The 72089-nt window shown below is 45.9% G+C and overlaps 1 protein-coding gene across 2 annotated transcripts; it reads left to right on the plus strand.

Moving 5' to 3' along the window:
- The first annotated feature begins 16222 nt into the window (after positions 1-16222).
- TFRC (transferrin receptor) lies at positions 16223-49392 on the plus strand. 2 transcript variants are annotated; one of them, XM_038745905.1, is made up of 19 exons: positions 16223-16304; positions 23877-23938; positions 24690-24900; positions 26033-26252; positions 27646-27792; positions 28616-28721; positions 29149-29271; positions 32117-32215; positions 33539-33678; positions 34356-34516; positions 36416-36535; positions 38376-38461; positions 38573-38636; positions 39167-39234; positions 41362-41417; positions 41583-41664; positions 42296-42514; positions 44767-44907; positions 46246-49392. In XM_038745905.1, exons 2-19 carry the CDS (start codon positions 23903-23905, stop codon positions 46486-46488), a joined length of 2322 nt encoding a protein of 773 aa, XP_038601833.1. In that variant the 5' UTR covers positions 16223-16304; positions 23877-23902; the 3' UTR covers positions 46489-49392. The 2 variants fall into 2 exon arrangements, with proteins under 2 accessions (XP_038601833.1, XP_038601913.1); XM_038745985.1 differs by lacking the exon at positions 16223-16304 and adding an exon at positions 19390-19408.
- Positions 49393-72089: the final 22697 nt, after the last annotated feature.

Consider the following 72089-nt stretch of genomic DNA (forward strand, 5'->3'; position numbering starts at 1 on the left):
GGATAGTTGGTGAGGTAGTGGGGAACTGCTCCAGTGGCATTTTGGTAGGATTGGGGAGATAAGGGATTAATCAGGGAAGGCCTCCTGGAGGAGATGGACTCTCAGAAGGGCCTTGAAGATGGAGAGAGAGGTGTAAAGGGGGTGGGATTTCCAGGCAGGGGAGAGGAGGTGAGCAAGCGGTCTTGGTGAGAGAAATGAGAATGAGGCCCCATGAGTAGGATGGCTTGTGAACTGGTTAGTAGTGGGAGAGGAGCAAAGATTAGGTTGATTAGCTTCCAACCAGATTGGCTGGTATCTACCCCAGCGTTTCGAACAGTGCTTGGCACATAGTAAGCGCTAAACAGATACCATCATCATCATTAGGGCTGGGGATGGGTATCTGAGTGCCTTCATGTCAATGGTCGGGAAATTGTCTGCTTCTTGCTCTATTGTACTCTCCCAAGTGCTTAGTAGTAATAATAATAATGCTGGTATTTGTTAAGCGCTTACTATGTGTCAAGCACTGTTCTAAGCACTGGGGTAGGTACACGATTACCAGGTTGTCCCACGTGGGGCTCACAGTCCCCATTGTACAGATGAGGTAACTGAGGCACAGAGAAGTTAAGTGACTTGCCCAAAGTCACACAGCTGAGGAGTGGCGGAGGCAGGATTAGACCCCACGTCCTCTATTATAGATCTATTCACATCAGTAATAAAGAGTGTGGGACATAATATGTAAGACTGTGTCCCCTCTAATCTGTGAGCCTCTTGTCGGGTAGGGACCGTCTTTATATGTTGTCAACTTGTATGTTGCCCCAAGCCCAGGCTCTTTCCACTTAGCCATGCTGCTTCTCTTAGTACAGTGCTCTGCACAGAGTAAGCGCTCAATAAATATGATTGAATTGAATACGCTTTCAAAAAATGTCGTTGATTGATCGGTGCCCCTACAATTAGATTTTATATAGTTAGATGACTTGCAAAGTGCTTTACTGCTGTTCCCATTACTCAGCTCTCACTGCTAAAGGGGAAGAAGCATGAAATACTGGAAACTATAACCACCCCTGCCATTAAACTGAACCATTGATTGATATGCATATAATTAGATTTTATAAATTTAGATGACTTGCAAAATGCTTGACTGTGGTTCTCGTCACCTAGCTCTCACTGCTAAAGAGAAGAAGCAGGAAATATTGGAAACTATAACCTCCTCGGCCATTAAAGTTGAACCTTTGGGCTAACCCATTTCCCCCTTTAACTGTCTCATCTTACTGCTGAGAAAAAGGGAGAGATCTAAAGAGCTAACGACCAACCCTTGTTTTTTGCAGCCTGTACTGATGTTGGTTTTGCCATTCAGGGCTTTAAAGGTCAGGGAAGAGTAGCAGAAAGATTCCTCCTCTAATTTCTCCAGCCGGCAGCCATGGGGGAGTTCACTGCTTCTTCTCTCCATGTCTTCCCGAAAATGCAGGAATAGACCTGTGCAATTTAAGTCCAGTGACATTCAACTGTAAAATAGAGTGTAAGCTAAAACAGAGAGAGAGAGAGATTGTCTCTTACTTCTATTACTCTCAAGTGCCTAATCTTCAGAGTAAGATCCTCATTCATTCATTCATTCATTCAATCGTATTTATTGAGCGCTTACTGTGTGCAGAGCACTGTACTAAGCGCTTGGGAAGTACAAGTTGGCAACATATTTAGACAGTCCCTACCCAACAGTGGGCTCACAGTCTAGAAGGGGGAGACAGACAACAAAACAAAACATATTAACAAAATAAAATAAGTAGAATAAATATGTACAAGTAAAATAAATAAATAAATAGGGTAAAAAATACGTACAAACCTATACACATATATACAGGTGCTATGGGGAGGAGAAGGAGGTAAGGCGGGAGAAGGAGGTAAGGCGGCTGATGATGATAATGATGAATAGACCTATTCAATTTAAGTCCTGTGTGACACTGCTCATTTGTAAGCTAGAGTTTAAGCTCTGAGAGAGAGAGATAATAATAGGGACATTTATTAAGCCCTTGTGCTTAGTACAGTGCTCTACACACAGTAAGTGCTCAATAAATACGATTGAGTGATTGATTGATTGATTGATTATTGTGTGCCAGGCACTGTACTAAGCACTGGGGTGGAGACAAGCAAAATCAGGTTGGACACGGTCCCTGTCCCACGTGTGTCTCAATCTCCATTTTGCAGATGAGGTAACTGAGGCCGAGAGAATTTGAAGCGATTTGCCCAAGGTCACACAGTAGACAAGTGGTGGAGGCAGGATTAGAACCCATGGCCTTTTGACTCCCAGGATTGTGCTCTATCCACTAGGTGAGGATGGAGAGAGAGAAACAGAGAGATAGAGAGGGATAGAGAGAGAGTCTCTTACTTCTATTCATTCATTCATTCAATCATTTATTGAGCGCTTACTGTCTGCAGAGCACTGTACTAAGCGCTTGGGAAGTACAAGTTGGCAACATATAGGGACAGGCTAGAAGGGGGAGACAGACAACGAAACAAAACATATTAACAAAATAAAATAGAATAAGTATGTACAAATAAAATTAATTCATTCATTCATTCCATCGCATTTATTGAGCGCTTACTGTGTGCAGAGCACAGCACTAAGCACTTGGGAAGTCCAAGCTGGCAACATATAGACCAAGTGGGATAGCTATCCAAGGGTGTGCTTGGAAAAAAACCAATTCCTAACTCCCCCTGCTCCTCCTGCTCCTCATCATCATTATTTATTGAGGGTCTTAGCCCATGCTGAGCATCAAATTAGGCAATCAATCAATCAGTGGTATTAATTGGAGAAGCAGTATGGCTCAGTGGAAAGCGCATGGGCTTTGGAGTCAGAGGTCAGGGGTTCAAATCCTAGCTCCACCAGTTGTCAGCTGGGTGACTTTGGGCAAGTCGCTTCTCCGTGCCTCAGTTACCTCATCTGTAAAATGGGGATTAAGACTGTGAGCCCCCCGTGGGACAACCTGATCACCTTGTAACCTCCCCAGCGCTTAGAACAGTGCTTTGCACATAGTAAACGCTTAATAAATGCCATCATTATTATTATTACTACTGAGCACTTACTATATGCAGACCACTGTACTAAGTGCTTGGGAGAGTACAATACAACAACATTAGCAAGACATGCTCCCTGCCCCAAACAAGCTTTCGGTCTAGAGGGGAAGGCAGACATTAATATGAATAAATAATTTATAATATATAATTTAAATATATATACTTAAGAGCTGTGGGGTTGAGGGAGGAGTGAAAATCAGATGTCTAAAGGTCTCAGATCCAAGTGTATAGAGGACACAAAAGGGAAAGCAGGCCAGGGAAAAGAGGGTTTAATCGGGGAAGGCTTCTTGGAGAAGGTGTGACCTTAATAATGCTTTGTACGTGGAGAGAGCGGTGGTCTGGCGACTATGAACGGGGAGGGAACTCCAGGCTGGGGAGAGGACATGGGAAAGCGGTCGGCGACAGTGAGTAAGCTGGCACTACTACAGGCTGGGCTGTAGTAGGAGATAGGTCAACTGAAGTAATAATAATAATAATAATAATTTTGGCATTTGTTAAGTGCTTACTACGTGCCAAGCACTGTTCTAAGCACTGGAGTAGATACAAGGTAATCAGGTTGTCCCATGTGGGGCTCACAGTCTTAATCCCCATTTTACAGGCGGAGTAACCGAGGCACAGAGAAGTTAAGCGTCTTGCCCAAGGTCACACAGCAGACAAGTGGCGGAGGCAGGATTAGACCCACGCCCTCTGACTCCCAAGCCCATGCTCTAGCCACTAGGCCGAGCTGCTTCTCTAGCCTCCCCAGCGCTTAGAACAGTGCTTTGCACACAGTAAGCGCTTAATAAATGCTATCATTATTATTATTATTATTATTTTGCAGAACTCAACTGAGGACCAGAGAATAATAACAATAATGATGGCATTTGTTAAGCGCTTACTATGTGCGAAGCACTGTTCTAAGCCCTGGGGGGGGATACAAGGTGATCAGGTTGTCCCACGTGGGGCTCACAGTCTTAATCCCCATTTTACAGATGAGGGAACTGAGGCTCAGAGAAGTGAAGCGACTTGCCCAAGGTCACACAGCAGACAAGTGGAGGATCTGGGATTAGAACCCAGGACCTGCTGACTGCCGGGCCCGTGATACGCTGTGCCATGAAGGTAGAAAATCAAGGTATTTCTTGTGTTCCTGTCTCCTTTTTCCCTACCCACCATTGCAGGGGAAAAGACTTTCTCTACTGCAGGGGAGCGGGCAGAAGCTATGGGAAGCAGCATGGCCTAGTGGATAGACCACTGGCATGAGTGTCAGAAGGTCATGGGTTCTAATTCCGCCTCTGCCACTTGTCTGCCGAGTGACCTTGGGCAAGTCATTTAACTTCTTTGGGCCTCAGTTACCTCATCTGTAAAATGGGTTTTAAGATTGTGAGCCCCATTTGGACAGGGACTGTGTCCAAAATGATTAAGTTGTATCTAGACTGTGAGTCCACTGTTGGGTAGGGACCGTCTCCGTATGTTGCCAACTTGTACTTCCCAAGCGCTTAGTACAGTGCTCTGCACACAGTAAGCGCTCAATAAATACGATTGAATGAATGAATGAATCTACCCCAGTGATGAAAATAGTGCTTGACACATAGTAAGCACTTAGCAAATATCATCATTACTATTATGAATGCATGTGTTATATTGCTATATTGTACTCTCCCAAGGACTTGTACAGTATAATTAGTATAATTCTATTTATATTGATGCTCTTGATGCCTGTCTACTTGTTTTGCTTTGTTTTGTTGTCTGTCTCCCCCCTCCTAGACTGTGAGCCCGTTGTTGGGTAGGGATTGTCTCTATTTGTTGCCAAATTGTACTTTCCAAATGTTCAGTACAGTGCTCTGCACACAGTAAGTGCTCAATAAATACGATCGATTGATTGATTGCTCTGCACACAGTAAGCACTCAATAAATACGATTGAATGAATGAATGAATGCTCTGCACACAGTAAATGTTCAATAAAAGCGACTGATTGACTGCAGAGCACTATACTAAGCGCTTGGGAGAGTACAGTACAAGAGGTGGTAGATGCATTCCTTGCCCACAACGAGCTTCCAGTCTACGAACTGGTCTGAAACATCCAGTTCTCCCACAGTGTCGGGGTGGTATTCGAGCAAAGTCCCTCCTTAAAGAAAACCGGCACTGTTTAACGAGTATTGTCGTGCCTTGATACAACACGCGTGTCACTAAGCCTTCTCTCTTTGTCTCCAATCAATCAATCAATCAATTGTATTTATTGAGCGCTTACTGTGTGCAGAGCACTGTACTAAGCGCTTGGGAAGTACAAGTTGGCAACATATAGAGACAGTCCCTACCCAACAGTGGGCTCGCAGTCTCCAGCTGGCGTTAACATAAATAGGTTCCCTACCTCTCCAGTGAAGTTGTCAAAATGCAGAGTGAAAACACATGCCCCGAAAGAAGTGGCTTTACAAAACTTGGCACAATGTAAATGCTGAACAAAAGTCAGAAATTAGAATAATCTGAAACAAACCTCCACTTCGGTCTATCAATCAATGGCATTTATTGAGAAGTAGCGTGGCTCTGTGGAAAGAGCCCAGGCTTTGGAGTCGGAGGTCGTGAGTTCAAATCCTGGCTCCGCCAACTGTCAGCTGTGTGACTTTGGGCAGGTCACGTAACTTCTCTGTGCCTCAGTTACCACATCTGTAAAATGGGGATTAAAACTGTGAGCCCCCTGTGGGACAACCTGCTCACCATGTAACCTCCCCAGTGCTTAGAACAGTGCTTTGCACATAGTAAGCGCTTAACAAATACCATCATTATTATTATTATTTATTAAGTATTTACTAAGTATTCATTGTCCTGGGGGTTTGAGAGAGTACAACGGAGGCAAAACACATTCCCTGTCTACTAAGTGCTTAACAAATACTGCAATTATTATTATTATTAATATCCCAGCTCTGTCACTTGTCTGCTGTGTGACCTTGAGCAGGTCACTTCACTTCCCTAGGCCTCAGTGAGTTCCTCTGTAAATCGGGGTTGAAGATGGTGAGCCTCTGGTTCTGTTCTCTGTCTCCCCCTTTTAGACTGTGAGCCCACTGTTGGGTAGGGACTGTCTCTATGTGATGCCAATTTGTACTTCCCAAGCGCTTAGTACAGTGCTCTGCACATAGTAAGCGCTCAATAAATACGATTGATTGATTGATTGATTGACAGGGACCGTGTCCAACCTGATTAGCTTGTATCTACCCCAGCGCTTAGTACAGTGCTTTGCAGGCACATAAGCCCTCAATCAATCTGACTGGACAAATGAGTACAAATTTGTACATATTTATTCTATTTATTTTGTACATATTTATTCTACTTATTTCATTTTGTTAATATGTTTTGTTTTGTTGTCTGTCTCCCCCTTCTAGACCGTGAGCCTGCTGTTGGGTAGGGACTGTCTCTATATGTTGCCAACTTGTACTTCCCAAGCGCTTAGTACAGTGCTTTGCAGGCACATAAGCCCTGAATCAATCTGACTGAACAAATGAGTACAAATTTGTACATATTTATTCTATTTATTTTGTACATATTTATTCTATTTATTTTGTTAACGTTTTGTTGTCTGTCTCCCCCTTCTAGACTGTGAGCCCGCTGTTGGGTAGGGACTGTCTCTATATGTTGCCAACTTGTACTTCCCAAGCGCTTAGTACAGTGCTTTGCAGGCACGTAAGCCCTCAATCAATCTGACTGAACAAATGAGGACAAATTTGTACATATTTATTCTATTTATTTTGTACGTATTTATTCTATTTTATTTTGTTAATATGTTTTGTTTTGTTGTCTGTCTCCCCCTTCTAGACTGTGAGCCCGCTGTTGGGTAGGGACCGTCTCTAGATGTTGCCAACTTGTACTTCCCAAGTGCTTAGTAGAGTGCTTTGCAGGCACGTAAGCCCTCAATCAATCTCACTGAACAAATGAGTACAAATTTGTACATATTTATTCTATTTATTTTGTACATATTTATTCTATTTATTTTGTTACTATGTTTTGTTTTGTTGTCTGTCTCCCCATTCTAGACTGTGAGCCCGTTGTTGGGTAGGGACCATCTCCATATGTTGCCAACTTGGGCTTCCCAAGCGCTTAGTACAGTGCTCTGCACACAGTAAGCGCTCAATAAATGCGATTGATTGATTCAAGGAGTTTCTAATCTAATGGGCTTAATTAACTGGAAACACAAACCTGCTCTACTATAGCTAGAAGGCCGGCCCACATCCTCCCCCTGGCCTGGAATACCCTCCCTCCACACATCCGCCAAGCTAGCTCTCTTCCTCCCTTCAAAGCCCTACTGAGAGCTCACCTCCTCCAGGAGGCCTTCCCACACTGACCCCCCTTTTTTCTCTCCCCCTCCCCATCCCCTCTGCCCTACCTCCTTCCACTCCCCCTCCCCATCCCCTCTGCCCTACCTCCTTCCACTCCCCCTCCCCATCCCCTCTGCCCTACCTCCTTCCACTCCCCACAGCTCCTGCATATGTTTGTACAGATTTATTACTCTATTTTTCTACTCGTACATATTTACTATTCTATTTTGTCAATGATGCGCATCTAGCTTTCCTTCTATTTATTCTGATGACTTGTTGACACCTGTCCACGTTTTGTTTTGCTGTCTGTCTCCCCCTTCTAGCCTGTGAGCCTGTTGTTGGGTAGGGACCGTCCCTATATGTTGCCAACTTGTACTTCCCAAAGGTTTAGTACAGTGCTCTGCACACAGTAAGCGCTCAATACATCTGATTGAATGAATGACTGAATGAAGAACTGTAATTCGCTTGCAAACTACTTCCCTTTGCTAGGCTTCTGACAACGGACCTGGGAAGTAACTAAAAGCAGCAGAACTATTCTGCTTTGAGGAAGAGAGGGAGCTGGGATGGCAGAGCATGAGAATTAAAAGTAAAAAGGAGTGAGGGCCTGTGCGGTGATAGACGGGCTCACAGGTGGGAAGGTTTCAGGTCCAGACTGGCCCATTGGAATACCTGTAAACCTGTAAACTCAAAATACCTGTGTTTTTGTGGGCCAGTGTGGGCTGCAGCTTGCTCTCTATTTCCCTCCCTTATGTTCCCTCCTCAACACCCCCAGGGCTTCCTCCTCCTTCTCTTACAAGAATTTCCTGTTACAATTTACAGAGCCACTCTGGGGAAACTATCATTAAAAGGGATTCGACTCAGCCTGGGTCCTCCGGGGCAGGGAATGGGTCTGTCAACTCTGTTCACTCCCAGGTACTTACTATTCATTCATTCATTCACTCGGATTTACTGAGTGCTTACTGTGTGCAGAGCACTGTACTAAGCGCTTAGAAAGTACAATCTCAATGAAATGGGTTATGCCCTTAGCCAAGATAGTCAAGTGTCAGTATTAAGTTGATGAATTTATTTTACTTGTACATATTTACTATTCTATTTAATTTTGTTAATATCAATCAATCAATCATATTTATTGAGCGCTTACTGTGTGCAGAGCACTGTACTAAGCGCTTGGAAAGTATAATCTGAATGAAATGGGTTATGCCCTTAGCCAAGATAGTCAAGTGTCAGTATTAAGTTGATGAATTTATTTTACTTGTACATATTTACTATTCTATTTATTTTATTTTGTTAATATCAATCAATCAATCAATCGTATTTATTGAGCGCTTACTGTGTGCAGAGCACTGTACTAAGCGCTTGGGAAGTACAAGTTGGCAACATACAGAGACAGTCCCTAGCCAACAGTGGGCTCACAGTCTAGAGGGGCTAGAATATGTTTTGTTTTGTTGTCTGTCTCCCCCTTCTAGATTGTGAGCCCGTTCTTGGGTAGGGACCGTCTCTATATGTTGCCAACTTGTACTTCCCAAGCGCTTAGTAGAGTGCTCTGCACACAGTAAGCGCTCAATAAATATGATTGAATGAATGAATGAATGAACTACAAGTGGTGAAAACATGGCAGAGCTTGAAGAACAGAATCCAAATATTTTCAGACATTTTGTTCAAATTATTTTTCTCCCTTTCTTTTTTTGGCCAGACACTCAGAAATATTTTCATGACTTCATTCATTCATCCATTCAATTGTATTTATTAAGCACTTACTGTGTGCAGAGCACTGTACTAAGTGCTTGGGAAGTACAGTTGGCAACATACAGAGATGGTCCCTACCCAACAACGGGCTCGCAGTCTAGAAGGGGGAGACAGACAACAGCACAAAACAAGTAGACAGGTGTCAGTGCCATCAGAATAAATAGAAACTATAGCTATATACATCATTAATAAAATAGAGTAATGCATATGTACAAATTACTATTACTAAAAAGAGAAGCAGCATGGTGCCGTGGAAAGAGCCCGGGCTTTGGAGATCATGGGTTCAAATCCCGATCCCGCCACTTGTCAGCCGTGTGACTTTGGGCAAGTCACTTCACTTCTCTGTGCCTCAGTTACCTCAGCTGGAAAATGGGGATGAAGACTGTGAGCCCCCGTGGGACCGCCTGATCACCTTGTAACTTCCCCAGTGCTTAGAACTGTGCTTTGCACATAGTAAGCGCTTAATAAATGCCATCATTATTCTTATTATTACACAAGTGCTGTGGGGAGGGGAAGGGGGTAGGGCAGAGGGAGGGAGGGGGCCGTGGGGAGGGAAGGAGGAGGAGAGGAAAAGGGGAGGCTCAGTCTGGGAAGGCCTCCTGGAGGAGGTGAGCTCTCAGTAGGGCTTTGAAGGCAGGAAGAGAGCTAGTTCGGCAACTTAAATATAATAAACCTCTCTATTTCCATGTACTACGTACTGTCACTAAAAATTATATGCTGGGACAAATTTGGAGTAAATAGTGCTTCTGAGAAGCAACACGGCCTACAGGAAAGAACTTCTAAACCCCACCTTTGTCCTTTACCTGTTGTGTGACCTTGGGCAAGTCACTTAACTTCTCTGTACATCAGTCCCCTCATCTGTTCACCCTCTTAGTCTGTGAGCCCCATGTGATGATCTTGCATCTACCCCAGTGCATAGCGCAGTACTTGGCACATTGAAAGTGTCTAACAAATTCATTATTATTATTATTATGAAGTCACATCTCCTCCTGGAGGACTTCACAAATTTATTATCCATCTGCCCATCCTATTTCCCCTTCCCACTGTCTCATTAGCACTTTTGTGGCCTCTCAGCTTATGGGAATTCCCTCCCACTCCTAGCACTTGCATACATTGTTTTTTACCCTTCCCTCCTGCTCTCCGCAATCAATATGATACCAGTGTCCTTCTCTTCTACTCGACTGTAAGTGCTCTGTGGGTAGGGATTGAGTCTACTTATCATCAATGGTACTTATTGAGTGCGAGCCTATACTAAGCACTTGACAGGGGACACTACAACAAAGTTGGCAGACACGTTCCCTGCCCACAACCAAGTTTACCGAGACTAATGTACTCTCCCAAGTGTTTAGTAGTGCTTTGCATTCATTCAATCTTATTTATTGAGCACCTACTTTGTGCAGAGCACTGTACTAAGTGCTTGGGAAGCACAAGTCGGCAACATATAGAGATGGTCCCTACCCACAGAGTAAGTGCTCAATAAGTGCAGGCACAGAGAAGTGACTTGCCCAAAGTCACACAGCAGGCAAGTGGGACAGGGACTGTGTCCAACGCAATTTGCTTGTATCCACCCCAGCGCTTAGTACAGTGCCTGGTACACAGTAAGCACTTGACAAATGCCACAATTATTATTATTATGCCTCCAGACCGTGAGCTCCTTTTGGGCAGGGAATGGCACTGTTTATTGATGCATTGTACTTTCCCAAATGCTTAGTAGAGTGTTCTGCACACAGTAAGTGCTCAATAAATACGAGTAAATGAATGAATACATATGACTGAATGAATGAATGGTGGAGCTGGGATTAGAACCCAGGTCCTTGGGCTCCCAGCCCAGTGCTTTATTGGAACATGTCTATCAACCCTGTTATATTATACTTTCCCAAGCACTTAGTACAGTGTCCTGCACAGAGTAAGCACTCATAAATATGATTTGCTGATTGATTAAAGTACTATTAAGTGCTTAGTATGGTGCTCTGCACACAGTAAGTGCTCAATAAATACAATGAATAAATGAATAAATACTATTGAATGAATACTGATTGATTTTATTTTTTTTTGTTTTACTTGTACATATTCTATTTATTTTGGTTAGTTAATATGTTTCATTTTGTTCTCTGTCTCCCCCTTCTAGACTGTGAGCCCACTGTTGGGTAGGGACCGTCTCTATATGTTGCCAACTTGTACTTCCCGAGCGCTTAGTACAGTGCTCTGCTCACGGTAAGCACTCAATAACTACGATTGAATGAATGAATGAATTTTATTTGTGGTATCTGTTTCATGCCAGGTAGAAGCATCCTGAGGTGACTGAACCTTGGCCAATGTAAAAACTGTAGGGTGCAAAGTGGTTAATTATTGCCCTCAGGTAGAGGGCATGCACCGGTGGAGGGGGATTAATTGTGCTTTCCAAGCACTTAGAACAGTGCTCTGCACACAGTAAGCGCTCAATAAATATGAATGAATGAATCTCTTCAAAAGCCTACTGAAAGTTCACCTCCTCCAGGAGGCCTTCCCAGACTGATTCCCCCCCTTTTCCTCTTCTCCTCCTCCCCTCCCCATTGCCCCTACTCCCTCTCTCTACTCTACCCCCTTTCCCTCCCCACAGCACTTGTGCTAATTTGTACATATTTATTACTCTATTTTATTGATGATGTGTATATAGCTATAATTCTGTTTATCTATTTTGATGGCATTGATGCCCGTCTATTTGTTTTGTTTTGTTGTCTGTCTCCCCCTTCTAATAATAATGATGGCATTTATTAAGCACTTACTATGTGCAGAGCACTGTTCTAAGCACTGGGGAGGTACAAGGTGATCAGGTTGTCCCACGTGGGGCTCACAATCATAATCCCCATTTTACAGATGAGGTAACTGAGGCACAGAGAAGTTTAGTGACTTGCCCAAAGTCACACAGCTGACAATTGGCGGAGCCGGGATTTGAACCCATGACCTCTGACTCCAAAGCCCGGGCTCTTTTCACTGAGCCACGCTGCTTCTAGACTGTGAGCCCGTTGCTGAGTAGGGACTGTCTCTATCTGCCGCCGAATTATACTTTACAAGTGCTTAGTACAGTGCTTTGCACACAGTAAGCACTCAATAAAGATGATTGAATGAATAATAATAATAATAATGGCATTTGTTAGGCACTTACTATGTGCCAAGCACTGTTCTAAGTGCTTGAGGGGGGGATATAAGGTAATCAGGTTGTTCCACATGGGGCTCACAGTTTTAATCCCCATTTTGCAGGTGAGGTCACTGAGGCCCAGAGAGGTGAAGTGATTTGCCCAAAGTCACACAGCTGACAAATGGCAGAACTGGGATTGGAACCCATGACCTCTGACTCCCAAACCCGGACTCTTTCCCCTGAGCCACGCTGCTTCTGTATGAATGATGATGATGGTATTTGTTAAACGCTTCCTATGTGCCTAGCACTGTTCTAAGCGCTGAGGTAGATAAAAGATAATATAAAGTAGATACAAGGTATGCATGAATGACTGACTGACTGAATTTCATTCATTCATTCATTCATTCAAGCATATTTATTGAGTGCTTACTGTGTGCAGAGCACTGGACTAAGCTCTTGGGAAGTACAAACCGGCAACATATAGAGATGCTCCCTACTCAACAACGGCTCATAGACTGAATGAATGACTGACTGAATGAATGAATGACAATGACTGACTGACTGAATGAATGACTGAATAATAATAATAGTAATAATGATGGCATTTATTAAGCGCTTACTGCATGCAAAGCACTGTTCTAAGCGTTGGGGAGGTTACAAGGTGATCAGGTTGTCCCACAGGGGGCTCACAGTTTTCATCCCCATTTTACAGATGAAGTAACTGAGGCACAGAGAAGTGAAGTGACTTGCCCAAAGTCACACAGCTGATAATTGGCAGAGCTGGGATTTGAACCCATGACCACTGACTCCAAAGCCCGGGCTCTTTCCACTGAGCCATGCTGCCTCACTGAATGACTGACTAAATGAGTGAATGATGAAATTAAATTTTCTGTGCCTCAGTTACCTCATCTGTAAAATGGGGATTAAGACTGTGAGCCCCATGTGGGACAACCTGATCACCTTGTAACATCCCCAGCACTTAGAACAGTACTTTGCACATAGTAAGCGCTTATCAAGTGCCATCATTATTATTAGATACAAGGTATGAATGAATGATTGACTGAATGAAGGAATGAATGACTGAATGACTGACTGAATAATAATAATAATGATAATAATAATGGTATTTGTTAAGCACTTACTATGTGCAAAGCACAGTTCTAAGCGCTGGGGAGGTTATAAGGTGATCAGGTTGTCCCATGGCGGGGGGGCTCACAGTTTTAATCCCCATTTTACAGATGAGGGAACTGAGGCACGGAGAAGTGAAGTGACTTGCCCACAGTCACACAGCTGACAGTTGGCGGAGTCGGAATTTGAACCCATGACCTCTGACTCCAAAGCCCGGGCTCTTTCCACTGAACCATGCTGCTTCTCATAAGCCATGCTGCTTCTGACTGAATGATTGAATGAATGAACGACTAACTGACTGACTGAATTCATTCATTCATTCATTCATTCATTCATTCATTCATTCATATTTATTGAGCGCTTCCTGTGTGCAGAGCACTGTACTAGCGCTTGGGAAGTACAAGTTGGCAACATCTAGAGATGGTCCCTACCCAACAGCGGGCTCACAGTCTAGAAGGGGGAGACGGACAACAAAACAAAACCTATTAACAAAATAAAATAAATAGAATAGTAAATATGTACAAGTAAAATAGAGTAATAAATCTGTGCAAATATATATATATATAGGTGCTGTGGGAGGGGAAGGAGGTAGGGTGGGGGGGTGGGAAGGGGAGGAGAGGAAGGAGGGGGCTCAGTCTGGGAAGGCCTCCTGGAGGAGGTGAGCTCTCATGACTGACTGAATGAAGGAATGAATGACTGAATGAATGAATGAATGAACGACTAACTGACTGACTGAATGAATGAATGAACTCATTCATTCAATCGTATTTATTGAGCGCTTACTGTGTGCAGAGCACTGTACTAAGTGCTTGGGAAGTACAAGTTGGCAACCTCTAGAGACGGTCCCTACCCAACAGCGGGCTTACAGTCTAGAAGGGGGAGACAGACAATAAAACAACACGTATTAACAAAATAAAACAAATTGAATAGTAAATATGTACAAGTAAAATAATTAATCTGTACAAACATAATAATAATAATCATAACGTTGGTATTTGTTCATTCATTCAATCATATTTATTGAGCGCTTACTGTGCAGAGAGCACTGTACTAAGTGCTTGGGAAGTCCAAGTTGGCAACATCTAGAGATGGGCCCTACCCAACAGTGGGCTCACGCTTACTATGTGCCAAGCACTGTTCTAAGCGCTGGGGTAGATACAAGATAATCAGGTTTTCCCACGTGGGGCTCACAGTCTTCATCCCCATTTTCCAGATGAGAGAACTGAGGCCCAGAGAAGTTAAGTGACTTGCCCAAGGTCACACAGCTGACAAGTGGCTGAGCCAGAATTTGAACCCACGACCTCTGACTCCAAAGCCTGTGCTCTTTCCACTGAGCCACGCTGCTTCCTCAACATATATATATATGTATACATATATATGTTATATATACATATATACAGGTGCTGTGGGGAGGGGTAGGAGGTAGGACTATTCTATTTATTTTATTTTGTTAATATGTTTTGTTTTGTTGTCTGTCTCCCCCTTCTAGACTATGAGCCCGCTGTTGGGTAGGGACCGGCTCTACCCAACCATCCTCCTGCCTCTCCCCACTTCAATCCATACTTCATGCTGCTGCCCGGAATGTCTTTGTCCAGAAACGCTCTGGGCATGTTACTCCCCTCCTCAAAAATCTCCAGTGGCTACCAATCAATCTGCGCATCAGGCAGAAACTCCTCACCCTGGGCTTCAAGGCTGTCCATTTCCTCGCCCCCTCCTACCTCCTCTCCCTTCTATCCTTCTGCAGCCCAGCCCGCACCCTCAGCTCCTCTGCCACTAATCTCCTCACCGTACCTCGTTCTCACCTAGTCCCGCCATCGACCCCCGGCCCACGACCTCCCCCGGGCCTGGAATGGCCTCCCTCTGCCCATCCGCCAAGCTCGCTCTCTTCCTCCCTTCAAGGCCCTACTGAGAGCTCACCTCCTCCAGGAGGCCTTCCCTGACTGAGCCCCTTCCTTCCTCTCCCCCTCGTCCCCCTCTCCATCCCCCCCATCTTTCCTCCTTCCCTTCCCCACAGCACCTGTATATATGTATAGATGTTTGTACATATTTGTTACTCTATTTATTTTACTTGTACATATCTATTCTATTTATTTTATTTTGTTAGTACGTTTTGTTTTGTTCTCTGTCTCCCCCTTTTAGACTGTGAGCCCACTGTTGGGTAGGGACTGTCTCTAGATGTTGCCAACTTGTACTTCCCAAGCACTTAGTACAGTGCTCTGAACACAGTAAGCACTCAATAAATACGATTGATTGATGACTGACTGAATAATGATGACATTTATTTAAGCACTTACTATGTGCAAGGCACTGTTCTAAGCGCTGGGGAGGTTACAAGGTGATTAGGTTGTCCCACATGGGGCTCACAGTCTTCATCCCCATTTTACAGATGAGGTAACTGAGGTCCAGAGAAGTAAAGTGACTTGCCCAAAGTCACATGGCCGACAAGTGGTGGAGCCGGGATTTGAACCCATGACCTCTGACTCCAAAGCCCGGGCTCTTTCCCCTGAGCCGCGCTACTTCTTAATGAAGGGATTCATTCATTCAATCGTATTTATTGAGCGCTTGCTGTGCGCAGAGCACTGGACTAAGCGCTTGGGAAGTACAATTTGGCAACATATAGGAATGAATGATTGAAGGAATTAATGGCTGAATGAATGAACGACTGAGTGAGCGAATGAATGAAGGGGAGCACCTGCCCTTCGGCGCCATTTTCCCTCCCCTTGGGTTTCCCTCAGCGCCCAACCCGGCCCACGTGCGGGCCGGACCGCAGCCGCACATGCGCACTGCAGCCCCGGCCTCCCGCTTGGCAGCCCGGGGGGCTACGTGAGGCCGGAAGTGACGTCACGGGGGCGGCCCAGGAGAGGCGGGGAAGGAGGCGGGCCTCCATTATAAACCCTGAGGAGGGCACATTGCCCCCATCTCTGTGGGGTGGTGGGCAGGGGGTCGGCTGGGCACCATTGGAGGCGGCCGAGGAGCCCAAGTGAGTTCTACCCTCTTTTCTCCTCCTCTTCTGATGCTTCTCCTGTCTTGTTTTATATTTTATTTCATTTTATTTTGTTCTCTGTCTCCCCCTTTTAGACTGGGAGCCCACTGTTGGGTAGGGACTGTCTCTATAGGTTGCCAACTTGGACTTCCCAAGCGCTTAGGACAGTGCTGTGCACACAGTAAGCGCTCAATAAATACGATTGATTGATTGGGGGTTGGGGAGCAGGGAAGGGGCAACATGGTGGGTGCCCCAGGGAGGACAGGCTGAGCAAGGCCCTGCGCTGCAGGTGCGTCTGGGCAGGGCAGGATGGCGGCCCATCATAATGAGGACATTTATTAAGCCCTTATTATTAGACCAGCAATCAATCAATCGTATTGATTGAGCGCTTACTGTGTGCAGAGCACTGTACTAAGCGCTTGGGAAGTACAAGTTGGCAACACTGCCCTAAGCCCTGGGGGAGATGCCAGGTCATCAACTGGTCCCACCTGGGGGGGGTCACAGTCTCCATCCCTACCTATTTATTTATTTATTTTACTTGTACATATCTATTCTATTTATTTTGTATATATGTATATGTGTTTGTGCATATTTATTACTCTATTTTACTTGTACATATCTATTCTATTTATTTTATTTTGTTAGTACGTTTGGCCCCTTCCTTCCTCTCCCCCTCGTCCCCCTCTCCATCCCCCCATCTTACCTCCCTCCCTTCCCCACAACACCTGTATTTATGTATATGTTTGTACATATTTTTTTACTCTATTTATTTAATTTACTTGAACATATCTCTTCTATTTTATTTTGTTAGTATGTTTGGTTTTGTTCTCTGTCTCCCCCTTTTAGACTGTGAGCCCACTGTTGGGTAGGGACTGTCTCTATATGTTGCCAATTTGTACTTCCCAAGCGCTTAGTACAGTGCTCTGCACATAGTAAGAGCTCAATAAATGCGATTGATGATATGTTGCCAACCTGCACTTCCCAAGCGCTTAGTACAGTGCCCTGCACACAGTAAGCGCTCAAAAAACACGATTGATTATTTTATTTTGTTAGTACGTTTGGTTTTGTTGTCTGTCTCCCCCTTTTAGACTGTGAGCCCACTGTTGGGTCGGGACTGTCTCTATATGTTGCCAACTTGGACTTCCCAAGCGCTTAGTACAGTGCTCTGCACACAGTAAAGCGCTCAATAAATACGGTTGATTGATCCCCATTTTCCAGATGAGGCCACCGAGGCCCAGAGGAGTAAAGCGGCTTGCCCAAGGTCACACGGCAGACAAGGGGCGGAGGTGGGATTAGAACCCACGTCCTCTGACTCCCAAGTCTGGGCTGTTGGCACGAAGCCTCGCTGCTTCACTGGGCCCATCATGGCTCCAACTCTCGGGTGGGAATGTCGGTCCAACCCCTTTTCACTCCCCTCTTAGTCTCCTTTGCACGCATAGTAAGTGCTTGTACTTCCCAAGCGCTTAGTACAGTGCTCCGCACACAGTAAGCGCTCAATAAATACGATTGCTGATTAGTCCAGTTCTCTGCGCGCAGTAAGCGCTCAATTCATTCATTCAATCGTATTTACTGAGCGCTTACTGCGTGCAGAGCACTGGACTAAGCGCTGGAGAAGTACAAATCGGCAAAATAGAGAGATGGTCCCTACCCAACAACGGGCTCACAGTCTAGGAGAGTACGTTTGAATGAATATCAAGAGCAGCAGCATGGCCTATTGGTAAAAACGCGGGCTTGGGAGTCAGAGGTCGTGGGTTCTAATCCCGGCCCCGCCATTTGTCTGCCGGGTGACCTTGGGCAAGTCACTTTTCTGGGCCTCAGTTCCCTCACCCGCAAAATGGGGATTGAGACTGCGAGCCCCACGTGGGACAATCTCATAACCTTGTATTTACCCCCAGTGCTTGGCACATAGTGAGCGCTTAGCAAATGCCATTATTATTATTATCCTCTGTGCCTCAGTTCCCTCATCCGCAAAATGGGGATTGAGACTGCGAGCCCCACGTGGGACAATCTCATAACCTTGTATTTACCCCAGTGCTTGGCACATAGTGAGCGCTTAACAAATGCCATTATTATTCTCTGTGCCTCAGTTCCCTCATCTGCAAAATGGGGATTGAGACCGAGTCCCACGTGGGGCAGTCTGATTACCGTTTATTTACCCCAGCGGTTAGAACAGTGCTTGGCACATAATAAGCACTTAACAAATGTCATTATTGTTGTTGTTATTGTGACCAGTCGTGGGGTCCGAGGTTGGTGGGGGGCCCGCGCAGCAGCGACTTGGGTCGCCCCCGGAGCGAGGAGCACGTGGCCCGGCTTCCAGGAAGCCACCCCCACTGTCAGGGCTCCCGATGACCTTGAGCCTGCGACAGCGGCTTGCCGTCATCATCAATCGTATTTATTGAGCGCTTACTGTGTGCAGAGCACTGTACTAAGCGCTTGGGAAGTACAAATTGGCAACATACAGACAGTCCCTACCCAACATTGGGCTCACAGTCTAAAAGGGGGAGACAGAGAACATAACCGAACATACTAACAAAATAAAATAGAATAGATGTGTACAAGTTAAATAAATAGAGTAATAAATATGTATATACATATATACAGGTGCTGTGGGGAAGGGAAGGAGGTAAGATGGGGGAGATGGAGAGGGGGACGAGGGTGAGAGGAAGGAAGGGGCTCAGTCTGGGAAGGCCTTCTGGAGGAGGTGAGCTCTCAGCAAGGCCTTGATTGACTCCAGGCTGACCCCGGCCCCTCCTAGGAACAAAGGTTCCCCGGAGCCGGTCTGTCACTCTGTCCCCTCATTTTGCCCGGGTGCTGAGAGCGACTGGACCTGAGCTCCTGGGTGCTATGGTGTTAAGTGCTTACTATGTGCCAAGAGCTTTCTAAACGCTGGGGTGGATACAAGGTAATCAGGTTGTCCCACGTGGGGCTCAGTCTTAATCCCCATTTTGCAGATGAGGCAGCTGAGGCCCAGTGGAGTGACTTGCCCAAAGTCACGCAGCCGATAAGCGGCAGAGCTGGGATGAGAATCCACAACGTTGGACTCCCAAGCCTTGTGACTTGCTTGTATCCACCCCAGCGCTTTGTACAGTGGCTGGCACATAGTAAGCGCTTAACACATACCATTGTTGTTATTACTAATCAATCAATCTTATTGAGCGCTTACTGTGTGCAGAGCACTGTACTAAGCGCTTGGGAAGTACAAGTTGGCAACATATAGAGACAGTCCCTACCCAACAGTGGGCACACAGTCTAAAAGGGGGAGACAGAGAACTAAACCAAACATACTAACAAAATAAAATAAATAGAATAGTTATGTACAAGTTAGAGTAATAAATATGTACCAACATATACAGGTGCTGTGGAGAAGGGAAGGAGGTAAAATGTGTGGGGGGGCGGGGGGGGTTTCCCTGCTTGTCTTGTCTGCTGGGTGATCTTGGGCAAGTTACTTTTATAATGACACTTATTAAGTGCTTACTATGTGCAAAGCACTGTTCTAAGCATTGGGGAGTTTACAAGGTGATCAGGTTGTCCCACGCGGGGCTCACAGTCTTAATCCCCATTTTACAGATGAGGTAACTGAGGCCCAGTGAAGTGACTTGCCCAAAGTCACACAGCTGACAAGTGGCGGAGCTGGGATTTGAACCCATGACCTCTGACTCCAAAGCCCGGGCTCTTTCCACTGAGCCATGCTGCTTCCCTTCTCCGGGCCTCAGTGACCTCATCTGTTAAAATGGGGATCGAGACTGTGAGCCCCACGTGGGGCAAGTAGTGTTTCCAACTCGATTTGCTTGTATCCACTCCAGTGCTTAGTACAGTGCCTGGCACATAGTAAGCACTTAGCAAATACCATTATTATTACTATGTTATAAATGCAGAATACTGGCTCCCGGGCATCCCCTGCCCTTAGTTTATTGTGTGCGCTGCTCTCTTTATAGCTATATTAGGGAGGCTGAGGCATGTTGAGGTCATAAATGGCTAGATGGGAGCACCATGGAGAGGGGAAGAGGAGCGTGTCAGCTCTGAAGCCTGTTGGAGAAACACCAGCCCTAAATAATGGTACTTAAGCGCTTACTAGGTGCCAAGCACTTGGGTAGATACAAGGTAATCAGGTTGTCCCAGGTGGTGCTCAGTCTTAATTGCCATTTTACAGATGAGTTAACTGGCACTAAGTGAAGTGGCTTGCCCAAGGTCGGACAGTGGCAGAGCTGGAATTAGAACCCACATCCTTTGACTCCCAAGCCCAGGCTCTTCAAGACTTTTATCCACAAGACTGTAAGCTCGTTGTGGGCAGGGAATGTGCTTACCAACTCCGTTATATTCTCAGCGCTGGGAGCGGTGCTTGGCACATAGTAAGTGCTTAACAAGTACCATTATTATTACTACTCTTCCAAGACCTTAGTACAGTGCTCTAAAAACAGCACTCAATAGGTGATTTTTTGGGGTGGTTGTGTCCAGTGACTTAAGAACTGTGGCCCACAAAGGGGACATCCTGAGTTACATTTGTAAGTCTGTGTTGAGCTCTTCTAGATTGAGGCCTACAGAAGTGTAAAAAGGCAGTTCCTCCCCTTGAAGACCTTGTATTCTGATGATCAAGACCAGCAGGCTTATTGAGTATATAGTTACTGTGAGTGGAATACACAGGTAGCTAAATCAGTGATAAGAATGCTGAGATAACTAGCAGGTGTGTGTGGGGTTTTTTTTTGTGACTAAAACAAGGCTCTGAAATGTAAAGAAGCAGCTTCTGTATTACATTTTGAAAGTCTTATCCTGGGTGACGGTTGGCCAGCCATTTGCTTGTACTGTTGACCAACACTGGTTACTCAATCCAACTGTCCCACTGCTTCTCAATTTTGTGAGCCTATGGACAAGCTACTAAATACATTCTGGGGTTCTGTTTGTGAAATATCTACCCTTCCCCTTAATATTTTCAGGAGAAACCCATGATTGTGCGTTCCCATGACTTTGGTAGGTATTTGGGGAACTTCCGATGAAGTCCTTCTGCAGTTTTCTTATTCAGAAATAGCCACTTCATTCAGTGGTATTGATTAAACACTTAACTGTGTAAAGAACTGTACTAAGATCCTGGGAATGTACAGTAGAGTTTGTAGTTGCCACTCATAACAGAGCCCATTCATTTCACTCCTCTAATGCCAACCTACTTACTGTACCTCAAACTTGTCTATCTTGCTGCCAACCTCTCGCCCACTTCCCGCCTCTGGCCAGGAAAGCCCTCCCTCTTCATATCTGACAAAGTTACTCTCCTGCTTCAAAGAGTGCTACATTTTGAAGGCCCATCTCCTCCAGGAGGCCTTCCTTGACTAAGCCCTCCTTTCCTCTTCTCCCACTCCTTTTTGCACTTGGATTTGCTCCAGTTATTCACCCTTTCCTCAGCCCCCACAGCACTTATGTGCATATCTGTAATTTATTTGTATTATCTGTCTCCCTCTCTAGGCTGCAAGCTCATTGTGAGCAGATAATGTGTGTTATACTCTAGTGCTTAGTACAGTGCTTTGCACACAGTAAGTGCTCAAATAGAATTGACAAGGAGCCTGTAATCTAGAGAGGGAGACATCCGTAGTGTGAATGGATATGTCCATAAGTGCTGTGGGGTGAGTATCGAGTGCTTAAAGGGTACCAATCCAAGTGCATAAGTGATGCACAAGGGAGGAGTAAATTTATTCAATGGTATTGAGCGCCTACTGTGTGCAGAGCACTGTACTAAGCACTTGGAAAGTACAATTTGGCAACAGATAGAGACAGTCCCTACCCAACAAGGGGCTCACTGTCTTGAAGCAGGGAGTAAATGTAGTGCTCTTTAACCTCATTGGCCTTGTAGGCTTCAGGTGTCAACCTCAGTTAAGGGCAAAAACCTGCCAAGTGCTAATTATCATTTCATTCCCTTTTACCTGCTCTGCCATCTTAATCAGCTGCTATTTTGGGGAGTGAATCTTGCTTCTTGGGTCTCCTACCTTGGTTTTGAGATGCTTTAGATGAGCACTTAAAACTTTGCTCCTAGAGGTCTTATGTTTATTTCTGATAACTTTTTGCTTTATAAACTGAAGTGCAGCCCTGAAAGCTATAACTTAGGCACCGTATCTTCTGAGCTTGTTTTATTATTGAATATGTAGCTTTCTCATCTTTAATATGGCTGACTTCAGAAGGCTCACTGATTCTTTAATTAAAAAAAGACTTTAAAATAAACATTTTCAAACTTGGCTTTAAAAATCTTTAAAGTGCTTTGTCACTGCCTCTAAATCAATGGAGCTAAACATCCAGTCCTGGACATGCAGGGACTACTATTGAATATTTTGGTGGAGGTAGAATTAGACAGCTACTAGATGGTTACAGGTAATTTGTCTTGATCATACTGCGTTCTAGAGAGAAACAGATGCCCCATTTATCTGAAATTTGTCTTAAGGATTTTGTTGAAGGCACACTGGTAGTACCAGGCATTAAACTCTTTTACCAATGTTCTGCTAACTCTCAGGGAGGTTCAACTCTCTTTAATAAAAAAAAAAAAAAATCAATTTGACTGGTCTAGTTCAAGGTGGATTGGCTCTACCAGTTCTGGCTTGGGAGATTTGGTCAGCCTGTGATAAGCTTTTCCCCATAAGGGCGAGAGAGATCATGTTCCTAGAAGCGTGTTATCATGGTCATACTTGCCATAACTTCAGTGCGACTGATATTGGTAAAATGTTGGCCACTTGGATGGGGTGGGGAACAGTGTTTTTAGCTGGTGACTGATGATGACCCAGCTATTTAATTATTGGTATTAAACTTGTTCTTTGTGCTTCACTATAATTGTTTTGCCCATATGAGACCCCCTTCCCATTCTCCCCCCCCCCTCCACCCACCGCATGCGCACACACTTAGATCATAAACTCCTTAAGGGCAGGCAGCCTGTTTTTCTTCTGCTCCATAAGTATCAATTCACAGTTCTGAATAGGTAGCTTTTGGCATTGGCAATGAGCAAACTAATATTATTATTCCTTTGTTTTTATGAAGCCCTTTTATTCTTCAAGCTTTCCCATTACTCTTCTAACTCTGGTCGTCATTGCATCCCTGTGAGATAGGGAAAGGCAGGAATTAGCCCAGTCTTACATATGAGGAAATGGAAGCATGTGGTGAGTTGCCCTAGATCTCGCAAGTAGGCTACTGGAGAAGCAGTGTAACCTAATGGAGAGAGCATGATCACAGGAGTCAGAAGGACCTGGGTTCTAATCCCAACTCTGCCAATTGCTTGTGGTGTGACCCTGGGCAAGTCACTTAATTTCTGTGCTCTGTTTCCTCATCTGTTAAATGCAGGTACCTGTTTTCCCCTCGTACTTAAACTGAGTCCCATGTGGGAGAGGAACTGTCCAACCTAATTAACTTGTACCTACCCTATCTACTGAGCCGTGCTGCTCCATAATGATTCTAAGTGTGAAGCCTGATTCTAAGTGTGTATTTGGGCAAGAGGGCAGTTATCCCTGGCCCCTTGAAATCTAAAATGGCATAGCAATACAAACTTGTCTTGGATCACATAAATGAATATTGACACTTACCATGCCTCTGTTTTAATTCCCCAAGGCAATCAAGTGGTGTAGCAGCTCAGGATGATGGACCATGCTAGGTCAGCTATCTCCAATTTGGTAAGTCAGAGCATGTGTGTTTATAATGTGCCTCTTTAAACCTTATAACAGTAGAATTGATGCACTCAAGTCTCTGACTAGAGTTGTCGGTCATAACAGGTCAGTTAACAGCCTTGTTGTTTGGTGGGAGAATAAATGGCACAGAACAGGTGGCCTTTGTTTAGGCTAAACCAATTCTAAGTTCCTGGAGGGCAGGGAACAGTCAGATCCCCTAGGTATGTATTGATCAAGTGCCTCATAGAATGTGCTGCTTATGGATAGTAGTTGTATGCCATTTTTCCATTTGGGCTGGTCTCTTCTGACCTACAATTCTTATTTACTTGTGTGTGTGTGTGTGTGTGTGTGTGTGTGTGTAGATTAATGCTGTGAATATGTAATAGTAATAAATAGTTGTCTTCAAAGCCAAATATTGGTCCTCCAACCTAGGCTTCCATAACACAATTGTGTAAAATGGCTGAAGTAGAGCCTTGTACATTTCCCAGTCTAGCTCGTGCAGTCTACTTAATTATTAACTCTGCTAAAAGCCCTTCTAGGTCACTTAGTGACCAGAAATTCAGACTCTGTCCTGAGAGATATTTACCAACAATTTCTCTAACTTGATAGCCTCTGCTAAAGATGGGTTTTCTTGGGTCACTAAGGTTCCCAGCCCAAACTTAAGATTCTCTCTTCCCTTCCACTCAAAACCTTCTTTACCTTATGGTCACTTCTTCCAAAAGATTGACAGTGATTACTAATCTTCCTCAAACCTTAGTTTGGCGGAGAGCCACTGTCATACACCCGTTTCAGCCTGGCTCGGCAAGTGGATGGAGACAGCAGTCATGTGGAAATGAAACTGGCTGCAGATGAGGAAGATGGGGTGGAAAACAGCTCAGGTGACCGAACCACTCGTGGTGTAAAACGGAAAAACATTCTTGGAAACATCTGTTTTGGAGTCATTGCTATTGCCATCTTCTTCTTGATTGGTAAGTGGAAGCGGGTGGCGTAAAGTGCAGCAGCTCTTATTCTCATGTTTTGTTTCAAGCACTAGAGTAGATACAAGTTAAATCAGGACCGTCCCTGTCCCACATGACTTTTGTCCTAACATGTCTGGGATCTCTATTTTTATCGGTGAACATCTTGGTTTATTAGCAATCTGCTTAGGGCAGGAGTTAAGGGTGGCATCTAAAATGGATGCCTGAAAAGAAGTCCTGTCAAATACAGATTCCCCTTACTAACCACATGATGCCCTGTGGTAGAACATGCCTACCAACTGTTATATCGTGCTTTCCGAAGCCCTTAGTTCGGTGCTCTGCAAACAGTAATTACTCAATAAATGCAGTTGTTTGGCTGGAGGTTCAAAAGCTAATGGAATGGAGAAATGGGACAGTTCCTACCACCTGCCATATGGACACTCAAAAAGGTGACTGTAAAGGTCTTCTCAGCCGGCCAAAGAGCCAGCTAAGCTCTCACTTGACAGTGACAACGTGATGTGTGGTCTTCAGAAACATACTTAACTGTAATAGTGTGTGCAGAGCACTGTACTAAGCACTTGGCAGAGAATAGTCTAACAGAGCCCGTTGTTGGGCAGGGACCGTCTCAATGTTGCCGGCTTGTACTTCCCAAGCGCTTAGTACAATGCTCTGCACACAATATTCACTCAGTGATTGAATGAATAAACATGTTCCCTGCTAAATCTAGAGGGGGAAACAAATGTTAATATAAACTACAGGTACGTACGAGTGCTGCGGCGCTGAGGGTGGGACGATGCAGGAGGGAGTGGGAGTATTGGAAAAGGGGGCTTTAGCTGAGGGGAGGCCTTGGATATGGTGGGGGTTTTTTTGGGGTTTGAGGGGGTAAATGGGGAGTGATCAGACAGGAAGGGGGAGGTAGATGCAGGATGTGGGAAAGGGTTCGGTGGTGAGATGAATTGGAGGTTCATGAACAGGTTGGCATTGGAGGAAGGAAGAGAACGTGCTGGCCAATGCAGGAATTAAAGATGGCATGGGAAAATGGGCAGACTCAGCATAAATGGTCAGAACTGGCAAGGGAATGGATGTGGAAATGTGCTTACACTCTGCTTAGAATAAAACTCAACCTTCAACTTCTTAACTTTAGGGTTTATGATTGGCTACCTGAGTTTCTGCAAGCAAGTGGACCCAAATGGTGGCTGTTCAAGTTATTCTGGTGAAGGATCAGAGAAAAGTGCAGCAGATGCTTCAGCAGAGCTTCCCTATGAAGAGCCAGCCGTGGCATTGCCACCTAGGTTATACTGGGGTGACCTGAAAGAAATACTGTCAAAGAAACTGAATGTTCAGCCCTTTCTCAACACGCTTACGTAAGCTTTTAGAGACTCAAAATAGAATTACTTAAAGAACTGGCATTGCTTCAAACCAAATGCATCTAAGGTTAGGGAAGAGGATTTCAATTCTTTAATTTTAACCAGATTCTAATAGTATTGGCAGTTACCCAGTATTTGGAGAATTGGGGTTGGATTTGATTATTTAAATGTCATCTCTACCAAATGCAGACTTTAAGCCCATTTGACTGTACAGTCTACTAAGTAGAATGAATAAACTCTAACACATCTGTAGGGTGGGTGGATGTCCACTTCTGGATTATTAATGATATCTTTAAATCACTGTGCTGAGCATTGAATTATACTTCATTATGACTTGTTTTCTGGCTGAGGTGGAATTTTGGATGCAATCAAGGAGCTAACTTTTCAAGTCGATTTCCTAAATGTCAGGGGGAGGTTCAGTACAGACATTTGAAGGAAATAAAGGGAGTGGTGGGAAGGCTTGCTTGCCTGGGTTCCTGGGGAAGAATAGGAAAAGCCCCTACTAGTGTAGGTCATAGAAACAGGGTGGCTGTCCCCTTAGCTATCAACTGTAGACACTTGTTAGTACTAAACAAGGTGAATGGAATGCAGAAGATAATGGAGAAACCATGGAAGTTTCCGAAAGGGGGTAGGAGTTTATTTGCTTAGTGGAGAGGAGGCTGGGGTTGTCTTAACTCAGTTGTCACTTTCAAATAGAGGACTGTTTTTTTTTTAAAAAAAAAAAAAAAAACACCCAAAAAACTGCAATTAAGGTCAAACTCTGACCTGAAGTGTTTGGGTTACAGCCCTAAATTAAAACTTGAACTTTGAGAGAAAAGGACAACTAAGCACCAACTTCAGTCATTTTGACAGTCTCTTATTAGATACAAAACTAGGCAAGTACCTCTGCGAAACTCCCATTTCTATTGAGTGGTCTGAATCTTAGATGAATTAGTTTTAATCCTAATGTTTAAGGAAAACACTGTATCAGAGCATTCTAAACCAGTTATACTCGCTAATTCACTTCAAAGCCCCATTTGAAGTCAGATTGGTCTCCCCACTCCTGGACTGTGAATTTGAAGGCAGGGATCTTGGACACTCCTTTTACTGCCCTTTCCCAAGCACTTAGTCCAGCAGGCAATCACTTAGTGTTGATTTGAAATCTAGATTTTCTTTAAGGGTTTGGATTTCCCTTCCAGAGAAATCTCAAGTATCCTTCACTTGAGGCCAGTTCTCAAGGTGAAAATCTTTGAAGTCAAATTGGTCTCCCCACTCCTGGACTGTGAATTTGAGGGCAGGAATCTTGGACACTCCTTCTACTGCCCTTTCCCAAGCACTTAGTCCAGCAGGCAATCGCTTAGTGTTGATTTGAAATCTAGATTTTCTTCAAGTGTTTGTATTTCCCTTCCAGAGAGATCTCTCTCAAGTATCCTTCACGTGAGGCCGGCTCTCAAGGCGATGAGAACCTTGGGCACTTCATTCGTAGTGAATTCACCAAATTTAAACTGGATAAAGTCTGGAGTGATGAACACTATGTTAAAGTTCAAGTTAAAGGCAGGTAGGTTAAGAATGGTATACTGGGTTTGGTCTAGAAGTCTCTCTTTCAAAAACACTAGACTCTTCTTTAAACCTCAATCCCTGAGATTTTTATAATACTACTGGATGAAACTGAAAATCTCCCTGCCCCTTGGAAGTAGCTGACTTCCATCCTTCTTGTATTCCTAGTGTTATACACTATTGAGGATATGATTATTTTTTCTGAAAAATCATTCAATTTTCAATCATTCAATCAGTCCATACCTTCTCTCCTCCCCCCCCCCCCCCCCCCCCCCATGATTACCTGGATGATTTTTCCCAACCCTGCCCCCCCAATAACCTAACCTACCCATTCCACTCTTCCAGTGACAACCTACTTTCTGTATGTTGATCTTGTCTATTCCACCATTGACCCCTTGTCCATGTTCTCCTTCAGGCCTGGAACTCGCTCCCCCTTCATTTAATAGTCCACTATTTTCCCCCCCACTTTTCAAACCCCACTACAATCACATCTCCAAAAGCCTTTCTCCTTCACCCACGCCGTCCACCCTCCCCTCTGTCAACTAAACTCGGCTGTCTATCCTTTAAGCACTTCGATACTCACCCTAGCCCTGCAATAAGTAGATATTCTTATGCTATTTCCCCTATCCCTAATATCTTTTAATATCTATCTCCCCCAGTAGACTGTAAACTCTGTGTAGGCGGGGATTGCCTCTGCCTACTGTTTTTTTTTTTGTACAATGCTGTGCATACAGTAAGCACTTAGACACCATTTACCTACTAAACTTATTGTTTTTTGGGAAGGGTTGCTCATCGGGCTTAATCTAAATATATTTTACTTTTAGTGGGGCTCAGAACTCAGTGACACTTGTGAATGCTGAAGGAAGGTATCAAGAATTGCTGGAGGAGCCTGAAGGTTATGTGGCCTACAGTGCAAATGCAACAGCTGTTGTAAGTGTTAAGCAGTCTGAACAAATGCCATCTTCACTATAGCTTGTGGTCCCATTGTTCGAGAATGCAATATTTCAAATACCTTCGCTGACAAAAAAAAAAAAAAATCAAAATCCTTGTTGGTTGAGGAGGCCAGTTGAGCCAGCTCTTTGTGGCAGGGATGACCATCACCAGCCAGGGTTTGTCTCAACAAGAAACTCATGTTTAAGGTTTTTCATAACAATGCCCCATTCAAGTGTGGCAGTATTCCTTGCCCCTGGGAAGTCTGTCACTTCCCAAGAAGTAGAACTGGCATCTCACATACTAGCGTGCCACCCCCTGGCTGCCATGGGCCACTTCCATGTCTCCAATTGCAAGCTGCTATCATACTGAAGTAGTTCTGCTTGCCAATAAACTTCAATCACTAATATAACACTTTCTATCCCAGGGTAAACCAGTTTATGCCAGTTATGGATCTAAAAGTGACTTTGCGCTTTTGAAGCAGAGAAATATTGCCATCAATGGATCAATAGTTATTGTCAAAGCTGGGGCCATCACTTTTGCTGAGAAGGTGAGTAGGCAAGCAGAGAGCACCCAGCCCCTCCTGGAGGTAACCATTTTTCCCCTCTGTGCTAAATGGCCTTGGAGAATGGCACATTCTTCTTTGTCGTAAGGAGGACTTAAGCAGTTTGAGGTTGCTCTGAATGATGCTATACTTCTCTAATGGCCAGTTCAGAGACTTTGAATGTGGAAAAATTCGGGATAACCAGCTGTAGACTTGCTTAGATCCCTCTTGCACACCCAAGCTGCCTCAAATGACAACGTTGACAAGTTCATTCATTTAATCGTATTTATTGAGCGCTTACTGTGTGCAGAGCACTGTACTAAGCGCTTGGGAAGTACAAGTTGGCAACATAGACGGTCCCTTCCCAACAGCAGGCTCACAGTCTAGAAGGGGGAGACAGACAACAAAACATATTAACAAAACAGAATAAATATGTACAAATTAGAGTAATAAGTACGTACAAACATACGGGTGCTGTCGGGGCTGGGGGGAAGGAGGTATGGTGGGGAGGAGGGGGAGAGGAAAGAGGGGGCTCAGTCTCGGAAGGCCTCCTGGAGGAGGTGAGCTCTCAGTAGGGCTTTGAAGGGAGGAAGAGAGCTAGCTTGGTGAATGTGCAGAGGGAGGGCATTCCAGGCCAGGGGGATGACGTGGGCTGGGGGTTGATGGCGGGACAGGCGAGAACGAGGCATGGTGAGGAGATTAGTGGCAGAGGAGCGGAGGGTGCGGGCTGGGCTGGAGAAGGAGAAGGGAGGTGAGGTAGGAGGGGGCGAGGGGATGGACCGCCCTGAAGCCGAGGGTGAGGAGTTTTTGCCTATGCGTAGGTTGATTGGTAGCCACCGGAGATTTTTGAGGAGGGGAGTGACATGCCCAGAGCGTTTCTGCACAAAGACGATCCAGGCAGCGGCGTGAAGTACGGATTGAAGTGGGGAAAGACAGGAGGATGGGAGATTGGAGAGGAGGCTGATGCACTAATCCAGTCAGGATAGGATGAGCGATTGAACGAGCAGGATAGCAGTTTAGATGGAGAGGAAAGGGCGGATCTTGGCAATGTTGTGGAGGTGAGACCGGCAGGTTTTGGTGATGGATTGGATGTGAGGGGTGAATGAGAGCAGTCAAGGACGACACCAAGGTTGCAGGCTTGTGAGACAGGAAGGATGGAAGTGCCGTCAACAGTGATGGGAAAGTCAGGGAGAGGGCAGGGTTTGGGAGGGAAGATAAGGAGTTCAGTCTTGGACATGTTGAGATTTAGATGGCCGACAGACATCCAGATGGAGATGTCCTGAAGGCAGGAGGAGATGCAAGCCTGGAGGGAGGGAGAGAAAGCAGGGGCGGAGATGTAGATTTGGGTGTCATCAGCTTAGAGATGATAGTTGAAGCCGTGGGAGCAAATGAGTTCATCAAGGGAGTGAATGTAGATTGAGAACAGAAGGGGACCAAGAACTGACCCTGGAAGAACCCCCACAGTAAGGGGATGGGAGGGGGAGGAGAAGCCCGCAAAAGAGACTGAGAAAGAACGGCCAGAGAGATGAGGAGAACCAGGAGAGGACAGAGTCTGTGAAGCCAAGGTTGGATAGCGTGTTGAGAAGAAGGGGGTGGTCCACAGTTTTGAAGGCAGCTGAGAGGTCGAGGAGGATTAGGACAGAGTAGGAGCCGTTGGATTTGGCAAGCAGGAGGTCATTGGTGACCTTTGAGAGGGCAGTTTCCGTGGACTGTAGGGGACGGAAGCCAGATTGGAGGGAGTCGAGGAGAGAGTTGGCGTTGAGGAATTCAAGGCAGCGTGTGTAGACAACTCGTTCAAGGTGTTTGGAAAGGAATGGGAGGAGGGAGATAGGGCGATAACTAGAAGGTGAGATGGGGTCAAGAGAGGGTTTTTTTAGCATGGGAGAGACATGGGCATGTTTGAAGGTAGAGGGGAAGGAACCAGTGGAGAATGAGTGGTTGAAGATGGAAGTGACGGAGTGAGAGATTTCATGAGATGAGAGGGAATGGGGTCAGAAGCACAGGTGGCCGGAGTAGCACTTGAGAGCAGGGAGGCGAGCTCCTCTGAGGATACTGCTGGGAAGAATGGGAGAGTAGTGGAGACCGTTGAGAGCCGGGGGGTTGGAGAAGTGGGGGAGTGACTTTGGGGAGCTCAGACCTGATGGATTTAATTTTAGTAATGAAGTATAGGAGGCCAGTTTGTTGGGGGTGAGGGAAGGAGGAGGGGGAGGAACGGGGGGCCTGAGAAGGGAGTTAAATGTACGGAAGAGCTGAGGGGGATGATGGGCATGGGTGTCAATAAGACCATTTCCTGGCAGTGCTGGAATACTTTCCAGTCTATTTACCTCATCTGAGGAGGGTGTGGGAGAGCTGACAAAATCCATTCTCTGACCAGAGAAAAAGAAGGAATTATTAAAACTTGCTGCCCTAAAACTCAGTTTGGGTAAATGCGTCTCTAGTCCAATCTTCCTTCTTGCATTGCAGGAAAAGCATAATAATGGCATTTATTAAGCACTTACTGTGTGCAAAGCACTATTCTAAGCGCTGGGGAGGTTACAGGGTGACCAGGTTGTCCCACAGGGGTGCTCACAGTCTTCATCCCCATTTTACAGATGAGGTAACTGAGGTCCAGAGAAGTTAAGTAACTTGCCCAAAGTCACACAGCTGACAAGTGGCGGAGCTGGGATTTGAACCCATGACCTCTGACTCCAAAGCCCATGCTCTTTCCACTGAGCCATGCTGCTTCTCCGTTCATTACATTTCAGTCCTTCTGGATGTAGAAAATTGCAGCCTGTTCTCAACTTTGGGCATCTGTTGGAATTTGTAAGTGACCTCGGTTGAAAAGTAAACTTGAAAATTGATGTTCCTCTAGGTTGCTAATGCCGAGAGCTTCAAAGCAGCAGGTGTTCTGATATACCTAGACCGCAAAGATTTTGAACTTGTTGAAGCTAAAGTGGCAGTCTTTGGACATGTAAGTGATAAACAAATAACCCTTTTTACTCTACTCCAACTTGAAGAGTGGTGTAGTTCTATTAAGTAGCCATCTTTGGCTATTGTAAACCTTCTGAATCCTCCATCTGCTAGAACAGGCTTTCTCTTGCTGAATCTCATTCAAGTCCTCACCTGAAGGATATTGCTTTTTTTTTTTTTAATAGTATTTAAGTGCTAACCATGTGGCTGGCACTCTACTAAGCACTGGGATAGATACAAGCTAACTGCATTGCAGACAGTCCATGTCACATGTGGGGCTCAGTTAATCCCCATTTTACAGATGAGAACTGAGTCACAGAACTTGTAACTTCCCCAGGGTTACAGAGCCAAGATAAGAACCCAGGTTCTCTGATTCCCAAGTCCCACAGTCTTTCCTCTAGGCCATACTGCTTCTGTTACGTGCCTCTCCACACCCACCACTCCCAGTTCCAATCCACTCCTTACATGTATGCAGTAATGTCCGTGGAAGAACAGCAGAGAAAGTGTTCCTGCAATTGCCAGCTTCAGGGTTATGTCACTTCTGTGACCCACCCCCAAAGTCATTGGTGGCAGCAGGAACTATTTCTCCTTATCGATCCTACAGCTCTTCTTTTGCTGGGCTTCCTGAGAAGCAGTGTCATGGTAAATGATGATGATAATGGCATTTGTTAAGCACTTACTAGGTGCCAAGCACTGTTCTAATCACTGGGGAGGATACAAGGTGATCAGGTTGTCCCATGTGGGGCTCAGTTTTAATACCCATTTTCCATATGAGGTAACTGAGGCACAGAGAAGTGACTTGCCCAAAGTCACACAGCTGACAATTGGCAGAGGTGCAATTTGAACCCATGACCTCCAAGCCCATGCTCTTTCCACTGAGCCACGCTGCTTCTCTAAGTGCTCCTCTGTGTAGGTTTTGGAGTAATGGTGGCAGAGGGATGAACTGGATAATCTTTTTTCCAAATTCCCATCCAGCCTTGATCCTGTGGTGACAAGTCTGGCATAACCACAGAATGTTAAAAGAGGGGGAAAAAAAGACCAGCACAGTGTCTCCCTGGGGTCTTGAACACTGTCTAAATAGCGTTATCTCCTCTGCTGTATGTAGGGTGCATGCTCCAATTAGTGGGAGGTACTCATCCCACTGAATTGTAGAGAGAGAACCAAAGGCCCTGATACTAATTCTTTGCCAACCTTTTGTGTTTGCAAGCTTTTTTTTCCAGTTAACTAATTGGAGAAAGTTCTGATGAGGCTGAGGGACGTGGATTGGCTCTTTGGCTAAAAGCCACTAGAATTAAGTGTGGTAATGACTCAATCTTGTCCACAGGCACACCTAGGAACAGGAGATCCTTTCACACCTGGCTTTCCTTCTTTCAACCATACTCAGTTTCCTCCGTCCAAGTCCTCAGGGCTACCTAATATTCCCGTCCAAACAATCTCCAGGAGTGTTGCAGAAACACTACTCAGGTAATAAAAGTTTATATTTAATAGCAGTAATTGTGGTAAGTGCTTTCTACGTGCCAAGCACCAGAGTTGATAAAAGATAGTAAAATGGCACAACCCCTGTCCCACATGGGGCTCCCCATCCAAGAGGGAGGGGGAACAAGAATTCATGTTTTACAAAGAAACAAGCGCAGAAGGAAAGTGATTTGCTCGGTCACACCAAGCAAATGGCAGAGCGGGAATTAAAAGCCAGAACCTCTTGACTACTGGGCCTGCTTCCCTTTACAAAAGGATCATGTCTTCAGGCAGTTAGTCACTAGATACTATTGTGGTTAAAAGATTGAAAACTGAAGGACGCGTAAAGTGTCTTGCAGTTACTCTTTTGGTATTCTGAATACCACAAATCAGGGAAGGGAGGGATGCAGTGAGCCAAATTTTCAGGTGAAGGGGATTATTTCTTAGCTAAGGAAAGATCCGGGAAGAAAAAATCCTGTATCTGCATTAATCTCCAGAGAATTGCTCCATGAATGTTGAGATGGGTCATGCTGTCCTAATGTACTCTTTTTCCCCTCCAAGTCTGTAATTTCTCAAGTGCAGCCAGGTAGTCCCTACTTGAGAAACCAATCTTCTGTCAGCACGTGTGGGAAGAGACCAGCTGCTGACACTCTATAAAAGCATAACCTGCTACAATTTGCTTGCAGACAAATGGATGGAGAACCGTGTCCTCAACAGTGGGGAGATGGTCCCACATGTAAAATTAACTCACTCAAGGACAACTTTGTGAAACTTGTGGTTAACAACATGCTGGTGGAAAAGAAAATCAATAATATCTTTGGCGTTGTCAAGGGTTTTGATGAACCAGGTAAAGCTCTTTCTACTTAAAATGACTAAAAGGCAGTGAGCAAGCTGTAAGCTCTTCTCCACAAAGTTTCCTAGTTCTGCTCCTTCCTCTCTACCCTGAACCAAGCCCCTGCAGGATTCTCAGCCTAAGTAGGGAGGAAGAGTAAGTGTTCCCTATTTTTGCAGATGAGGAACCAGAAACAGTCAGGTGCCTTACCCAAGGTCCCACAGCAGGTCCTTTGGAGAACACTTTACAGTTGCTTTATGCTTTTACTCTGTTCCTGTTCTTTTGACCACCTATAATGGTCTTCATCCAGCTTAGATGCTTCTGGCATGGGCCTTCTTTCAAGGTAGAAATCCTTCTCTAGGCACCACTGAAGATCATTTCTTGACAAAGCAACAGGTGCTGAATTAGTGCATTTTACAAGTAGTCCACCTGAAGATTTTTATAACCTTCCTTCATAGCCAAATATTTCTGTGGTGGAAGAAAGGATTCCTCAGATTAAGAAATGCCCTGGACATATTACTCCCCTCCTCAAAAACCTCCAATGGCTACCGATCAATCTGCGCATCAGGCAGAAACTCCTCACCCTGGGCTTCAAGGCTCTCCATCACCTCGCCCCCTCCTACCTCACCTCCCTTCTCTCCTTCTACTGCCCAGCCCGCACCCTCCGCTCCTCCACCACTAATCTCCTCACTGTACCTCGCTCTCGCCTGTCCCGCCATCGACCCCTGGCCCACGTCATCCCCCGGGCCTGGAATGGCCTCCCTCTGCCCATCCGCCAAGCTAGCTCTCTTCCTCCCTTCAAGGCCCTGCTGAGAGCTCACCTCCTCCAGGAGGCCTTCCCAGACTGAGCCCCTTCTTTCCTCTCCCCCTCGTCCCCCTCTCCATCCCCCCGTCTTACCTCCTTCCCTTCCCCACAGCACCTGTATATATGTATATATGGTTGTACATATTTATTACTCTATTTATTTATTTATTTATTCTACTTGTACATTTCTATCCTACTTATTTTATTTTGTTGGTATGTTTGGTTCTGTTCTCTGTCTCCCCCTTTTAGAGTGTGAGCCCACTGTTGGGTAGGGACTGTCTCTATGTGATGCCAATTTGTACTTCCCAAGCGCTTAGTACAGTGCTCTGCACATAGTAAGTGCTCAATAAATACGATTGATTGATTGATTGATTAAGAGAATTGTCCTTGAGGACCACTGGACCTCTTCCTAAAATCTGCTGCAGCACTGTCCCACTAAAATAGCCAATTAACTTTCTGCTCCAAATAACACCACTGGCTTCTTTTTTTTAATCTGCTGATTACAATGAATGGAGGGCCACCTCTGTCAAAACTGGCGGGAATGTTGGCATTTAATTGCCAGGACAACTTGGTGGTAACAACTCTATCCTTGCTGGACTGGAGGGTTGGTGATAAACAATGATTCTGTCATGGGTGTGCCCTCTGAGGCTCCGCCTCTTTAGCTTCTTGCAGAAGCAAGGCTGGACTAGAGAACTCGGACTGGCTGGTAGGAGCAAAGCTACTCAATAGGCATGGCTCCGGCAGATAGGAAGCTGAGTACATAGTCATGCTTGGCCTCAAGGCCATTTGGGTCAAAGCCAGTTCCTTATAATAATTTATTTTCATAAATCAAATCTCTGAGCTGCTTCTGCACAGGGACAAGGTCCAATTCTTCTTTGCCTTAATTGGAGACACTTGGAGGTGTAGGAGTGAAGAGCCAGTGGCTCCTATCAAGTATAAATAGAAAGAGGTCATCTGTGTGCTGTTAAAGAGCAGCTCCAGTGGCATCTGCTCAACCCTACCACTTGTAACTTCTGGCACTTGTAGACTTGGGAGAGGAGCCACTTGAATGGAGGGCCCAAACAGTAGTCAGTTGGCAGACTGAAACTTCTGTTGTGTTTCCTTTGCAGATCGTTATGTTGTGGTAGGTGCTCAGAGGGATGCCTGGGGGCCTGGAGTTGCCAAATCTGGTGTAGGAACATCCCTCCTGCTGAATCTTGCCCGCACCTACTCCGATATGGTCCTAACAGGTAAAATAATAAGGCAGCCACTTCGTTTAAATGAGGCGCTACTGCATGCAGAGCATGGCAGAAGCTTGGGGGAGTAGTAGTAATAATAGTAAGCTCTTAACGAATACCACAGTAATTATGTGCCAGGCACTGTAAGGTATACACTTAGGTATGTATGCTGGAGGGTAATGGGGCGGTTGAGGGATATAAGGTGGAGCAGTGGTGCTTACTCAGGGAAGACCTGGATGTTGGGGCAAGCTGTAGTCTGTCAGATATGAAGGGAATGAGTTCCCAAGCAGTCAAGGTAATCGGGTGAGGAAAGGGGTAGATGAGCAGGGAGAGGTGGGAGAATGAGGCCCAGTGACCAGGTTAGCTTGACAGAAAGTGTGTCTAGTGGTTAAACAGTGGATAACTAGGAGAGAGCTGATGGAAGGGTCATAAAGCCTATAATCAGAGATTCTTGTTGCAGAGGAATGAGCAGGAGGAGATGTATGGTGTCTGGACTTTATTTAAAAAAAAAAAAAAAGACAAAAGTAATAGTGAGGTGTAGAACTCTAGAGGGCAGAGGCTGAAAGGGAGACTAATGCGGTAATCACGCCAGGATGTGATAAGTACCAGATTGGTGGCTGTTCAGGTAGAGGAAGGGGTGGATTCCAGAAATGCACTGGAGGAATAACAACTGTTGTAAGCACTTTCTGTATGCCAAGCACTGGGGTAGGTACAAGATAAGCAGATCAGACCAGGAGCCAGGGACTGCATCCAAGAGGGAGGGACAACAGACATTGAATCCCCATTTTACAAATTAAGAAACTAGCCTAGCGAAGCAGAGTGGCTTGCCTGAGGTCATACAACAGGCAAATGGTGTGGTGAGGATTAGAACCCAGGTCTTCTGACTACCAGGCCTGTGAACTGTAATGTCTCAGGTACAGGATTGGGAGACTGGGATGGTGAGAGTGCCAACTGAGAGGGGAAAGACAGTTATGTCCTCAGTATTTCAAACTAAAAAGACAGCTCCAAGGCAGCCTCCATTTGAACAGCCCGTCACAGTGGAAGATGAGCACCTCATAATGATATATTTTCATAATTAGTTCAGGTGGTTAGAGGTAACACAGCTTGGCCTACGTCCAACCTGATTAGCTTGTATCTACCCCAGAGCTTACTACAGTATGTGGTACATAAGTACTTAAATACCGTGGGGGGGGGGGGGCAAAAAAAACCCAAAACAGTTCAGTAGAACTAGAGCAGATGATGGACTGGCATGTTGGCCCATTTTCCCTCCCAAGCAGAGAGGCAGGAATGGAAACCGTGTATGTGTACACAGTGACTTTTGGGTACCCCTAGGCATGAGCTTGCCCAGGAAGTGGTGAGGCTGAAGACCTGTAGTGAAGTCAGGGCTTGGCATCAGCCACAAGTTTTCACAGTCCTGGGGCTGGTTCAAACTCCAAGCTAGTTACAGGACTTGCACACCCAAGGGTGGGGCCGCTGTTGTTCAGCTTGTCGATTGGCAGCTCCTTTTATTCGGGCCGAACTTGGGACTCGGCACTGTGTCCTTCCCTTCTCCTTTCTCACCAGGGTATTTTTATTTTCACCATCTTGTTCTCTTCCCTATGTGGTCTTAACTTCAGGGCTGTAAGAGTGGAACTCTAGCTTCCACTGTACTAACTCACCGAGTAGGATGTGAACTGTATTCTCGTTGCTTCCCATGATAGAAAACTAGGAACCCTTTAGTTTTTCTACAGAATCCTTTAGCCAGGGAAAGGCTGAATATCTGAAAGACTTTGAATTGAAAACATAATAGGTTCTGAGCATCTGCAGCTGCTACACTGAAGACTGGAATTTTTTTTTTTCTATTCCATGGAAGGAGGGTACAAACCTAGAAGAAGCATTGTCTTTGCCAGCTGGAGTGCTGGAGAGTTTGGATCTGTTGGTGCCACTGAATGGCTAGAGGTATGGCATCACCATCTGTCTTGCTCATCTGATAGTAGTCTGTGTCTCTCCCCTGCCCTCTCAAAAGAAATCGCTCCCCCTCTAACCCTGCATTGTTTGCTGTTTACTCAGGGCTACCTTTCTACCCTTCACTTGAAGGCCTTCACGTACATCAACCTGGATTCTGCTGTAGTTGGTAAGTTCCAGATGTTTCAACTTCTGTTGGAGTCGGTACTGCTGTGTCCTTAAGAAACCAGCATCCTTTCCAGACTCCATGGAATGGATGTTGGAAAGTACAGACTGTATTTCAGTTGGACACCGGCTTTATCCTTAAGCTGTTTGGGATAACAGAAAGGTGGTTTTAAAAAGCTACTGAGACCGAATATTTGGAGCTCTGGGTGAAATTCTGTTTAGCATTGTATCAACTGGGTGAACTTAATACTTCAGCCAAAAAAAGAGTGGTGTGGGGTGGGGAACAATCACTCTAACATCAGAAAAGACATTAGGCATCCCTGGATTTTTTTGCCACTTTAACTCTTTGACCCATGTGCCCATCATCATTCATTTTGTCTCTTTAAGGTGAATAACTAGACCCTAGACTTAGATCATTTGGCTGTTCTTACTAGGCCTGCCGTTCCTCTGAGTGGTAGAATAAACATTTAGAAATGGGAAAGTTGCTGTAAATTCCCTCTGGAAGCTCAGAACTAATGCTGCATCCTTTCACAGGTGATAGAAACTTCAAAGTTTCTGCCAGTCCTATGTTGTACACTCTGCTGGAGAAAACTATGCAAGAGGTAAGTCTCATGGCCTCAGAACATATGACTTGGTTCTGTTTGCTTTCTCAACTAAATAAACCTCTAGTATGTGCTAGATATAATCTGCAAGTAGCTATGACAAAGAGGAAAGCTTGCCAAAATGGGAAGAAGTTCATTTAAAACCATAAATCTCAAGACTCTGACTCATCCTTTGGAAGTAATGGTTGAATTATTGAACTTGTCTAAGGAACAAGCAATATTCCAGTGACTCCTACTTTCCTTTCAAAATGGTGCAGTGGATCATTCCAGTATTTTCTGTAGGTCCTTCCCTGCAAAGGGAAACAAGACAGAGGAGGGAAGAAAGAACAGGAGGGTGGAAAGGGACTGGAGGATAGGTGGTATTGACACTTTTTTCCCCCAAGTAGATGACATTGGGATTGATTTACGATATTGAAAAACAAATGTGGCTCTGATAGCCCTTGGAGATTTGACGTGAGTTTCTAAAGGCAACGAGTAGTTAGGGGAAGGGGAGAATTCATGTAATGGCAGGGAAGTAGAGAGTTGATGGAACTAGGTGAGGGACAGTGAGACAAAAGCAGCAAAGTTCTCTTGCTCTTTCCAGTCTTGTGCTCTGCCCCACTTCATTTCCCTTACTAAAGGTTGCTGAGAGAAAGCAAATGACAAGAGCAGATCCTGACAGTGAACTTACAAAGAGTGTCTGCTGGGGAGGCTTGGAGAATTACCTCCACCTAAAACATTTCTGTAATCTCATTTTTTTCAAGGCTGCGGCCTAAGAGTTAAAGCATAGGCCTGAAAGTCAGCAGACATGGGTTCTAATCTCTGCTCTGTCTCTTGTCTGCTGTGTAAGCTTGGGCAAGTCCCTTCGCTTATCTGTGCCTGTTACCTCATCTGTAAAATAGGAATTAAAAACTGAGCCCCGTGGAGGGGGAAGGAACAGACACTATGTTAATCAATTGTAGTGAGACCTTATTCTGTGCAGAGCATTGTACTACGTGCTTGGGAGAGTACAATACAGTAGAATTAGCAGTCAAGTTCCCAGCACAAAATGAGTTTACCAGATTAACTTGTATCTTGCTCAGTGTTTAGTACAGTGCCTGGCCCATAAGTACTTAAATACCATTAAAAAAAAAATCCCACAGTGCATTCCTTAACTTCCCATGCTTTGGTGGAGGGGTTGTCTTGTGCGGTTGGGGTTGTGGGGTAGCCTGCTTAAAATAAGCACATGCTCTGCCGGGGTCTTCCCTTGGAAAACATATCAGCACATAGAACCATAGGTCATGGTCAACCTGCTGTTCGTTGCAGACAGGCAGAAGATCTAGGTAGCAGAGCAAATATTAAGCAGGTGCAGGTTGTGGGGTGGTCAGTGAAAGGAATGGCCTAGAAACTGAAGATTGGAAGGTTAAAACTAGAAGGAGGGGAATCTAGTCTTCCCACTTCATTGCAATTTCAGGAGCCATCTGAGGGAAAGGATTGGGCCCCCTTACTAATAGGGAAGGAGTAGTGTGTGGTGTAACTGGAGAACGTTATGTAAAAGGAACAGGTGTGAGGCGATCTAAGGTGTTGTGAGGGATAGTTGGAAAGGATCAGAATTTTCTAACTTTTTTTTTTATTTAGCTGCTGTAGGGCTTTATGTAATCATTGGGTCAAAATGCCCCATCAGGAAAGCCCATTTACACTAGAACATGTTACTTCCGGAGGCACGGACTAGCCACTCCTCTTCCTGTCCGGGATTTAGCCACTTGAGCAATGGACAGACAACTGAAGCAGTTCCAACTTCCTGACTTGGAACATTCAGATAGTATTTTATGTGGTGCAAGCTATAGAATACACATAGTAAGCCCCTTTAAAGCAGCTCTTGCTAGGGAACACCGAAACAGAAAGGACAAGTTGGTCAATAGGGGAAGTGAATTACTGAAATTCAGGGCCCAGCAGGAAACCTGAGCATAAAGTAAAACTTGCCTGACTTAGTACGTCCCCATTAGATTGTACTCTTAGAGGAGAGACCATTTTATTAGTGCCCTCAGTCTGTTGAATGAATTAATTTGTAGAGACCATGAAGTGTATTGTCCAACATTCAGGGGTGGAAGGGCAAGTTCAAGTTGCGGTACTTAGCTCAGATGCTAACTTTATGTTTTTGACCCATAGGTAAAATATCCAAGTGGATCTTTTCTCTTCAGAGACACCGACTGGGTAAAGGAAGTGTAAGTTTAAATACTAAAGGTTTTCAAAGAAGGTCAAGCACAAGCACCTGATATCACTAGGGGCTGGGGGTCTGTGTTTCGTTTTGTTGGTTTTTTTTGTATTTTTTGGTGGGTGGGGGAATGAAGTTGAATAACTTATAACTGATCATTCTGGTTTCCTGGCAGTGACCCACTTTCTCTGGATAATGCTGCATTTCCTTTCATCGCATATTCCGGAATCCCAGCTGTTTCATTCTCTTTCTGTGGGGTAGGTGTTAGATTCCCTTGAAATAGTGTGCTAATGGGCCTTAAATTGGGGACATCTTTCAGTCTTTCCCCCACAAAGCCTGTGCAATTTCTTTCCACTCCAATGTAGAGCCACATATAGTAAGCATGGTGGGCTGCTACTATCAACTGCATTACTAGGTACTTTTCCTCCACTGGAAAGCCAGTACCCTTTTCAGGGATTATTTATTATTATTAATAATAACCATCACCATATAAAGCATTTATGTGCCAAGCACTAGGAATACAAGATAAGGACCCACATGAGGCTCAGACTAAAGAACAACAAATATAAGATGAGGTAACTGAGACACAGAGAAATGACTGGCCCAAGTTCACACAGCAGGTAAATGGTGGATCTGGGAATAGAACCCAGGTCCTCTGATTCCCCTGCCTGTGCCCTTTTCACTAGGTCATGCTCCTTCTCTAAACAGCATGGTTTGAGCAGCCTAGTTTTGCTCGTCTGGTTTAACTCTAGAAGCAAACCGTTTCACGACGTCCCCCCCAAACCCCCAACATGCCTAGGGATCCATATATCCAAAAGATAGGTGGCTTCAATACTGTCAACCTCACATTCTTGCAAATATTGAGACATTTTTCCGATCTAATTTTAGGATAAAAAGTACCCATATTTGGGCACCAAACTGGATACTCTGGATAAGCTGAAGTCCCTCCCCAATCTGAACAGCTTGATGCGAGCAGCTGCAGAAGTAGCTGGTCAGATGATGATCAGGCTCACCCATGACCACGAGTTGTACCTGGACTACGAGAGATACAACGAAGAGCTGCTTAAATTCATCAAGGCGTTTACTCCATTCAGACAGGAAATCAAGGTGAGTGTTAGCCAGAGTTTTGGAAAACTAACCTCTGTGTCCTAAGGGTCAGATTCCTCTGTCAAGTTGAGTAACTCTGGCCCTCCCCAGAGGATTCAAACATCCGTAAGACCTCTTGAAGCTGGAAGGGGTGATATACTAATTGACACACAAGCCCTGGGAAACCCTCAGGGTATTGGGATCAGAGACCCCATCCTGAACCAGGGTGTGTAGTTTTTTTTTTTTTTTTTTTTTGGTTTTTTGTTTAGTTTTTTTGGTGGTGGCTTTTTTTTTTTTAATGGAAGTGCTTACTATGTGTTGAACAGTGTTCTAAGCACGGGTAGGTTAAAGACACAGTCCCTGTCCCACATTCCCACCTGGGGCTCACAGTCTGGGAGGGAAAACAGGTATCCCCATTTTACAGTTGAGGGAACAGAGGCACAGTGAAGTGACTTGCCCAAGGTCACACAGGAAGCCATTGGCAGTCTTCGAGACTGTAGCCTGGTGTGGGCATGGATTCTCTCTTTATTGCTGAATTGTACTTTCCAAGTGCTTGCTCTGCCAATTGTAAGCTGTGTGACTTTGGGCAAGTCATTTAACTTCTCTGTGCCTGTTAGCTCATCTGTAAAATGGGGGTGAAGACTGTGAGCCCCACGTGGGACAATCTGATCACCTTGTATCCTCCCCAGCGCTTAGAACAGTGCTTTGCACATAGTAAGCATTTAACAAATGCCATTATTATTATTATTATTATTATTATTATTACAGTGCTCTGCACACTGTAAGTGATCAAATACGATTGAATGAATGAACCCAGGTCCTTCTGACACTCAGGCCCATGCTTTCTATCCCACATTCTCATGTCTCACTCTCACTTGTACAAGAACTCAGGCTTTCCTTCCCAGGACCTTCTGAATCAGAAGTTGGAGCAGATCTCTACCCACTGCCCACAAGTATCCAGATCAAATCAAGGGCTCTCAGGAACCGGAGTCCTATCCAGGGGTTATACCTTTTTTCCCCTCTCTGTGCTGGGAGTAGATCTCCCAGAGCAACAGAATTTACCTATCCACAGAGGACACTAAGCCTTATGGTTTATCCAAACTACAAAGTACAGCAACAATGCCGGGACACCACCACCACCATCTATATACATTACCTTGCTTGAGGAGACCCCAGAAGTACAAGCTGGAGAATCCTTTACTCAACACTGTTGACTGGCTCTTTTATGGTGGGGAGAGCGTTTAAGTGCTTACTATGTGCCAGGCACTGTACTGAGTGCTAGGGTACATATCAGTTTGAGCACAATCCTTGTCCCATAGGGGCTCACAGTATTAATCCCCATTTTACAGATGTTAAGTGAGGCACATTGAGGTGACTTGCCTAAGAGCAAACAGCAGTGATGGAGCTGGGATTAGAGCTCAGGTTCTCTTCCAGCCTCTTTCCACTTGGCCCCTTATGTTGTTCCACGATCCTTGGGGGATGAAGGCTTTGCCACTTGTCTGCTGTGTGACCTTGGGCAAGCCACTTCACTTGTCTGTGCCTGTTACCTCATCTGTTACCTCATCATTTTGTTGCAAATTTGTACTTCCCAAGCTCTTAGTACAGTGCTCTGCACATAGTAAGCGCTCAATAAATACGATTGATCTGGAAAATGGGGGTCGAGACAGTCCCATATGGGTCAGCTTGATTACCTTGTATCTACCCCAGCGCTTAGAACAGTGCTTGGCCCATAGTAAGCGCTTGACAAATACCATTATTAGCTCTCTGCTTTTCAAAATGCAGACCAAGTACTTAGTTCTTGCCACCCTGTTACTGTATTTGGAAAGCTACCCCTATTAATTCTGGAAGTGGCAAAACTTTAATATCTCTGCATAAATAAGGGTGTCTTTAAATTTCCAGTAAATGGTTCAGGGCTGGTGTGCTTGGGAACAGTGAAATATTGCTTTGGTGGCTGAAAATGCTGTCAGTGCCCTGATAGAGGTGCAAAGAAGTAGTATCACGGATCTCTGTGTCTAGACATGTTCACTGTTACACTGTGTAAATACCAATAAGGTGCTAGAAGTCTTGATCTACCTCTTCAACTTGTAAGTAGAAGTGTGCTGAAGTCCAGCAATTGATTGATTACCAGGATGGGGAGTGGGTCTGTTACCGCTTTGCGCTAGAATCACTTGTGCAACTGAATTTGCCAAGCAGATGGGACTAACCTAAGAACAGGCCATGCTCTTTTCAAAAGCCTTCTTCGTAACTGAGCTGTCATCTTCTTTCCACTTCAGGCCCTGGGTTTGAGTTTACAGTGGCTGTACTCTGCTCGTGGTGACTTTGTTAGGGCGACTACTGCCCTGACCACTGACTTCCAGAACGCTGAGAGTGAAAACAAGTTCATTACCCGACTGATCAATGACCGCATCATGAAAGTGAGTAACTCATGCCTGGATCACTAAGACAAGGAAACTGATCTCTTGGGTGGGTGGATGGGGGGGAATGCCATTCATTTTTGGTCAGAAACAGCCCTTTTTTCTATCCAACTGGACTGCTAAAAATGAAACCTTCAAATACTCTGCAGGTGTGGGGGAACTCTTTTCAGGGTGGCTGTCAACCTGGGATTGCTTAATTGCAGGGTGGCATGCTTAAGGTGCTTGAATTTGCTAATTGGGTGACTGTGTCATTCTCATTTTGAGCCAGTACCACTTTATTTTGTTACCCTCTCTGCTCCTCACACTCAATCTTAAATTGAGTAATCTGTGGGGCCCATTCGTGGGCCCCATCAGTTTCACAAATAGCATCTGTCATTCTGTGGGTATTGAAACCCTTTGTGTGTGTAGAATGCTGTCTTAGGAACTATAAGGAAAACTGAGAGAACAGAATAATCCCTGCTTAAGGTGCTTACCACCTAGCTGAGGGTGGAAGGGACTGCACTAATAAAACCACAGAAACATTCGCCTGTAACAGCTGTAGATCATACATGGACAGAGCCCCTCTACAGGGCTCAAAGGTCAATAATATAAATAACCAGAACACTTAACCAGGTGGGTTGATGAGAGCTCTCTAGCTACACATGAAAGAGTGGAGGGTATTAAGGAGATGCATGATCAAAATGAGAAAATTCTTCACACAAGCCTCTGACACCTATTTGGCTTGTCTGAGCTGGAGTGATAAGGAGTCTTAGTACATCCTGCTGCCAGGTGCAGGGTAGAAAAGAAATTGGAGGTGGTGGGTGTGTAGGGGGTATTTATTGAGCACTTTGAGCAGAGCACTGTACCTGCCTTAAAGGCACTTGGGAAAGGATATAATATAAAACACCTTCCCTGTTCTCAGTGAGTTTAGTCTAGAGGGAGAGACAGACTTTAATATAAGTAAACTACGGCTATGTACCTAAGTGCTGTGGGGCTGGGAGGGGGCATTAATAAAGGGAGCAAGTCAGACTGATGCAGAAGGGAATGGAAGAAAAGTCTTAATCAAAGAAGGCCTCTTGAAGGAGATGTACCTTCAGTAACGCTTTGAAGGGCAGGGGAAGTAATGTGTGTGCGCGCACATCCCAAGGGCAAGGATAATGGGAATGGAGGAGGTGGCCTGGGACCTTCCTCTCCCTCACTCCTGGGGGCCCACTCACCTCGGGGGGGTGGGGAGGGGGAAATGGAGTTCCTGACTGTGCTCCTCTTAACTGGGGACACTTCAGCATTTGAAATGGCAGGCACATCTAGTAATGACTTGGACTTAATGTGTCTCCTGTCCTTCTCTCCAACTCCCCTCAGGTGGAATACTACTTTCTCTCCCCCTATGTCTCGCCAAAGGATACTCCCTTCCGTCATATCTTCTGGGGCTCAGGCTCTCATACTCTGTCAGCTCTGATAGAACATCTGGATCTTCTGAAGAGAAAAGATGACGCCTTCAACGAAACCCTGTTCAGAAACCAAATGGCCCTCGCTACCTGGACTATCCAAGGGGTGGCTAACGCTCTATCTGGTGATATTTGGGACATAGATAATGAGTTTTAGTTGAAATATGGACTCCTGCGCCAAGAACAGGAACAGGGCAGCTCAGTCCCCAACCACTTTTTTTTTTTTTTTTTTTGAGCTGAAACACTTTTTCCAGTAGAGCTGCAAAAGATTGATAACTGACTTGACTTCTGCCCATTTTGGTACAAGGATGTTGCAAGGCTGCTGCTGCTGCTCCTAGCACAGTGCAGATGCATACAATGCAGGTAATTCTACTTCTGGTTTAATGTTGGTATTCTTGCTATACTGAACTCAAATCAAAATCACTTGGAAAACTCTGTTAGGTTATCCTCTCCTGGTCAGCCCGAAAGATCAAAAGTTACCTCTTTCCTGTTACACTTGAGCAGAGTCTTAGAAATTTAAGACCTGTGACTTCCTCAGACTTTAGGGCCAGGGTTAACTGTGATCTCTAAAGGGTAAATGGGGATAAGGATGGCCACTACCAGGGGTACAAAGTGTTGGCCGGTGTCCTGCTCTTTCCCTCTTCAGTTGCCATTAAGCAGAATACTGGGTTACAAAATGTGAACCTCAATGACAAATGTCTAACTCTTCTGAACAGACACGTAGTCTTGTCTCAACTACGGAAGAGAAAAGCAACTTTAACTCAGGAAGGAACCATGGCTTCTCTTCCTGCCAACAAGGTCTGAAATAATAGGTGACCCTCAGCTGGTATATTAACAACTCGGAAACCCCACATCATGATTAACAACTTGGAAACCCTACATCGTGGCAGCCTCCATTGTGTGAGGTAAAGGTTTCATAAGAAGGTCATTAAAAGATCAGAAGCCAGACGTTTTTTTTTTTCTTTGCCTTAATTTCTAGTCTTCCCTCCCTGCCCCGGCCCCGCAAGAAACTTGGCTTAAGAGAAAGAAATCCTTTGGACCACACCAGTTTTATATCCACCTTTATTTCAGATCCTGTTGCTCAGCTTGTCAAATCCTTAAAATACACACTTGCCAAACTTTGGCCAAAATATTAAAACCTCATGAGGAAAATGTTTCCATCATTTGGCACTGAGATATTTATTTTGTTTATTTATTTATCAGTGACAGAGTTCACTATAAATGGTGTTTCATTTTTTTATAGAAGATAATTATCGGAAGCAGTGCCTTCCATAATTATGACAGTTATACTGTCGTTTTTTTAATGAAAGCAGCATCTGCTATTAAAAGCGAACGGATACTGGAAGTCTTGCATTGAGTCTCAATTTACGGGTCAGCAGTGTCAAACTACTGAGACTAGCCAAGCACAGAATTTTTTAGCTTGTAATTCCAGTTGCTTAGGGGAGCAAAAAGTCAAGTAATCCGACTGGAAGTCGGCTCCTTTGCAACCGAAGATGCTCCTGCTGGTGCTGTGTTGAGCATAGCCAGATGTGAACCCCGGGTTGCCCGTAAAGCGTTGAGTGGGGTGAAACCGCAGCCGACTGGCTGGGGCTATTTCAGATCAGTGCAAAATTTCCAGTACCTATATCACGAACCTAAGTCGCATTATCGGGAGCAGTGTCTTCCATAATGAATAAAGAACAAGGTAGCTTTTGCCTACCAAGGTGTTTAATATCGGAGACAGTGATCTCCATATGTCACACTAAGGGTGTACATAATTATCGGGAACAGTGTTTCCCATAATTTTCTTCATGCAATGACATCTGCAAGGCTTGAAGATCGTTAGTATCTAACATGTATTCTCAGCTTCCTGCAATTGTCTCTCCGCCCTTTATTCTCTTGCAGAAGCATGCTTTTGTAATCTGCACTCCTCGTAGGCAAGTACTCAACCATTGTAAAACTAAAACTGTTTCAGAATTGCTGGGTTTTTCTTTAATGTGGGATTTTTCTTTTGTTTCTTTGCACTTGCGTCGCTGTGACTTCTCTAGATGTTATGTTGATCCTGGGATAGGTAGTACTATGTTTATAATGTAAGCTGTCAGTGAACAAGTTTGCTCCAATGCTTTCCTTCGCACTTGAATATGTTCCTCGTTAAACTGGTTCAGATGTTTCAAAACTCAGTACTAGCTCCGCAGTGGGGAGGGGACGAGAGAGGCTCACGGCTTCGCTGAAACTTCTCGCCAAACACACAGCGATGGCGCTTGAATGGACACCTGAGTCGGCCAAGCCGATCTCTGACCCCGGGCCTGCGTTACTCTTGGTGAGCCGCTATTCTAAAACTACCCGGTCAGAATTGATCCCAACTATCCCCTGGAAAGTGACGGAATCCACATCTCTTATGAAAGCTGAATCCAGAAACTACTAAATGTCCCTGTTTCCAATTGGTGCCTCCCCACTGTTGAATCTTGGAACACAGGGGACTCGACTCTTGGGTGGTGGGCATTTCAAGGCCCTTGGTGGTCCTTATGACAAAGGTAGGGCTACCATTTCATCCTCTAGACTAGTGAGCGGCCCTGGTTCTAGCTTCCAAGTAGTAGTAGGCATATTTTGTCCCCTCATAGGTGTGACCCGCTCTCAAGGGACCAGCTGCAGATTGAAATGAGACGGACTTGCATGTTCCTGGGTGTAACTCATGTAGACTCAATCTCGTCAGGTGGTGATTGGACTTGATTTATTTCTTGCGTTATGACAAACTGTTACTCAAGCTTCAGCCTTTCCAATCACAGGGCCTTAGTATCAGTTGGTGGGCCCTTGTCTCAGCCTCAAGTATCTTGTGCCTATCTCTAGCGTGAATATCGGTATTCTCTGCTCATCCCCCAAATGATCCTACCTTTTTAATACTTATCCCATGATTGTATCTGCTCTCTAACTTTTGGTGTGTGATCGTGGGTATCGTGTAATATTCAGCTGTATCTCTGGAGCACATATCCCTGTTCTTGTACCAGTCTTTGGCAGGTAAGTGTGGAACTTTAAGGTTCCTACTTAACCTGTTGTCTGATTAAATAAAAATGCTTGAAAACAACTTCTGGGTTCTTATTGCTGATGTATTAAACACTTAGTATTGATCATTTGTGGGGTATATTAAATCATATTTATTGAGCACTTACTGTGTGCAGAGCACTGTACTAAGTGCTAGAGTACTTACTGTGGGCAGAGAACTATACTAAACTAGGAAAAGTATATGTGATCTAACTTGTATTTATTGAGCACTTACTGTGTGCAAAGATATGTACTAAGTGCTTGGGAGAGTACAATATAACATCATATATAACATCTTTTAGACTGTGAGCCCACTGTTGGGTAGGGACTGTATATGTTGCCAACTTGTACTTCCCAAGCGCTTAGTGCAGTGCTCTGTACACAGTAAGCGCTCAATAAATACAATTGATCAGGCACATTCTCTGCCCACAATGAGCTCACAGACCTTTGTGGACATGATCCCTGCCCTCAAAGAGCTTGTGAGAATTAGGGGTCAGCACAAGAAAATAACTTAAAATTGGGACAGTCCAGGCTCATGAGGGCCTCACTGCCTATGGGGAAAGGCACCTGTGTAGACAGTTTTGAAGACTAAAAATGGCTAAACAGTATTTGGAGGTGGAAGTCTTGCCCCACTCTGACAGCTGCATGCTCTGCCACAAAAATAAGCTTGTGGAGTTGGAAAGGATTCAAAAAGAGCAAAAGCATCAAATAATGGGAAGCAGTGATCTGTTCCATAAAAATGAAAATATTCAGTCCCCTTGAGCCACTCCATTTAAGCAGTTGGAGTACAAGTTAGGAGTCATCCCTATTCATTCATCAATCATATTGAGTGCTTAGTGTGCAAAGGACTGAACTAAGTAGTTGGGAGACTATGATATAAGGCACATTCCCTGTCCACAACAAGGTTACCCTGTGCTCAACGTGCTTAAAATCTAAAAGCAGTGTGGCTGAGTAGGAAAGAGCCCGGGCTTTGGAGTCAGGTCATGGGTTCAAATCCTGCCTCCGCCAATTGTCAGCTGTGTGACTTTGGGCAAGTCACTTAACTTCTCTGTGCCTGTTACCTTATCTGTAAAATGGGGATTAAGACCATGAACCCCACGAGGGACAACCTGATCACCTTGTAACCTCCCCAGTGCTTAAAACAGTGCTTTGCACATAGTAAGCGCTTAATAAATGCCATTACTATTATTAGAAGAGTGAGGAGAGTGTAGGACAAATGCAGGGAGGAGTGATTGAACAATACACCAAAAGCCATAGTGGTCTCTAAATCCCAATCCAGGAATGAGTTTAAATGACAATAGGAGCAGCATGGCTTAGGGGAAAGAGCAAGGAGTTGGGAGTCATGGGTTCTAATTCTGGCTCCGCCACTTATCAGCTGTGTGACTTTGGGCAAGTCACTTCTCTGCGCCTCAGTTACCTTGTCTGTAAAGTGGGGATTAAGACTCTGAGCCCCACGTGGAACAACCTGATTACCTTGTATTTGCCCCAGTGCTTAGAACAGTGCTTGGAATGTAGTAAGGGCTTAACTAATACCATCATCATAATTAAATGTCTTTTTCTCAGTGGAGGCAGCAGTGGCCTTGTGGTTGTTGAAGGGGCTTTCAGACTTAAACTTCTGCTTGTAAACACAGCTGACTTTCCTTGAATGTCTCTCTGCTTCTAGATTTAGGAACAGCAGCAGGAAGATGCTCGCTTCCTCATGTAGCCGTCCAGATCAGTGTGATTGTCTCTCCTCCACCTTCCCCTCCAGGGACTACAGCCCCAAGAGCCAGCCCAGAGCACCGGCATTTCCTTCCATAGTCAATCTCCCCGGCTTGGTACCCCGATGGCTTGTGAAGCTGACAGGTGGTCTTGTCCTACCTTAGAAACCAGGTAAAATTTGAAAACATGTCGAAGTGGTGACAGTTGGATTAACCAGACTATAAAGCAGCATGTCAATATGCCAGGAGGGAGAAAGATATGACTTTTGTTAGATTGGATGCCAGAACCCAGTTGTACTTTCCAGGCACTTAGTACAGTGCTCTGCACACAGTAAGTGCTCAGTTAATACAATTGAGTGAAATGAATGAATGAATTTGGGTAGGGTTTGGACAAGTCACTTCTCTGGACCTCTCGCCCACTGTTGGGTAGGGACTGTCTCTATGTGTTGCCAATTTGTACTTCCCAAGCGCTTAGTACAGTGCTCTGCACATAGTAAGCGCTCAATAAATACAATTGATTGATTGATTGGACCTCAGTTACCTCCTCTTTAAAATGGGGATTAAGACTGTGAGCCCCACATGGGACAACCTGATCACCTTGTATCATCCCCAGTGCTTAGAACAGTGCATGGCACATAGTAAGCACTTAACAAATACCATTATTATCATTATTAGGGGGTAGAAATGGGGATGGCAGATGAGGCAAAAAAATTAGGAAGGTAGGGCAAGAATCCATGACCCCCCCCCCAACTTGAGAGCCAGTCAAATGCAGTAGGAGTCTTGCATGGGCAGAGTGCTGTTTTAAGAACCTGGGAACAGGATTAGCGGATGGCATAAAACATTCTGTGGTCAGTAGATGGACCTAGAATACCAGATTCATGTTTTCACATGGTACAAACCTGTTTTTCCTGGAGTGCAATTGGAAACAACTCCTTTACTCTTCTATGGTCCAAGGCTCCCAGTGGGTTCTCTGACACAGAGGTCATTACCTGTCCTAATATCACAAAATTATCGTTCATCCTGAAGTGGCAGCAAGATGGGTCCTTTCACCAGGACACAAGTAGGTTCCAAAGAGATTGGGGTCTATTTTTTTTTTTTATGGTATTAAGCCTTTACTATGTTCACTTGGGGAGGTATAAGGCTAATCAGGTTGGATACGGTCCCTGCTCCATGTGGGGCTCGCAGTCTTAACCCCCATTTTACAGATGAGGTGGTTGAGGCACAGAGGAAGTAAAATGACTTGCCCAAGATCACGCAGCGGATTTTGTTTCTCTGAGCTTGATCGGTCAGGAAGGTGGGTGTTGCTTTGGATCTATCATTTGGGTCCTCTGGCTTTGGGAATGTTTGTTGTGTGGAATTGAGATTTGCAATTGCAGAAATAATGTAGGGGTTTGGATGATGTTGCTAATTACAACCACATAATATCATCATCAATCGTATTTATTGAGCGCTTATTGTGTGCAGAGCACTGGACTAAGCGCTTGGGAAGTACAAGTTGGCAACATATAGAGACAGTCCCTACCCAACAGAGGGCTCATGATGGTATTCAAGCGCTTACTTCATATTTGAGCACTTACTGTGTGCAGAGCACTGTACTAAGCGTAAGTACATGCGAAGCACAGTTCTAATTACTGGGGGGATACAAGGTGATCAGGTTGTCCCACGTGGGGCTCACAGTCTTCATCCCCATTTTATAGATGTGGTAACTGAGGCCCAGAGAAGTGAAGTGACTTGCCCAAGGTCACACAGCTAAGTGGCGGAGCCAGGATTCAAACCCGTGTCCTCTGATTCCCAAGCTCATGCTCTTTCCACTGAGCCACACTGCTTCTCCGACAGCATGGCGTAGTGGATAGAGCAAACGTCAGAAGGTCAGGGAATCTAATCCCGGCTCCGCCGCTTTTCTGCTGTGTGACCTTGGGCAAGTCACTCAACTTCTCCGTACCTCAGTTACCTCATCAGTAAAATGGGGATTGAGACCGTGAGCCCCACGTGGGACAAGGGACTGTCCAACCCTATTGCTTGTATCCGTCCCAGCATTTAGTACAGTGCCTGGCACATAGTAAGTGCATAATAAATGCCATTATAATAATGTTACAGAATAATAATAATTACCATTACTATGATCTTTCCCAAGCCCTCTCTTCAAGCAGGAAAATGGGGACCAACTGCCCGTGACCTACAGTTAACATCTGTCGTAGCCTCTGTCCCTACTCTACCCAGGAATAGCTTCCCCAAGGAGCCACGTGGCCTTAGTGGAAGGAGCACTGGCCTGAGAGAGGACCTGGGTTCTAATCCTGCTCTGAAACTCACCTGCCATGTGACCTTGAGCAAGTCGTTTCACTCTCCGGTGCCTCAGCTTCCTCATCTGTAGAATGAGGATTAAATGTCCTTCTTCCTACTGAGTCCTCCCTGCTTACCTTATCCCCAGTGCTTAGTACAGTGCTTGGCACATGGTAAAACACTTAACAAATATTATTATTATTACTAAGGCAAGCAGAATAAGGAGGCAGGAAGAGCCCTAAACTATAATAGCTTTTTCTAGGCCGAGAACCCCAACTCATATTTGTTCATTCATTCAATCATATTTATTGAGCGCTTACTGTGTGCAGAGCACTGTACTAAGCGCTTGGGAAGTACAAGTTGGCAACATAGAGAGATTTGAGCGCTTACTGTGTGCAGAGCACTGGTCTAAGCGCTTGGGAGAGTACAGTCCCCATCCCCCCCACCTTACCTCCTTCCCCTCCCCACAGCACATGTATATACGTTTGTACATATTTATTACTGTATTTTACTTGTACATGTTTATTCTATTTATTTTATTTTGTTAATACATTTTGTTTTGTTGTCTGTCTTCCCATTCTAGACTGTGAGCCTGCTGTTGGGTAGGGACTGTCTCTATATGTTGCCAACTTGTACTTCCCAAGCACTTAGTACAGTGCTCTGCACACAGTAAGTGCTCAATAAATACAATTGAATGAATGAATGAATGAAGCAATAAATGGGCACATTCCCTGCCACAATGAGCTTATGTCATAGGGCACACCTTGGTTACCTTTAATGATTGATTTGCCAGTTCTATAGCAGCATGAAAGCAGCAGCCTCCGTATCTCTGTTCCCCAGAAATTGTTCTGTCAGGCAGAGGCAGCCTTACTATTTAGAGTTACTTGGAAGTGGAACAATTGGAGTGGTAATAATAATAAAAATAGTGTTATTTGTTAACACTTACTATGTGCTGAGCACTGTTCTAAGCGCTGGGGTGGAGACAAGCAAATTGGGTTGGACACAGTCCCCTGTCCAAGGTAGGGTAATACAAGTAGATACAAGGTAATACCTTGTTGTTCCATGTGGGGCTCACAGTTTTAATCCCCATTTTACAGATGAGGTAACTGAGGCACAGAAAAGTTAAGTGACTTGCCTGAGGTCACATAGCAGACAAGTGGTGGAGCCGGGATTAGAACCCAGGTCCTCTGGCTCCCAAGCCCGTGCTCTTTCCACTAAGCCATGTTGCTTGGTAGGCAGTGGAGGTGACCACAGGATAGTTGAGCCCCTTACAAATGGGCTTGTAAAGCATGTTGGGGCTCTGTGAGATGATGATAATAATGGCATTTATTAAGCGCTTACTATGTGCAAAGCACTGTTCTAAGCAGTGGGGAGGTTACTTTTAGACTGTGAGCCCACTGTTGGGTAGAGACTGTCTCTATATGTTGCCAACTTGTACTTCCCAAGCGCTTAGTACAGTGCTCTGCACACAGTAAGTGCTCAATAAATACGATTGATTGATTACAAGGTGATCAGGTTGTCCCATGGGGGGCTCACAGTGTTCATCCCCATTTTACAGATGAGGTAACTGAGGCACAGAGAAATTAAGTGGCTTGCCCAATGTCACACAGCTGACAGTGTGCGGAGCTGGGATTGGAACCCATGACCTCTGACCACTGAGATCTGGCCAAACACCTTCCAGAATAATAATAATAATTGTGGTATTTGTTAAGGGCTTAGTGTGCCAAGCACTGTACTAAGCGCTGGGGTGGAGACAAGCAAATCGGGTTGAACACTGTCCCCTGTCCCACATGGGACTCACAGTCTCAATCCCCATTTTACAGATGAGGGAACTGAGGCACCAAGAAGTGAAGTGACTTGCCTAGCTCACACGGCAGACAAGAGGCAGAGTCCGGATTAGAACCCGTGACCTTCCGACTGTGCTCTATCCATTAGGCCGTGCTGCTTTCTTAAGATGCTTCTGGAAGCAAGGCCTAGTGGATAGATCATGGTCCCGGGAGTCAGAAGGACCTGGGTTCTAATTCCGCTCCGCCACTTGCCTGTTGTGTGACCTTGGGCAAGTCACTTGGCTTCCCTGTGGCTCAGTTGCCTCATCTGTAAAATGGGGATTAAGACACATTAAGCTCATGCGGTACAGGGGCTGTGCCCAACCCGATTTACTTGTATCCCCTCCAGCACTTAGTACAGTGCCTGGCACATAGTGCTTAATAAATACCACGATTATTGTTATTATTATTAGCTTCTCTTTGCCATTACTGAAGAGGTTCTGCCTAGAGAAGCAGCGTGGCTCAAGGGAAAGAGACTGGGCTTTGGAGTCGGAGGTCATGGGTTCGAATCCAGCTCCGCCACATGTCTGCTGTGTGACCTTGGGCAAGTCACTTAACTTCTCGGAGCCTCAGTTACCTCATCTGTAAAATGGGGATTAAGACTGTGAGCCCCACATGGGACAACTTGATCACCTTGTATCCCCCCCCCCAGCGCTTAGAACAGTGCTCTGCACATAGTAAGCGTTTAAGAAATGCCATCATTATTATTATTATTATTATTATTAGGGAATATTTGCCATGCTCTTCCTACCCAAACCCCACTGTGGGAGCAGCGTGGCTCAGTGGAGAAGAGCACGGGCTTTGGAGTCAGAGGTCATGGGTTCGAATCCCGGCTCCACCACATGTCTGCTGTGTGACCTTGGGCAAGTCACTTAACTTCTTGGAGCCTCAGTTACCTCATCTGTAAAATGGGGATTAAGACTGTGAGCCCCACGTGGGACAACTTGATCACCTTGTATCCCCCACCCCCAGCGCTTAGAACAGTGCTCTGCACATAGTAATCGTTTAACAAATGCCATCATCATTATTATTATTATTATTATTATTATTGTTATTATTAGGGAATATTTGCCACGCTTTTCCTACCCAAACCCCACTGTGGGATCTGGATAAATCTGGTAGGTCCATTTCTGATGTGTTTGTGTCCCCTCTTATTTGTCAGGATTTCTCCTTCAGTCCTCAGCCTTCTGCTCCCTATCCATCACTTCTCTGTACATCCTTCCTTCCTTCAGCGAATTACACTAATTGATCAATACACGCCATTAGTTAAGTAGGAAACAGAACTGCAGCATGGCTCAGTGGAAGGAACCCTGGGCTTGAGAGTCAGAGGTCATGGGTTCAAATCCCGGCTCCACCAGTTGTCAGCTGTGTGACTTTGGTCAAGCCACTTCACTTCTCTGTGCCTCAGTTACCTCATCTGGAAAATGGGGATTAAGACTGTGAGCCCCAAGAGGGACAACCTGATTACTTTGTATCTCCCCCAGTGCTTAGAACACTGCTTGGCACATAGTAAGCGCTTAACAAATACCAAAATTATTATTATTATTATTTCAATTGCTTCTACCTTCCAGCCCCCTGTTAATAATAATTGGGATATTTGTTAAGCGCTTACTATGTGCCAGGCACAGTACTAAGCACTGGGGTGGTTACAGGCAAATTGGGTTGAACACAGTCCCTTTCTCATGTGGGGTTCATAGTCTTAATCCCCATTTTACAGATGAGGTAACTGAGGCCCAGAGAAGTGAAATGACTTGCCCAAGGTCACCCAGCAAACAAGTGGCGGAGGTAGGATTAGAATCCATGACCTTCTGACTCCCAGGCCTGTGATTTATTCATTCATTCAATCATATTTATTGAGCACTTACTGTGTGCAGAGCACTGTACTAAGCGCTTGGGAAGTACAAGTTGGCAACATATAGCGATGGTCCCTACCCAACAGTGGGTTCACAGTCTAGAAGGGGGAGACAGACAACAAAACAAAACATATTAACAAAATAAAATAAATAGAATAGTACATATGTACGAGATGTACAAATATGTATGAGAAGCAGCGTGGTTCAGTGGAAAGAGCCCGGGCTTTGGAGTCAGAGATCATGGGTTCAAATCCCGACTCCGCCACTTGTCAGCTGTGTGACTTTGGGCAAGTCACTTAACTTCTCTGGGCCTCAGTTCCCTCAACTGTAAAATGGGGATAAAGACTGTGAGCCCCCGTGGGACAACCTGATCACCTTGTAACTTCCCCGGTGCTTAGAACAGTGCTTTGCACATTGTAACCGCTTAATAAATGCCATTATTATAGGAGAAGCAGCATGGCGTAATGGGTAGAGCGTGGGCCTGGGAATCAGAAGGTCATGGGTTCTAATCCCAGCTCCGCCATTTGTCTGCTGTGTGACCTCGGGCAAGTCGGTTCACTTCTCTGGGTCTCAGTTACCTCATCTGAAAAATGGGGATTGAGACTTTGAGCCCCAGCTGGGACTACCTGACTACCTTGTACCTACCCCAGTGCTTAGAACGGTGCTTGGCACATAGTAAGTGCTTAACAAATGCCATCCTTATTATTATTGAGAAGCAGCAAGGCTCAGTGGATAGAACATGGACTTTGGAGTCAGAGGTCGTGGGTTCAAACCCCGGCTCTGCCACTTGTCTGCTGTGTGACTTTGGGCAAGTCACTTCACTTCTCTGGGCCTCAGTTACCCCATATGTAAAATGAGGATGAAGACTGTGAGCCCCACGTGGGACAACCTGATCACCTTGTATCTATCCCAGCGCTTAGAACAGTGCTCAGCACATAGTAAGCGTTTAACAAATGCCATTATTATTATTATTATTATTATTATAGTAATAAACCTGTACAAACATATATTCAGGTGCTGTGGGGAGGGGGATAGAGGAGGAGGGGGCTCAGTCTGGAAGTGCTTTATTCACTACATCATGCTGCTTCTACTTAGCACTTGGGAGGGTGCACATGAACCCTGCTCTCAGAGAAGCAGCGTGGCTCAATGGAAAGAACCCGGGCTTGGGAGTCAGAGGTCATGAGTTCAAATCCCGGCTCCACCAATTGTCAGCTGTGTGACTTTGGGCAAGGCACTTCGCTTCTCTGGGCCTCAGTTACCTCATCTGTAAAATGGGGATGAAGACTGTGAGCCCCACGTGGGACAATCTGATCACCTTGTCTCTTCCCCAGCTCTTGGTATAGTGCTTCGCACATGGTAAGCGCTTACTAAATGTCATCATATATATGTGTCTATATATTAATAATAATAATAATAATGGTATTTGTTAAGCGCTTACTATGTGCAAAGCACTGTTCTAAGTGCTGGGGAGGTTACAAGGTGATGAGGCTGTCCCACGGGGGGCTCACAGCTTTAATCCCCATTTTACAGATGAGGTAACTGAGGCCCAGAGAAGTGAAGTGACTTGCCCAAAGTCACCCAGCTGACAGTTGGCAGAGCTGGGATTCGAACCCATGACCTCTGACTCCAAAGCCCGGGATCTTATACTAATATATAATAGAACAGTGCTATGCACACAGTAAGCGCTTAATAAATGTCATTATTTTATAATATACTAATATATAATATGGTAATGTACTAATATAACATTATTATAGAATTATATATATTATATATAATATTGTAATACACTACTACTACTATACTATGTATTATACTAACATAGTAATATAGCCCTGCATAGTAAGCATTCAATAAACATTATTCATATTATAAGCCTATATTATAAGGATTATATTATATTGTGTTATATATTTGTAAGCACTTAGCAATCGGCGGGGTGGGGGCCCAGTGGGGCGGAAGGCAGACAGTAAAATAAATTACAGACAGGAGGAAGAAGGGGAAATGTGTTTATATGAGTACAAAAGTGCTCTCTTTGGTCTCCAGGTTTGGCTTCTTACTCTCCTCAATCAGCGGGCTCAGCATCGAATGGGAAATCAGTTTACCTGGGTTCTATTCTCAGTTTTCTGACATAATCTAGGGAGAGTTTCAGTGCTTTTCCCTGAGCCCTCAAATCCTCCCCCATCTCAGCTATCCTACTGATGCAATAATAATTATTATTGTTATTACTTAACAGATGAAAACCAATCCAGTTCTACTCCTCATCCCCTGTGCCGCTCCCAGCCCTCAGTCCCCTAGCACTTAGGCACGTATCCATAATTTATTTTCATGTCTTGCTCTCCCCCTGGATTTTAGACAGGGAACATGTAAACCAACTCTTTGGTATTGTACTTTCCCAATTATTTAGTACAGTGCTTTGCAATTAGTCAATCAATCGTATTTATTGAGCACTTACTGCTCAAGAAGCAGGGTGGCTTAGTGGAAAGAGCCCGGGTTTGGGAGTCAGAGGACGTGGGTTCTAATTGTGGCTCCGCCACTTCATTCATTCATTCATTCAACTATTCAATTCAATTATTTATTGAGCGCTTACTGTGTGCAGAGCACTGTACTAAGTGCTTGGGAAGTACAAGTTGGCAACATACAGAGACGGTCTATACCCAACAATGGGCTCACGGTCTAGAAGGGGGAGACAGACAACAAAACAAAACATGTAGACAGGTGTCAAAATTGTCAGAACAAATAGAAATAAAGCTATATGCACATCATTAACAAAATAAATAGAATAGTAAATATGTCCAAGTAAAATAAGTCTGCCCAAAATATATACAGGTGCAGTGGGGAGGGGAAGGACGTAGGGCGGGGGGATGGGGAGGAGGAGAGGAGAAAGGGGGCTCAGTCTGGGAAGGCCTCCTGGAAGAGGTGAGCTCTCAGTAGGGCTTTGAAGGGAGGAAGAGAGCTAGCTTGGCAGATGTGTGGAGGGAGGGCATTCCAGGACAGGGGGAGGACGTGGGCCGGGAGTTGATAGCGGGACAGGCAAGAACGAGGTACGGTGAAGAGATTAGCGGCGGAGGAGCGGAGGGTGCAGGCTGGGCTGGAGAAGGAGAGAAGGGAGGTGAGGTAGGAGGGGGCGAGGGGATGGACAGCCTTGAAGCCCAGGGTGAGGAGTTTTTGTCTGATGCGTAGGTTGACTGGCAGCCGCTTGACATTTTTGAGGAGGGGAGTAACATGCCCAGAGTGTTTCTGCACAAAGATGATCCGGGCAGCAGCATGAAATATAGACTGAAGTGGGGAGAGACAGGAGGATGGGAGATCAGAGAGGAGGCTGATGCAGTAATCCGGTCGGGATAGGGTGAGAGATTGAACCAGCAAGGTAACAGTTTGGATGGAGAGGAAAGGGAGGAGGTGAGACCGGCAGGTTTTGGTGACGGATTGGATGTGAGGGGTGAATGAGAGAGCGGAGTCGAGGATGACGCCAAGGTTGCGGGCTTGTGAGACGGGAAGGATGGTAGTGCCGTCAACAGAGATGGGAAAGTCAGGGAGAGGGCAGGGTTTGGGAGGGAAGATGAGTGCAGTCTCGGACATACTGAGTTTTAGATGGCTGGCAGACATCCAGATGGAGATGTCCTGAAGGCAGGAGGAGACCCAAGCCTGAAGGGAGGGTGAAAGAGCAGGGGCAGAGCTGTAGATTTGGGTGTCATCGGCGTAGAGATGATAGTTGAAGCCGTGGGAGCGAATGAGGTCACCAAGGGTGTGTCATTCTTGCTGGCTCGGTAAAAATGTGCAGAAGTAAACAATTTGAAGATTTCCAGAGTTCATTGATCAGGAACCATATAGATTAAATGAATATAACAGCCCTGACAGAGAACATGCCAGGTGGAATATCGTTTTCATCTTGGAAAGATAAACTGGAGTCACCCATGGTGAAGTGCCTGGCTTCCAGCCCCACGAGCGTCCGGTGGGATGGGACACTTCCCCATCCCAGGGCTCCTCACTTGGTGCAGGCAGAGCGGGCTTCTCAGGCTCTGGACAGAGGCGCCCTGCAGCCATCTGCTGCAAGTCTCGATCAGCTGTGTGACCTTGAGCAAGCCACTTATCTTCTCTGTGCCTCAGTTACCTCATCTGTAAAATGGGGATGAAGACTGTGAGCCCCGCGTGGGACAACCTGATTACCTTGTATCAACCCCAGAGCTTAGAACAGTGCTGGCACATAGTAAGCGCTTAATACCACAATTATTATTATTACTGTGTTCAGAGCACTGTACCAAGCGCCCTGCATAGTAAGCATTCAATAAACATTACTCACTGATTGATAGGCACTTACTATGTGTCAAGCACACATTATTTATTTATTTTATTTGTACATATTTATTCTATTTAATATGTTTTGTTGTCTGTCTCCCCCTTCTAGACTGTGAGCCCGCCGTTGGGTAGGGACCGTCTCTATATGTTGCCAACTTGGACTTCCCAAGCACTTAGTACAGTGCTCTGCACACAGCACTCAATAAATACGATTGATTGAATGAATGAATGAAAGCACTGTTCTGAGCACTAGAGTACATGAGAGCTAATCAGTTCAGACAGTCCCTGTCTCACCTGGGCTTCACAGTGTAAGGGGAAAGGAGAACAGATATTTATTATTATCATTATTATTATTATTATTTGTGGTTTTTGTTAAGCACTTACTATGTGTCAAGCACTGGAGTAGATGAGAAGCAGCGTGGCTTAGTGGCTTGGGAGTCAGAGTTCATGGGTTCGAATTCCTCTCCGCCACTTATCAGCTGTATGACTTCTCTGTGCCTCAGTTCCCTCATCTGTAAAATGGGGATTAAGACTGTGGGCCCCGCATGGGACAACCTGATTACCTCAGTGCTTAGAACAGTGCTTGGCACACATTAAGTGCTTAACAAATACCATCATTATTATTATTATTACATAAGATCATTAAATCTTGCATGGGGCTCAGAGTCCAAGTAGAAGAGGAAGCAGGCATTGAACCCCCATTTTGCAGATGAGGGAACTGAGTCACAGTGAAGTGACTTGTCCGAGGTTACACAAAGAAGGCCGGGGCGGAGCTGGGATTAGAATACAGGTCCTCTGACTCCCAAGCCTGTGCTCTTTCAACTAGGACTCACTGCTCCCACGTCAGCACTATGGTGCCACTTCCCTCCTCCTCTATAGCATTTGTGTAAGTATTTTATCTACTTCATTTCTCCATCGTCAAGAACACTCAAACACAAAACACAAGCATTTATCTTGTACATATACTTGTGTATATGTACACATGTACTTGTGCATATTTATTCTATTTGGTTTATATGTTTTGTTTTGTTGTCTGTCTCCCCCTTGTAGACTGCGAGCCCACTGTTGGGTAGGGACCGTTTCTATATGTTGCAAACTTGTACTTCCCAAGCGCTTAGTACAGTGCTCTGACACAGTAAGCGCTCAATAAATACGATTGAATGAATGAATAAACACAACGCTGAGATCTGCGTGGGGGCGGTATTTGTCAGATAATGATAAAACAAGTTTTAAAAGACCAGAATTGAAGAAAAATGGGGTAAAGGTGTGGGGTTTTCTTCTTCTGAAAAGGAAAATATATAAAATAGCATGTATACATCATATTCTCTTTTTTTAGTGAAATGTAGGAAAAATAACATAATGATATGTGCCGAACATAGAGTATGTCTCTGAGGGGACCACTGAACCCTAACCTTGCTCAAAAGCTGCCTCAGCCCTTCGCATCTCCTTTCAAACACAGGGGCTTCTCAGCCAACTGACTCGCTAAACCCCCACCTCATCATCAATCGTATTTATTGAGCGCTTACTATGTGCAGAGCACTGTACTAAGCGCTTGGGAAGTACAAATTGGCAACATATAGAGACAGTCCCTACCCAACAGTGGGCTCACAGTCACCTCCTCCAGAAGTCCTTCCTGGATATAGTCAGAATCTCCCAATTACGTGAAACCAACACCTATCCTTAGCACTGGTGTACTTTATCCTAACCACAGCCCTTATGTATATATGTATACTCTTATTTGTGTGTTCTTTGTATGTTTTCAGTATCCTCAATTGTTTGTTCAGTTGTTTCACTCTGATGTCCTTTGTGCTTTATACTTGCTCTTCCTCTGGTAATGATTTTTGTCTGTCTCCCTCATTGCTCCTTGAGTAATAAACTCCTTGAAGGTAGAGATGGTGGGTTTTTCTCTTCCTGTTGCACTGGCCCAAGTGTTTAGTACAGTGTCTAGAGTTCAATAAATGCCATTGATTGATTGGCAGGAGCTGAGGTGAAATAAGGCTGGTATTTAAATATGCCAGACATAAAGGTTTCCAATGCCCTATCAATACTAGACGGGGCAGACGAGCTTCACTCAACTGAATTTATTGCACACTTACCGTGTGCAGGATGCTATAATAATAATAATTTTGGTATTTGTTAAGCCCTTACAATGTGCAAAGCACTGTTCCAAGTTCTGGGGAGGATACAAGGTGATGAAGTTGTCCCATGTGGGGCTCACAATCTTAATCCCCATTTTACAGATGAGGTAACTGAGGCACAGAGAAGTCAAGTGACTTGCCCAAAGTCACACTGCTGACAAGCGGCGGAGCTGGGATTTGAACCCATGACCTCTGACTCCCAAAGCCTATACTCTTTCCACTGTACAAAGCACTTGGAAGACTACAATATGACATTATAACAGACACATTTTGCCCCACAATGAGCTTACAGTCTAGAGGGAGAGACACATGAATATAAATAAAATTACAGATGTGGGGCTGGGGCGGGGGGATTCATTCAATCAGTCAGTCAATGGTATTTATTGAGCACTTACTGTGTGCGAAGCACTGTACTAAGCTCTTGGGAGAGTACAATGTAACAATAAACTGACATGTTCCCTGCCCACAACGAGCTTACAGTCTAGAGGAGGAGGCAGATGTTAATATACATAAATAAATTAATTAATAAATAAATAAATTACAGAGCTATACATATGGGCTTGGGGCTGGCAGGGAGGATGAAGGGAGCAAGTCAGGGCGACACAGAAGGGAGTGAGAGAAAAGGAAAGCGGATTAATCCGGGAAGTCGTCTTGGAGGAGATGGGCTTTCAATAAGACTTTGAAGCGGGGACAATCCACCAATTTTGATTGTTGGATTTGACAATCCAACAATTGTCTGTTGGATATGAAGAGGGAGGGCGTTCCAGGCCAGAGGCAGGATGTGGGAGAGACGAGATTGTCAGGTTAGTATTAGAGGAGTGAAGTTTGCGGGCTGGCTTGTAGGAGGAGAGGAGCAAGGTGAGATAGAAAGTGACAATGAATCGTATTCAATGAATATGATTGATATGTATATACCTGTATATATATATATGTTTGTACATGTTTATTACTTTATTTTACTTGTACCTATCTATTCTATTTATTTTATTTTGTTAGTATGTTTGGCTTTGTTCTCTGTTTCCCCCTTTCAGACTGTGAGCCCACTGTTGGGTAGGGACTGTCTCTAGATGTTGCCAACTTGGACTTCCCAAGCGCTTAGTACAGTGCTCTGCACACAGTAAGCGCTCAAATATGATTGATTGATTGAATGACAAGGTGACTGAGCACTTTAAAGGCATTGGTGAGGAGTTTCTGTTTGATGTGGAGGTGGACGGGCAACCACGGGAGGCTCTTGAAAGGTGGGGAAACACGGCCTGAACGTTTTTGTAGAAGAATGATCAGGGCAGCAGAGTGAAGTGTGGACTGGAGTGGGGTGAGACAGGAGGCAGGGAGGTCAGCAAGGAGGCTGGTACAATAATCAAGTCGGAATAAGATAAGTGTTTGGATAATGTGGTGGCAGTTTGGATGGTGAGGAAAGGGTGGATTTTAGTGCTGTTGTGAAGGCTGAACTTGTACTTGATTTTGTACTTGAATTTGTACTTCCCAAGCGCTTAGTACAGTGCTCTGCACATAGTAAGCGCTCAATAAGTACGATTGATGATGATGATGATGAACCGACAGGATTGTGATGGGATTTAATATGTGGGTTGAATGAGAAGAGTCAAGGATTCATTCATTCATTCAATCGTATTTATTGAGTGCTTACTGTGTGCAGAGCACTGGACTAAGTGCTTGGGAAGTACAAGTTGGCAACATATAGAGACGGTCCCTACCCAACAACGGGCTCACAGTCTAGAAGGGGGAGACAGAAAACAAAACATGTGGACAGGTGTCAAGTCATCAGAATAAATAGAAGTAAAGCTAGATGCACATCATTAACAAAATAAATAGAATAGTAAATATATACAAGTAAAATAGAGTAATAAATCTGTATAAACATATATACAGGTGCTGTGGGGAGGGGAAGGAGGTAGGGTAGGGGGAATGGGGAGGAGGAGAGGAAAAAGGGGGCTCAGTCTGGGAAGGCCTGAGGATAAAAACCATGGTTGGATTACATGTAACCATGAGAAGCAGCGTGGCTCAGTGGTAAGAGCCCGGGCTTTGGAGTCAGAGGTCATGGGTTCAAATCCTGGCTCGGCCGATTGTCAGCTGTGTGACTTTGGGCCAGTCACTTAACTTCTCTGGGCCTCAGTGACCTCATCTGTAAAATGGAGATTAAGACTCTGAGCCCCCCGTGGGACAACCTGATCATCTTGTAACCTCCCCAGCGCTTAGAACAGTGCTTTGCACATAGTAAGCGCTTAAAAAATGCCATTATTATTATTATTATGGTTAAGGGCTTGTGAGATAGGGAGGTGGTGGTGCCGTCTACAGTGATGGGAAAGTCAAGGTCAGGACAGGGTTTGGGTGGGAAGATAAAGAATGATCTTGAAGCCCGTCAGACCATCCAGTATATAAAACTGGGTGAATAATCATCTCAATCACCAAAAAGTAGGGATGGAAGGGGAGGGGAGAGAGAAAGAGGGAGAGGGAGAGAGAAAGGTGCTTGGACGCCTCTCCGTGAGTGTGTATATGTGTTTGTGGGGGCAGATTGCATTCATTCAATCATTCATTCATTCAATAGTAGTTATTGAGCATGTCCTGTGTGCACAGCATTGAACTAAGCACTTGGGAAGGTAAACTACAACAATCTACAGTGACATTCCCTGCCCATGACGCGCTCACAGTCTAGAGTGGGGGAGACAGACATCAATACAAATAAATGCAATTACTGATATGCACACAAGTGCTTTGGGGCTGAAAGCAGGGGGGAAGAGCAAAGGGATAAATAAAATTACAGACAAGTACATAGGTGCTTTGGGCCTGGGAGGGGGAAGTGAGTAGATGCAGAGTAGGGACTGTCTCTATATGTTGCCAATTTGTACTTCCCAAGCGCTTAGTCCAGTGCTCTGCACACAGTAAGTGCTCAATAAATACGATTGATGATGATGCAGAGTTGAGGCAGGGGATTGAGGCGGGGTGGGACCTCCAGGGTGCGGACAGTGCGCTTCGGCTTAGCGCATGGACCACGGGCCTGGGCGTCAGAAGGGCCTGGATTCAAATCCACTCCACCACTTATCTAATGTGTAAGTTCGGGCAAGTCACGCCACTTCCCTGTGCCTCAGTTCCCTCATCTGTAAAATGGGGATTGAGACTGTGAGCCCCACGATGGACAGGGGCTTAGCACATGGCCCCCCTTTTTCCTCTCCTCCTCCCCACCCCCACCGCCCTACCTCCTTCCCCTCCCCACAGCACTTGTATATATATTTGTTCAGATTTATTACTCTATTTTACTTGTACATATCTACTATTCTATTTATTTTGTTAATGATGTGCATATAGCTTTAATTCTATTTGTTCTGACGATTTTGACCCCTGTCTATATGTTTTATTTCGTCATCTGTCTCCCCTTTCTAGACTGTGAGCCTGTTGTTGGGTAGGGACCGTCTCTATATGTTGCCGACCTGTACTTCCCAAGTGCTTAGTACAGTGCTCTGCACACAGTAAACGTTCAATAAATATGATTGAATGAATGAATGAATAGTAAGCGCTTACATGCCACTTCCTCTCCATCCAAATAATAATAATAATAATAGCATTTTTAAGTGCTTACTATGTGCAAAGCACTGTTCTAAGTGCTGGAAAGGTGATCATGTTGTCCCACAGGGGGCTCACAGTCTTAATCCCCATTTTACAGATGAGGGAACTGAGGCACAGAGAATAATAATAATAATAATAATAATAATAATATTGGCATTTATTAAGCACTCACTATGTGCAAAGCACTGTTCTAAGGCTGGGGAGGTTACAAGGTGATCAGGTTGTCCCACAGGGGGCTCACAGTCTTAATCCCCATTTTACAGATGAGGGAACTGAGGCACAGAGAAGTGAAGTGACTTGCCCAAAGTCACACAGCTGACAATTGGTGGAGCCGGAACTTGAACCCATGACCTCTGACTCCAAAGCCCGGGCTCTTTCCACTGAACCATGCTGCAAACTGCTACCATGTTGATACCATCACTCATCCTATCCCGCCTAGATTACTGCATTAGCCTCCTTACTAACCTCCCAACCTCCTGCCTCTCCCCACTCCAGGACATACTTCACTCCGCTGCCCGGATCATCTTTCTACAGAAACATTCAGGATGTGTCACCCCCTTCCTCAAAAATCTCCAGTGGTTGCCCGTCCACCTCTGTATCAAGTAAAAACTCCTCACCCTGGGCTTCAAGGCTGTCCATCCATCCCCTCGCCCCCTCCTACCTCACCTCCCTTCTGTCCTTCTCCAGCCCAGCCTGCACCCTCTGCTCCTCTGCCGCTACTAATCTCCTCACTGGGCCTCGTTCTCGCGTGTCCCACCGTCGACCCCCGGCCCATGTCCTTCCACTGTTCTGGAACACCCGCCATCCCTCAAAACCAACAATGACTCTCCCCACCTTCAAAGCCTTAATGAAGTCACATCTCCTCCAAGAGGCCTTCCCTGACTAAACTCCACTTTTCCTCATCTCCCACTCCCTTCTGCTTCGCCCTAACTCGCTCCCTTTGCTCTTCCCCTGACCCCAGCTCCACAGCACTTCTGTACATATCTGTCATTTTATTTATTTCCTTTGCTCTTCCCCTGACCCCAGCTCCACAGCACTTATGTGCATATCTGTCATTTTATTTATTTCTATTGATGTCTGCTTATTTGTATTGATGTGAGGAAGCCCCCTCCTTCCTCACCCCCTCCCCATCCTTCCTGCCCTACCTCCTTCCCCTCCCCACAGCACCTGTATATATGTTTGTACAGATCTATTACTCTATTTTACTTGTACATGTTTACTATTCTATTTATTTTATTTTGTTAATATGTTTTGTTTTGTTGTCTGTCTCCCCCTTCTAGACTGTGAGCCCGCTGTTGGGTAGGGACCATCTCTATGTGTTGCCAACTTGTACTTCTCAAGTGCTTAGTACAGTGCTCTGCACACAGTAAGCGCTCAATAAATACGATTCAATGAATGAATGAATGAATGAATATTACCAGGGAGGAGCAGTAGAGGGCACATTATTATTATTATTATCATTATTATTATTATTATTATTATTACCAGGGAGGAGCAGCAGAGGGCGCATTATTAGTATTATTATTATTATCATTATTACCAGGGAGGAGCAGCAGAGGGCGCATTATTATTATTATTGTTGTTATTGTTATTATTATTATTACCAGGGAGGAGCAGCAGGGGCCGTATTATTATTATTATTATTGCTATTAGTTCATTCTCAGTCTCTTTTGCAGGTTCCTCCTCCCCCTCCCATTCTCTCACTGTGGGGGTTCCCCAAGGTTCAGTGCTTGGTCCCCTTCTGTTCTCAATCTACACTCACTCCCTTGGTGACCTCATTCGCTCCCACGGCTTCAACTATCATCTCTACGCTGATGACACCCAGATCTCCATCTCTGCCCCTGCTCTCTCCCCCTCCCTCCAGGCTCGCATCTCCTCCTGCCTTCAGACATCTCCATCTGGATGTCTGCCCGCCACCTCAAACTCAACATGTCCAAGACTGAACTCCTTGTCTTCCCTCCCAAACCCTGCCCTCTCCCTGACTTTCCCATCTCTGTTGACGGCACTACCATCCTTCCCGTCTCACAGACCCGCAAACTCGGTGTCATCCTCGACTCCGCTCTCTCATTCACCCCTCACATCCAAGCCGTCACCAAAACCAGCCGGTCTCAGCTCCGCAACACTGCCAAGATCCGCCCTTTCCTCTCCATCCCAACCGCTACCCTGCTCATTCAAGCTCTCATCCTATCCCGCCTGGACTACTGCACCAGCCTTCTCTCTGATCTCCCATCCTCGTGTCTCTCTCCACTTCAATCCATACTTCATGCTGTTGCCCGGATTATCTTTGTCCAGAAACGCTCTGGGCATATCACTCCCGTCCTCAAAAATCTCCAGTGGCTACCAATCAATCTGCGCATCAGGCAGAAACTCCTCCCCCTGGGCTTCCAGGCTGTCCATCCCCTCGCCCCTCCTACCTCACCTCCCTTCTGTCCTTCTCCATACCAGCCCGCACCCTCCGCTCCTCCGCTGCTAACCTCCTCACCGTACCTCGCTCTCGCCTGTCCCGCCATCGACCCCCGGCCCACGTCCTCCCCCGGGCCTGGAATGCCCTCCCTCTGCCCATCCGCCAAGCTCGCTCTCTTCCTCCCTTCAAGGCCCTGCTGAGAGCTCACCTCCTCCAGGAGGCCTTCCCAGACTGAGCCCCTTCCTTCCTCTCCCCCTCGTCCCCCTCTCCATCCCCCCCTTCTTACCTCCTTCCCCTCCCCACAGCACCTGTATATATGTATATATGTTTGTACGTATTTATTACTCTATTTATTTTACTTGTACATATCTATTCTATTTATTTTATTTTCTTAGTATGTTTGGTTCTGTTCTCTGTCTCCCCCTTTTAGACTGTGAGCCCACTGTTGGGTAGGGACTGTCTCTATATGTTGCCAATTTGTACTTCCCAAGCGCTTAGTACAGTGCTCTGCACATAGTAAGCGCTCAATAAATACGATTGATGATGATGATGATTATTACCAGGGAGGAGCAGCAGAGGGCGTATTATTATTATTATTACTATTACTATTATTACCAGGGAGGAGCAGCAGAGGGCGTATTATTATTAATATTATTTTTACTATTATTATTCCCAGGGAGGAGCAGCAGGGGGCGTATTATTATTATCATTCCCAGGGAGGAGCAGCAGAGGGCGTATTATTATTAATATTATGTTTACTATTATCATTATTACCAGGGAGGAGCAGCAGAGGGCGCTCCAGTCCCTCCTGCGGGGGAGCCCGACGGGCCGCTGCCGCCGCCGCCACTGGGAGGCGCCCAATCCCTCCCCGGGTGGCGCAGGCGCACAAGGGGGGGCGGACGCACGCGCCGGTCGGCTGCTGCAGCTTAGCTCAGCTCTGCAGCAGCTGCAACGGTTGCACCAGCTTAGCTCAGCTCTGCAGCTGCAGCAGCTGCAACAGCCGCACCAGCCGCACCAGCTGCAGCCGCCCGCGCCCCACCATCCGGAGGTCGGGGTTCCCGAGCCCCCCGGCGGGCAGGCCGGCGGCTTGGGGTTTTGCGGCGTCGGGCCCGGGGGTGCAGGAGGTGGGGGGCGGCAGCCCGGGGCTCCCCGAGCAGGAGGGGCTTGCGGGGGAGGGGGCGCTCAGCTGGGGCCCCCAGCGGGAGCGGGGGTTGCGCCCCGGCGTGCAGGAGCAGGGCGTGCGGCCCGTGCAGGAGCGGGGGGCGGGCCGGGGCCCGCAGCAGGGCCCGCAGCAGGGCCCGCCCCGGGGGCTGCGGCTGCAGCAGGACAGCGGGGAGGGGCAGGAGAGGGGAGAGCCGGGGCCCGAGAGGGGAGAGCCGGGCCCCGGGGGGCGGGAGCGGGGGCGGGGGCTCCAACCAAGGCCCCACCGCGGCCCGACCCCGGGGAGCGCCTGGGGGGGGACCCCCCCACCGGGCACCCGGGCGGGGGTGCAGGAGGCCGATTGGAGGGCCGGGCAGCAGGAGGGGCAGGTCAGGCTCGCCGTACAGGTGCAGGGGGAGGAGGAGGAGGAGGAGGGGGAAGGGGAAGGAGAAGGGGAGGGGGGCCGCCCCCGGGGAGCGCAGACCGCCGGCACCGCCAGGAGGAGGAGGAGGAGCAGGAGGAGGAGCAGGAGGAGGTGGTGGTGAGGGGGTGGGCGGCCCGCAGGAGGAGGAGGGGGTGGTGGTGGTGAGGGGGTGGGCGGCCTGCAGGAGCTGGAGGGGGTGGTGAGGGGGTGGGCAGCACACAGGAGCAGGGGGTGAGGGGGTGGGCAGCACACAGGAGCAGGAGGGGGGGAGGGGGTGGGCAGCACAGAGGAGCAGGAGGAGGTGGTGGGCAGCACACAAGAGTAGGAGGAGATGGTGAGGGGGTGGGCGGCCCACAGGAGCAGGAGGGGGTGAGGGGGTGGGCAGCCAACGGGAGGAGGAGGAAGTGGTGAGGGGGTGGGCAGCCCGCAGGAGCAGGAGGGGGTGAGGGGGTGGGCAGCCCACAGGAGCAGGTGGTGAGGGGGTGGGCGGCCCGCAGGAGGAGGGTGGGCAGCACAGAGGAGCAGAAGGAGCTGGTGAGGGGGCAGTCAGCCGACAGGAGGAGGTGAGGGGGTGGGTGGCCCGCAGGAGGAGGTGGTGAGGGGGTGGGCAGCCAACGGGAGGAGGAGGAGGTGGTGGTGAGGGGGGGCAGCCCCCGGGAGGAGGAGGAGGAGGAGGAGGTGGTGAGGGGGTGGGCAGTCCACAGGAGGAGGAGGTGGTGGTGAGGGGGTGGCCGGCCCACAGGAGGAGGAGGAGGTGGGCAGTCCACAGGAGGAGGAGGTGGTGAGGGGGTGGGCAGTCCACGGGAGGAGGTGGAGAGGAGGAGGTGGTGGTGAGGGGGTGGGCAGTCCGCAGGAGGAGGAGGAGGAGGTGGTGAGGGGGTGGGCGGCCCACAGGAGGAGGAGGAGGTGGTGAGGGGGTGGGCGGTCCACGGGAGGAGGAGGAGGAGGTGGTCATCGGCTGAAACCTGGTGTCTCCCCACTCCCCAAGTCACCTTGGTCGGCCTCGCGGGGTCCAGGGCCCCGGTTGGGGGCTCCAAAATGTAGTGCCAAGAAGCGGGGTGGGAGGGCCCCAGCCCAGGACCGTCCCGTGGGGCTCC

This window comes from Tachyglossus aculeatus, chromosome 1, assembly GCF_015852505.1.
Source record: "Tachyglossus aculeatus isolate mTacAcu1 chromosome 1, mTacAcu1.pri, whole genome shotgun sequence".
In the NCBI taxonomy this organism is placed as follows: domain Eukaryota; kingdom Metazoa; phylum Chordata; class Mammalia; order Monotremata; family Tachyglossidae; genus Tachyglossus; species Tachyglossus aculeatus.

Excerpts from the sequence above, each read along its gene's own strand:
- TFRC (XM_038745905.1), top strand. The coding sequence starts at position 23,903 with ATGATGGACCATGCTAGGTCAGCTATCTCCAATTTG. Across the intron at positions 33,679-34,355 it reads GTTGCAGAAACACTACTCAG|ACAAATGGATGGAGAACCGT; the intron begins GTAATAAAAGTT and ends ATTTGCTTGCAG. Across the intron at positions 44,908-46,245 it reads TCAATGACCGCATCATGAAA|GTGGAATACTACTTTCTCTC; the intron begins GTGAGTAACTCA and ends AACTCCCCTCAG.